This window comes from Nothoprocta perdicaria, unplaced genomic scaffold (genome assembly GCF_003342845.1).
Source record: "Nothoprocta perdicaria isolate Ctin4 unplaced genomic scaffold, notPer1 scaffold_120, whole genome shotgun sequence".
NCBI classification, from domain to species: Eukaryota; Metazoa; Chordata; class Aves; order Tinamiformes; family Tinamidae; genus Nothoprocta; species Nothoprocta perdicaria.
Genome location: NW_020454317.1, coordinates 117163 through 188691, shown reverse-complemented (window position 1 = coordinate 188691; position 71529 = coordinate 117163). Strand labels below are relative to the sequence as shown.

At 39.9% G+C, this 71529-nt stretch overlaps 2 protein-coding genes across 7 annotated transcripts in view; both read left to right on the top strand.

Annotated features, from left to right (window-relative positions):
- TTLL1 (tubulin tyrosine ligase like 1) overlaps positions 1 to 4288 on the top strand; it is a 17114-nt gene extending 12826 nt beyond the window's left edge. For all 3 annotated transcript variants that reach the window (XM_026054329.1, XM_026054330.1, XM_026054331.1), the window contains 3 exons: positions 326 to 412; positions 1572 to 1735; positions 3272 to 4288. In XM_026054329.1, coding sequence (XP_025910114.1) covers positions 326 to 412; positions 1572 to 1735; positions 3272 to 3401 — 381 coding nt within the window. In that variant the 3' untranslated portion in view covers positions 3402 to 4288. The remainder of the gene's footprint in view (positions 1 to 325; positions 413 to 1571; positions 1736 to 3271) is intronic.
- Positions 4289 to 11653: 7365 nt separating this feature from the next.
- On the top strand, positions 11654 to 70628 carry PACSIN2 (protein kinase C and casein kinase substrate in neurons 2). 4 transcript variants are annotated; one of them, XM_026054353.1, is made up of 12 exons: positions 11654 to 11735; positions 40806 to 40921; positions 54630 to 54786; positions 55506 to 55741; positions 56428 to 56583; positions 57815 to 57990; positions 60614 to 60734; positions 61612 to 61617; positions 62739 to 62863; positions 63527 to 63643; positions 64590 to 64786; positions 68976 to 70628. In XM_026054353.1, exons 2-12 carry the CDS (start codon positions 40862 to 40864, stop codon positions 69086 to 69088), a joined length of 1464 nt encoding a protein of 487 aa, XP_025910138.1. In that variant the 5' UTR covers positions 11654 to 11735; positions 40806 to 40861; the 3' UTR covers positions 69089 to 70628. The 4 variants fall into 4 exon arrangements, with proteins under 4 accessions (XP_025910138.1, XP_025910139.1, XP_025910140.1 ...); XM_026054354.1 differs by lacking the exon at positions 61612 to 61617; XM_026054355.1 differs by lacking the exon at positions 63527 to 63643.
- The last annotated feature ends 901 nt before the right edge of the window (positions 70629 to 71529 follow it).

Genomic DNA, 71529 nt, shown 5'->3' with positions numbered 1-71529 from the left:
GTTACATGAAGGCTTTAAATACCCTTATTACTCTGCAAAATATGAAAACACTTTACAGATGGAAATATGAGGGAAAATTAACCTAATTTAGTGCTTGACATTAATGCAGTCATGAATGTTATAATATTCACTGAGAACTTGGAGAGAGGAAGAAAAAACAACAAAAAGACTATCCTGAATATGCTAGGAAACTTATGTTGGARTTGTAACATTGACAGCTGTTACAGAAGACTTATAATTTAACTGCATGTAATTTTTAGGAAAAATAAGCATGTAATCAGATTATTTGCTAAATTGTTCATTTTGATATCTGTTCTTGTTTTAGCCTGTAATGAATAATGACAAACACTGCTTTGAGTGTTATGGATACGACATTATCATTGATGACAAGCTTAAGCCGTGGCTAATTGAGGTAAAGTTGCAGAAAATACAGAAATAATTTCCTCCTCGCCTTCTTTCCCAGAGTGAAGTTAAGAAGGTTTCAATGCAGTCATTTCCTTTTTGAAAATAAAAATGTCTTTTATTGCTCAGGTAAATTGACTAGGAATTATGTTAAAATAAAATAGGCCATGTAATGACTAAGCAAACAAATACTTTTGTTTTCTGTTTCTTTGATTTTTTTTTTTTTTTTTTTTGGTAGGCTTTTGTTTTACTTTTTAGACCTAGGGTGTCCGTCTAATTGGACTTCAGGGGCTGCCTGAACGTTCACAGCCTGGTCTGATGCTGTGTCAGCAGCTGGAAAGCTGTCACAGGTCCAGTGGAGCATAATGTGGGACTTGTTAAAGCTCAGGGGCTGTCATGGCCTTAGCGTTGCAGGTTGACAGGAAGGAGAGGAGAGACATGCACAGGGTAATGGGGCTGTTTGCAGGCTTTGTGTCTGCATAATTTTCTGAGTGTATTGGTGCTGAATCTTTATGTTCAATGTAATTTTTGTCTAGCTCTCTTCTTCCTCTGTCTTGTCCCCAAAGATGAAAAGTAAGCAGACCTTAAAAAAAAAAAAATCTGTTTATTACTCTAATACCACTTCTTAGTAATAAATGTGGAACACAAGGGGTATGTTAAATGAACATTGTTTTGAGACTTAATTACAACAAGATACAACATAAGCACTTTGAAGAGACAGAGGGAGTATGTTCCTTTGGCTCACAGTTTAACAGTGGAGAACTCAGATTAAGGACATAAATAAGAGTTGTTTACCTCCTGCAGATTTTWATATGCAACAACTGTCGGAGTCACCCAGAGAAAGCATAAGCACTTAAATTTATGACTTTGCTATCCGTTTAAGCTTAGAAAATAAAGCAAAAATCCTTTTCTAGCCAGATGAGTCTGGATGACTCTCATCTCAACAGAGATCCAGGCTGACGCTGCAGTCACGTAGCCGTGTGTTGTTTTGTTTTGAAGTAAAGAGAAAAATGCCCACGGGGGGATTCCTTCGAATGTTTGTGGAAGTGAAAGATGTGCTTTGAGATGCTGATTTCCCAAAGAGTACATATTGTTATTACACATGCTGCCTGGAGAACTCTAAACCACTCAAAAATATTGATGCTGGCTTTTTTTTTTCTCTTTTATAGGTCAATGCTTCCCCTTCTCTTACTTCCAGTACTGCTAACGATCGCATCCTGAAGTACAATCTCATTAACGACACCCTTAACATCGCTGTGCCTAACGGGGAAATTCCAGACTGTAAATGGAATAAATCTCCCCCAAAAGAGGTTCTCGGCAATTATGAAGTCCTGTAAGTTTTTTTTTTTTTCGGTCTTCTCCTATATAAATGCAAATGTCCTTCATTTGCCCTGCCTTTTTTTTTTTTTTTTTAATAAATGCAAATGTAACTCAGACCACAGAGGTAAGATGAATTTCAATCTGTTGGGGGAAAAAAATGGACACAAAGATGTTACTTCACCTTTTGAGTGGGCTGCAACAGCAGCTTTGAAGGTATCAGTCTTCATCAGAGCAGGGCTGGCTCCCCTCCCACCCACCCCCAAACCCTTGGGGATGTTACTTGTCTCATAAAGGAGAGTGTCTTTTACATGTGTAGAACTTGCATTAAGAGGAGTGGAATATGTAGATTTTAGTTAAATAGATAAAAACTTGTAGATAATCAGATAAAAATGTGTCCAATAKCTACAATTTCTCAATCTGTAGAAATGATGCCACTTGGCTTTTGTAATTCACARATGACACAGAGTTGACAGGTACTTTAAGCTACTCCAAAATGTCTCACAAAGAAAGAAATCAAGAAGACGGATCACTTCACTAGGGTGCCTGAAAGCTCTAGGAAGCATTGACAGCAGAATACTGCTTTTTCAATACCACCTTGATTGTCCAGTTTCTCATATTACCTGGAAAAATACCCGGGTGGATCTCAAGCATGTACTTGTCTAGTACACTGGAAATGCCATGTGTGCCTAGCTGGTCATTATCAGCTAGTTCATAGCAGTCTTAAGACTTTTTACATAGGCACTCAACTGTCTTTACTAATATGAATGTTGGCAGAGTTATGATTTAGATTTTAATGGATGTCACGTACATGGAAGCTGTGCATACCTATACAGTAGTGTGACCAGCTGTGCATATTATAACTCTTCAAGGTATAGTAGCATTATCTATCTGCTGGGGTTTGGATAGCAACTGAGAGGTAAGTRTATATCAAGGTTATCCAAGGCCAAAGTAGGCTTCTATATTTGAGGAACTACTTGTCACTGTGGTTAAGTGTTACAAAATATGTATTATTAAATACGTTCGCCTTCAACACTCTATTGTTTGTTCAGCCCATTGATTCTCTGCTCGCTCGGTGATGCAACRGTGGAGGTTTTTAGCACTGTAGCCAGCAATGCTCTGTTTGCTGGCAGTTCAGTCAAGTCTGGAGCTGTTGCTTCACTCTGATGTTCCTGCTTAAGCCGCAGATCTCGGAAGAGCAGTAGTGAGGAGAATTACAGAAGTACGTATGAAGTTTCATGAGCATGAAGTTTCACAACCCAGGAATTTAACCAAAGCTGCCAGATGTCTTTTTTGTTGTTGTTGTTGGTTTGTTTTCTCTATTTTTTTTAATATATAAAAGGTTACTGAAGATACTTTGCTTTGTTCTTTATTGTTACATCACCTGGTGGTGTTTCTTGGAATAATAGTTGAGTGTCAAACTCTCCATATGCAAACCTATGAGTAGAACAGCTTGTATTACATTTCAGTGCAATATACTGACATGGAAGAGAGACTCTTTTCTGTGTAGGGAAGAGCAGAGCAAGGCACTGAACAAACTATCTTATTTTAGATACGATGAAGAGATGGCACAAAGTGATGGGCCTGATCGTGACATGCGAAGTCGTTCTGGGCAATCCACTGGAATAAAAGGAAATCGTGCAAGAGATTCAGGAAAGCCTGTGCTAACCACTTGGAAGTGATGGCAAAGTAAAATCGGTGTCAACGACCTCAGCTCTTGTTGAAATTCAGAGCTGCATTGTTGGTAGGAAGACACAAAGAAGCAAAATGTAATTCTTGAACAGATTGTGATATTTTGCTCTGTTACGTGTGAGTATTATTAGAAGGGGATGATACAGCCTTTAAAAGACGTGAAACAAAGCCTCTAAAGTCAGGAATTGCACCGAAGATGCACTGAATTGCCAGTTAATAACATATATATATGTATATATTGCTATATATAATATATAACTGATTTCATGCTGTATGTGGTTCTGTTAGCCCTCTGAAAGCAATGAATTTGATTAAACTTTTGGAAGAGTAGCTATTCACACTGTGGAGAAACTAACCTTCTTTTAGTGATGATTAAGAGCTTTCTTTAGAGTTGACAGCTCAAATTAGACATTCTAACAGGAACCTCTGGATCATAATTGGTTTCCTAGGAGAGCCTCTCTGTAATCCTCTCAAAACRTGGAGATTCTGTGAAAGGGTGGCAGTGATGAGCATGAGAGCTGTATATTGTCACAGTGATTTCAGTCTCTTGTTCATAGGAAATGAGTAATTAATAAAAATTGCAGTACATGGAGTTGAGGCTCTGGCCAGTGAATGCAGCTAATGATTTATAACCAGTATCACGATCCTAGAAAGCAAATCTTTATGTGCTGAGGGTCTTTTTCCCCTTGAAAAGTTTTGAGCTGCTACATTTCTAGAGGTAGAAAGTTTCATGACTAGAGGGACTGTATCACATGCTATATGCATGTGATGTTTTATATATATTGTAATGCTGTATTGCATTAATTTGTTAGGTATTTATTTTTATTCCGAGATAATACACATCTTTATAGAGAAGCAGACAGGACAACTTCATACTGTAACAAAACTCATTGCTTGTAGCTGATTAGAAATCCTTACTTGAGCCAGAATCTGTTCATGTGTTTGTGCATGTATATAAATGAGTACATTATGTCTGTATATTTTTGTAAACTTTATATGTATGCACTATAACACAAGTACTGTTGCATCTGATACGCCGCCTCTTGTAGCTGTGGTGTCAAAAGCTGTGCTGTGTAGCTACAAGATGTACAGAGCAAAAATTAAAAATAGGTATTTTGGTCTCTTAACAGCGTAGCGTATAAATAAACTCGTGGGTCGGTGAATGGCTGTTGCTTTCACTTGCAGACCCACCAGTTGTTAGGCAGTTATTAGTACGAGCTGCTGTGTGCAGCTCAGACCTTCCTGCCCGCTCCCCGCTTCCTTTGGACAGTGGAGAACTTTGGGGAGGAAGCTGAGGCGGGAGTTAAGCTCCTAAATATCCTCATAGTCCTAATAAACCCCCATGTGGGGTCCGCTAGGTCAGTGGTGCCGCCTGCCATAGCAGGCCAAGCACTTTGCCTTCCTACATGGCAGGCCATTTAACTAAAAAAACCCTTCCAGAAGTTTGGGGTTTCTTCAGAGCATGGAGCAGACCCATCTGTACCCCAGAAAACACTCGTCCCTTTCTTGCTTTGGGAGGACCTCGGAGAGAGAAAGGAGATAAATAATGAAATACCTGCAGTGAACGAGTCGCTCCGAGTGCAATTCTCATTTTAATCATCTTGAATATTCTGTTAAAGGCCAAAAGCCATTGGATTCTCAGGCCTCTGTAATAGCATGCTCAATTTGACTCTTGAATTAAGGTTATGAAAAGAAAAGAATTACCACAAAGTTCATTTTACTGCACAAAGTTCATTGAAATTCTGGGTCTCAGAGCTTTAGGCCTCAGAGCTCTTGGGTTTGGGTTTTATTTATTTATTTATCTATTTATTTATTTATATATTTTAATTCCTTTTTGGGAGCCTTGCTTGTGTTTTGAACTGTGGCAGATAAGCCAGTGTAAATAAATATGTTGTCTGGTATTAGACATTGTGTTAATGATGTGATGTTTAGCAAGCAGATATTTCCAGATTTCCCCCGATGGTCCCTTACTAGTATGTAAAAACATGATAGCCTTAGGAAATATTAAGCTGCAATAAATAGTATTTTGTAGTATGGTTATATTTCCTATAGATAGGTAACAGAGAGGATGTTCTGACAGAAGGAAGATGCATCTTTCTTTCACTTTGTTTCATTTCCGCTGCTTTTAATTCATTTCTCCAGGAATTTGGACAGAAAGGCTTTATTTAGGTCATGCTAGAACAGCACTGGAAAGGCTGCAGGAGAGGGATGGCTCCTGCCCTATCCCTTTTTCTCTCTGATGCAGCCTGTAACTGTGGGCCTGTTTAGGTATGTACCTGTGTACCTCTAGAGGTGTGTGGAGAAATGCAGCTTGTGTTCACAAAGCCCACTTTGCACTGTAGCTTTTGGAGCTTATAGGAGTCGTTACCCGCTAAAGCAGCCGCGGGGACTTCATTGCTGCTGCCTGAGGGGGAGGCTTGATGTGGAAGCAAAACCAGGCCTTGGTAGTCGTGTATGTGGCTCTAGGTGGCTTTGGAGAAGCATGCCAGCAGATGCCTTTTGGCTGTAATTCCACAGACAACCAGAATTCATGGTACCATCGAAATAAGTAGCCCGTTCTTTCAAGCGCGTGTTGTAGCTGTTTCTCTGAGTTGTCAATAGTGTATTTGCACGTAGATAGGGAGTTGAATCGGGGCCCCCAGAGCACGGGCTTGCAGGGCAGACAGACTGGGAATKATATTACTTAAATAAGTCCATTCAACATAAGCAGTGCTTTAATTGTGTGGGGATTTCCAGTGGTTTGAAGAGGGTCAGCTTGTTCAGGGAGAGCTTGTAACASAGCTCTTCCCCTCCTGATCTGTGCAACCTGTGATCATCATAAAGTCAGCACAAGTTGCCTTGCTGCTTTCAAAACCAAGGGTTTCTCTCACAGTATGTGGCAGTTGTATTTCTTTCACATAAGTAATATTTGCAGAGCAATATTTGATCTGGAAGATGTTCGTGCAGCAGGGCTGTTGGTTTGGAACAGACACGTCTTTCTCTGTGACTGCTGTAGGATTGAGCAAGCACATTTTAAGCCTTTTACTTGATATCATTGTAAAATATATAGATATTTTACCATAACTGCCACAGTGTTATTACCTCAATATCTAAACATAAAGTTATTAGTAATTAAAAAAAAAATCAAAATCGGGAGCATGGTTGCCTAATGTCTGTGTTTTTCCTCTGAAAACACAACGCTACTTTGAAGGAGCAGGAGCGGGGCGAGGGGAGGAGGGATGGGAAAGGAAAGCCTGGGAATATYGTGGCAGGCTTGGCTTTGGCGCTCCTTACTGTGTGCCCCGGTGTGGTAAGGTCTACCGCTATGGCAGGCTTTTATACAGCGATAAAGCCTGGGCTTACTCTGGCACCAGTGGGTTTGTGAGGCTCGTGGGCACGGCAGTTAGGGCTCGTGCCCGCTCCAAAGGGGTGCTGCTGATGCTGATGGATAGTAGGAGACCTTACGTCCTGTGTGGACCCCCTCATTCAGAGGCCAAGCGCTCTTTGTGCTTCCCTGAAGACTAATTCTCCCAAAGGGTGGAGGCTGTTTTCGCTCTGGGAGGGCTTAACTGTGCTTGAGTGTGAGTGACTCCGCAGAGCCGAGCTCCTGAGCAGCCTCCTYGGAGCCAGGCCCAGCGAGCGCCGAGCGGGCCTGGCTGCAGGGGAGAGAGGCTGCTCTGAGCTTGGGCAGAGCAAAATAAGCGAGAGGCTGTGGAGTCTCCTTCTCTGGAGATCTTCCCAACCTGCCTGGACGCAGCCCTGTGCCCCGTGCTCTGGGTGTCCCTGCTGGAGCAGGGGGTTGGACTGGATGATCTCTGAGGTCCCTTCCAACCATGAGGATTCTGTGGTTCTAGGTGGCAGTCCCCAAGAGCTCCGACTGCAGCTCGTGCCCACCAGGGAGCCGCAGCAGGATCAGGGTTCCTCAGAGCCTCTCGGCGTGCCCGGGTGGCCGCTGGCTGCGCGGGGACCTTGGGGACAGCGCGAAGGGGCCGGCGCTCGGGCAGGGGCCGGCGCTCGGGCTGCCGCAGCTCCCGGCTCCGTGCGCCTGTGGGGCCGAGAGGCCGCCTCATCCCTTCCCTACTGCGGGCGCCTCTGCCCACGGCCTGTGCCCACAGCGGCCCCAGCCCCCTTCCTGCCCGGGGCTTGGCCCAGAAATCGTCCTCGACTGATTGTGCATCAGTGTGCGTAGCTGCAAGTACTGCCAGAGAACCTTCCCATTGCCTTCCCCCTTTCCCTCTTTCCCCCTTTCCCCCTTTCCCCTTCCCCCCTTTCCCCCCTTCCCTTTCCCTCTTCCCTCACCTCTTTCTCCTTCCATTTCTCTTTCCCCCTTCCTCTCTCCCCTTCCCCTTTCTCTTTCCCTCCTTCCTTTTCCCCCTTTCCCTCTCCCCTTTCCTTTTCCCCTTCCTCTTTCCTCCTTTGCTTTCCCTTCCATCTTCCCCCTTTTGCCTTTCCCGCTTCCCCCTTTCCCTTCCCGCTTCCCCCTTTCCCTTCCCGCTTCCCCCTTTCCCTTCCCGCTTCCCCCTTTCCCTTCTCTCTTCCCCCTTCCCCTTCTCTCTTCCCCCTTCCCTCTTTCCCCTTCCCCTTCCCAACATTCTACTCCCTGCAGAAAACAAGCATGGATAGCTGAGAAAAGCTGACCTTAGCCATAATTTTGTTAAAGCTGTGATTTTTTAAAGAGGAAATAGGAACAGAGATGAATATTGTGGAAGGAGGGATTGCTCCTGCTCAGTAGAAGGAAGTTTTTTCATGTGCGAGACTGGATTTTTTTTTCATCCTTCTTTCTTTTCTTGCCTTAAGCTTCAATAAGCTTCGAAGAACCTCTCCACACCTGAAGCAATTCCTGGGTAGGACCTTTCCAGTCACTGTGATGACGTAGATGTAACTTTACCATTAACTGCAAGTCTTTGATGCCTTGATTTTTCTCAAATTTTGTACCTACTAAAAGCTTTCACAACTGAAATAATCATAGAGCTGTATTGTGAAGTAGAGAAAGTAGGGCAGTATGGAACACTTAATTACGACATTAATGTGAAAAGGACTTTACAAAGACTGTTTCATACAGATATAGATGACATACATGCAGACACATGGCACAGACTTTCAGACAAATACACAGGCCTTGTGTAAGGAGGGTTCTTCGGTGATTGAAGCTGGTCAGTTAAGTAGTAAAATTATTTGATTCAGATGGTGATATCCTGAAATTTCTTGTGAGTTGTTTGCTTATGTAATTACATTCACAATTGAAAAAATCAGTAGGATTTAAAATTAGGTTTAAAACTGCCAAAAAGTATGAACCATAGCGGCTTTCTTAGTTAGATATAAAGATTCTGAAAAGAATGTCAAAATGTTATTGCAACAAGAGTCAAGAAATACCAATGAAAATTGTGATTAGTGAATCCAAGAGCCAGAATTTCTCTGCAGAGAAAGCATTGATACTTAAAAGGACACATGCAATTTCTGAGGACAGCAGAAGACATGAGAAACATTTCTAAAAATAGATTATGTTAAAAATAAAAATAACCATGGGATACTTATCTAAAATGAGTTTTTTTTTTTTTTAAGAAACTTCCTGTCTCATCTCTAACAGTCTAAATTAAATGTCCACCGGGCAGGCTGCATAAACTGCCAGCCCTTCTCCTAAGAAAAACAGCTGAACTAAGCTGCCACATTTTGAATGTAACTAGAACTGAAAATTCAGACAACTGAATTTTAATGTTTAGAAAAACATCCTAAATTGCCAAGTTCAAGATGATTAATATCATGTTAAAGTATGATTCACTATATCTGTAAATTATTCATGGCATTATAATAGTGTCATCATGCTGGGAGGGTGCTTGACTAGTGGTAGATATAATTAGGCCACTAATTATATCTAAACTTAGTGTTTGAATATGCATAAAGAGGATTTACATTTTCTAAATTGAAAAGGTACTTTATTAACTACTGATGTATGTTTCTGCAAGCAATTTTTTAAGTGTATGTATGTATATAGTGCATGTGGCCTCAAGTGGTCAAATATTTACATTTGCATTTAACTTTATTACTGTTAAGTAATTCTGATGAAGTCAAATTAAAGGACAGTATATGCATCAACCCTGATGTAGACCAATTTTGTTTTCAGGTATAGAGATAATATATGGGARGATCAATAGCATTGATCCAAAATGTAGACAGTTTTAACAATGTCATTTCCTTATTGTTTCATAGTACACTTAAAAGAAAGGATGAAAACTTTACAATTAAAACTGTATTTTTTATTCCGATTGTTGTTGTTGCTGTCTTTGTCTCCAAAGATGTTGAGCTATTTTTAATTCTAAATGTTAACAAAAATTTAACATCTGGCAACCAGGAGAAAAACGTTCAGGTGCTTAGAAAGTGGTGCTGCAAGGAGCCTTCAAATAGGTGCAAAATAGTACAGAGCCCTAACAAAGTCCATGCATGGGGATAGCTGATTAGAAAGAGGAGTAAAAAACTGCTTTCCTCACTTTTAAAATACAGTCATATTTTTTGCAAGCAAACTGGATAAACACCTCTTTACAGTCATTGGTCCCATTCTGATATTGCTGTAAAATAAGAATGCRAGCCCTGGTTTTCACAGGTGGTAGCATACATGCCTGGTGATAGCGTATATGTCTTGTAAGCAGTGGAGTGATTTGGGAGTGATTCTGCACAGAGCTTAGGATTTTTCTTTGGATCAGTTCATCACCAAGGCCAGTCTCAGGGCCCCTGTCCTGTAACGACATGGAAGTCTCCTTATTCACACTGCTAAATCAGAGCTGTGATTTACACTGAATTCCAGGTCTGTTTCTTAACTCTTTGGGCAAGTTTGAGCATTATTTGACCATACAATGTAGATGAATGAGTGTTTTGAAGTCGAGGCTGAATGCGGTCTAAGTGTTTTGGCAGGGAGGGTTTCTAGCTTTGATGACGCTCTAGGCAAAACGGATGCTCAATTCATGTCTATGCAGAAAGAACTGTACTTAAGATTACAAATATCATTTGTAATCTTCTGTAAAAAGCTGGTTTATGCAGGCCTGGCTCTCATATTTAATGAAACTGAGTAGAAAAATAAAATGTGTCTACAATCAGAAATGAGAGAAGAAATGTCAAGATTCCKCCTCTTAAATAAAGAAATTTAAACTTCAGGATTATTTTAAAGAGGAGAAAAGGGTGAAAAGTCAAGTCAAAGCTTTAAAAGTGTGCGGGCTTGGCCAGATTTCATGGTAACATTGACTGGGAATAACTCATCTCAAATTATTCTTTCCAGATTGTAAAATTCATGACCGTGATAGGGTCTCATAGTCCTGCTGGGCTACACTAAGTGTCTCTCCCAGGTGCCTTAAAGCTCTCAAAGCTAGTGAGTCACACGGGCGACTCGGCGCCTACGCTGATTATCCGCTGGCCTTGCATAAGAAACGTGCCCGAGAGCAAGGAGCGCCCAGGGCCCGGCGTTGCAGCCCATGTGCGAGTGGGCAAGGAGAGGGGCAGGACCTGGGGAAGCCTTGGAAAACACGGGGGACAAGAGGGAGCGGAAGGGGCAAAATGAAGCACTGCAAAGAAACGCTCCTCAGTGTAAAGCCAAGAGGCCTAGGAGGTAGGTGAGGGCCATAGCCATGGCATTCAAACCACGTGTCAGTGAGGAAACTACAACCCCCCTTGCTTTCAAGCTCCTTAAAATCCTCACTTTCACTGCTCGCGCAGGCTCAGCCAAGCTCCCTTTGAGGAGGGGGACTCATCTCCCCTTGTTGCCGATTCACGGCGCCCCCATGGCGGGTAACTGGAGCGGGACATACAGTTATCTTCATCTACTGCGCGGCCTGAGATGCTCYGCAGCACTGACAGCACATTTCCAACACATACACACACGCAAAGGTTTAGATATACATGTGTGTATATGTATAAATACTTATATGTATGTATATGTTTAAAATCAGCAAACGCCGGCTGCTGAGKGGGGCACCTCGGTGGCCGCCAGCCATGCTGGTGGGTGAGGGGCGTCGCGCAGCGCTAACGGCCGCTGGCRGCCGTTGGGAACCGTTGGTGGGCGCGCGCACCGACGCCCCCCTTCGACTCCACCGCCCCTTCGCTGCTCGCCACGGGCTAGGAAGCGGCGCTAACTGGCAGGCGCGGCGAGCCAATGGGCGGCGGCGGCGGGGCGGGGGCGGGCGCCTGCGCGCGGCGCCCGCCCAATGCGGAGGCGGCTGGGCGCCGCCAATCGGCGGCGGCGGGGGCGGCGCTCAGTCGGGCGGGCGGGCGGCAGTTGGAGCGGTCGGGACCTGCGCGGCGGCGTTTCCCGCTTCCCTCTTTCCCTCCCGCAGCCGCCGGCGGGCACCGCGCAGCTTCAGGTGAGCTCGGCGCCGTCGCCTCGCGCCCAGCGTGAGGGCCAGGCGGGGATTCGCACCCCGGCAGCGAGGGGAATGGCCGTTGAGCGACCCGCGAGCGGCGGTTGGTTCTGCCTTTGCCCGCGGGCTGCCGGCGCGGCCGTTGGCTCGCGGCGGGGCGAGAACGCGGCTCCCCGGCGGCGGGGAAGGTGAAGCGGCTCCGCGCGGCGCCCGGCGGAGCGGGGCAGGGCTGGGGCTGGCGGGCGGTGACGACAGCGGCCGCGGAGCCTCAGTTCCTGTAAGAGGCGAGAGCTCGGGGAAGTTGGGCGACCCGCTCTGAGCACTGCTCGGGCTTTAGTCCGAGTTTAGTGTTATTTTTGTGGAGAGGGGGGTAAGGAGAGGAGAAGAGAGGTGAGGAGGGAAACCCCAAATGGGGTGAGCGCGGCTGCCCCCTGCCTTTCAGATTCCTTCGGCCTGCGTGGTGGCAGGTCAGGATGCTGGTTTCGAGGCAGGGGTGTTTCTACGCGGGAAGGTGAGGTTTTAAACGGCTTACCTGAGTGCCAGCAGCGGCCCACGTAGGCCAGGCTGCTTGGCCTTGCCATTTCTTCCTCCTCCTGCTTTATTTATTCCCCTTTTTTTTTTGGCTAGTGGAAAGAATCGCCTCTTTCCACCGAGTGGAATATCTGTGTGGAGAACAGAAGTCTCTGTGTGGATCAAGACTATCTGGTTAGAGAAACACTGGATATCTACAGGATTCCTGTGGCTTGCTCTATATGTCTTTTTTCCCCCTTTCTTGACTCTTTCTGGTTAAAAAGACTCAGCAGCTGATAGGCTCTGGTGTCTGAGGCATCATCCATTTGCTTCAGCAATAAGGGAGACCAGAAAGCTACTAGTAACCTTCAGTGTCCTTTTTAAACGGTATGTTTGAAGGCTATGTGTCATCTTGCAGATTTACATGTTCAGTTGGTAGCCTTTTCTGCTGACAAAAACTATGAATTAGCTGGGATAATTAAAAATAAATCTGCACTTGCTTTCACCCCCGTGATTATTCTAGCAAGTTTGATCATCTGTTMACAACCCAAACTGTGCTGAAAAATGAACCTCCGGATGTTCGACACTTGTGTCGTCTTCTGCTGTGCCTCGTGACCTCGCAGCGGACTTGAAAGGCTGCCAGGGTGACAGTTCTCTCTCACTGTGGGAAGACCCCTTTCCCTTCTGCTAGGTTGAGTTTAACCTCCGAGTCTGTTCAGACCTTCTTTGAAGATAGGGCTGTTGTGCTCCCAACTTTGAAAAGGTGAAAACACGGGCAGTGTGTGGTCATAATACACACAGTGAAGATTCTGACTTGGGTGCAACAAAAAGCTCATTCTTTTATGACTGCTGTAACAGCAGTATGAAAACACCCATTCATTGCCTTTGGGATGTGGCGAGAGGGGGAAGGTCTTGCAATTCTGCCTAAAGGTGAGAGGTAAATTGTCAGCAGACTGACGACTGCTTTAGACGAAACGTCTTAATTATGTTTATGAACACCAAGGTTATTCGCATTGCAGGATAACGTGCTTGCTGTTTCGTACCTGTATGTGTCCAAAATCAGGTATTGTTAAACTTGCAATTTGCCTTCAAAGATAATAGCATTATATTCCACCAATTACAACTGAATCAGCTTAAATGGTAGCTTGTATTAGCACACAGGGCATGTGTAATTAGCGCAATGCAGCATCCTTTCRGAGATCTCCGGTCACTCAGCACCGCAGCTCCAGGGTGGAAAGCAGGAGAGGTATGCAAGTGTAGCCCTGTGTTATTACTCGGGTATTGTTAACCCTCTGTATTACTAACCCTTGCATTGCTGTTCAGCCTAGCAGTGCTTCCAAGCCCGTGTACTTGCATAGTTTAAATGAAGATGTATAGCATAAGTTTTAGTGATGAAATAGTTTTGCCTATCAATCACTAATAAGCTGTTTGGTATTGACTTTTTTGCTATTTTTTTCTCTTCTGTTTTGAAGAGGGTCTGTAGCAGTTATGAGCTGACAGACTAGATGGCATTCATGATTGATGCTGGCTGTATACATTTTAATGGTGCTTTTTAACRTTACAGCTACAACAGTTTAAAAAATAGATGTTTCTGTATTCCAAAAATTAACTCTGTATTAAAAACTTCACTTTGCTTTCCAGTGTGTGTGTGTGTATGTGTATATAAATATTTTATTTTTAGTTTTGAAATGCCATCTTAGTAATATGACTTTCTGACTGTCATAGTATTCTAGACAAAATTTTTGATCTATGAACATTTGTAAGTAATTTCACAAAACACCTAGATATCTTTCTTTCTAACTGGTCAATGTCTCCTTTTTTTATTTGAGAGGTCCTTGGATATTGGTCTGTTATTTCTACCATGTGAGAGGTTTGGAAGTTTTAATATTCAACACAACAAGTTGTGTTCCCATGTTGTTGGTATACACAGAGGTTTATAAAATGAACCAAAGTCTGCAAAATGATCCTGCGATGCTCTGGGAGATCTCTTGCAGAGTTACGATTACCAAGACGAAAGAAGCTTTGGTTTTTTTGTGGAAGTATTCCACTGTATATAATYGGTGGACCTATTTTTGAAGAAGCAGCTTGTAGGTAGCCTTTCAGTCTGGAAAGGGGCTGAGCACCCACGTCCCTTTTTTAAGGTGTCTTAAGGATGTCCTTATGGCAATTCTGTGCTTCCCCAGCTGCAGTTAATGTAAGCYTGAAGGTCAGTGTGACTTAAAATGGTAGCCTGTAACCCAGAAGTCTCTTACAGCATAGGCAAGAGTTGAAAGTGTTTAGTGGCACTTAGCAGCACTACCTCAGAAGTAAGTGTGCTTATATCAGTCTGTAGGAGTAATATAAATAAAGCTAAAAAGGTAACTTTCTGCTCCTGATATGGTATGCACTTCTCTAAATGTAGTAGTTGCAAGTCCTTGAAGATTCATTTCATTCCCCCTACAATGAGGCCAAAGAATGGAAGATGCAAATTTGAATATATGTGTGTGTGTGTATATATATATTTATTTAACAAGTGTTTAAACGTACCTGTAAGCTAATATATTATCAGGGCTATTTTAGTTGCATTGTTGGTGTTCTTATGCTCTCTCATTTCTTTTTCTAGAAAATCTAAGATTGATTACTGATTGCTTACTACTCTTTATCGATATCTCATGCTTGAATTGGAGGCTAGTGTCTTAGATGAACAACTTTTCTGTGGCATAGAGGTAGTGAGGTTGTTTCAACAAAATTGAGTTATTGATCTTTGGCTTGACTTAAGGTAATGATGAATTATTCTTGGAACACAGAAGAAAGCAGGAAATAAGTGATGTACTGAGATAAACAGAGCTAGATATTCTTAGTGTGTGGTTTGGAATGATGTATTTAATATAAATGCTGCATGATTACTTGGCTCATATTGATGGTGCTGCTGTATACCTGAGAAGGGAAAGGGTTAGCTCCCAGCCTACAGTCATAGTGACATTTATCTCAAGACTTGAAAGTCATTCCTTCATCTGCTATCGTTGGAGGTGCTTTGCTTGCTTGGGGCAAGAGAGCAGTCAGCGCCTCGCTGCTGCTGCTGTCTGATGTGTCTTGATGCACATTCTTTGCAGTGTGAGCGATTCTGCCTGCACCACAGGCTGCTGGTTTGCAGGGGCCAAGTCCTGTGAGTCTTAGTGGACAGGATGTGTCAATATTTGAGGAGGTACCCAGCCCTAACTGGTAAATAGGGATAGAGTTAGCATGGATACTGAGCAACGCTGCGCAGTAGTGAGCTCTGAAGCTAAAAGAAAATCTCTCTAAGACCTCAAGTGGTGTGGTTTTGTTCAGCTTTTTACATTATGCAAATATTTAAAAACTGGCTTGGCTTACATAGTGTGCTGTAAATATTTTGACAGTATTGGTAACCTGTATTTTTCAATGTTTGTTTTTTGGGACTGATGTCTGCTATTAACCCCTTCTTGCTTATGTAGGACTGTGTTCCAAATTAACAATTCCAGAGCATCTACAGCCCCAAAATCTTAAATGAGATTTAGGAATGCAGGATAAAACTTAGGAATGCAGGATAAAACCAGGTAATCTGAGAACAGGGTGCCATGTTTTCAGTTTTTAAATGATACTGTGAACTCAGAGTTCACCTTTTTTCTTCTAATGGCCATTGTGAGTTATGACTTGTAAACTCTTGGCATTTGCTTATAAACTAGTGAGTTGTTTACTAATATAAACCTGAAGAAATATTAAAATATTAAAACCAGAAGAATATGATGGTCCTGTAACCTTCACTATGAGATGTCATTTTGAAGAAGTGTCATTTCATGTGTCTCATATTACTGTGTCTTTGTACATGACTAGTACAGGTAGTATTTATAAATCTGTAGGATCTTTTTGGGTATGATAAATGAGTCTTTCCCACATATCAGGCTGATGCATTACCACTTGATTGTAACAAAGATATGTGCACTTAAAAGGTCTAACAGGGTACTTTGATAACTAGCATTTCATGTCCTGCTTTCTAAACACAACCAGAGCTTCTGTGTTCCAAAAACAACTTCCAGTTTGCACAGAATATTCATTTACCATTTCTTTGCTAATTGAAGAGAGAATTCTGTTTGTTCTCAATAACCAATGCTCGTCTGTAGTTTATTACCACTGTAAGCTTTCGCTCTCCCTTTCTGAGTTTATGAGTAAAATACAGGGAGGAGTGAGTATCTTTGGCGAATTAATTTTAAAGGGGAAAATGTGAAGTGCAGATTACAATAAATTCAGCTTGACTCACAGGACAGGCAGGCATCTTTTTGGTTTGACTTATGCCGCTGGTCCTCTTCCTTAATAGATGTTTTCTTGGCAATTTGACAAATGTCTGAGTCACTGCAGAATGGAATAACACTTCCATGTTAGGAGAAATGAGAAATCTACGACAAAGAGGTATAGGTATATTAAAGCAACTCTTCATYGTTAATGGGGCCACATGATTATACAATGTCAAATCAACTTACATGTTTATTTGTTTTCTCAGTGCTTGATTTTCCTTTTTTAAAGCTTTTATTTATTTTTTTGAGCCCAAATCTTAAGGGCATTTTTTGATTTGGGCTGAGTTTTTGCCCTTTTAAAAGCTAGTTTAATTGGAAATAGGAATATCCTGCCCATRCGGATAAAGTGTGATGAGCTAATAAGCTATGATTCATAAGTGCCACTTTCCAAAGGAAACTGTCATATTGTCCTAGCCAGCTGAGTCCTAGTTGGGCAGTGAGGCTGTTCTGTATTGCTGCTGCATCATTGATGGCTAAAGAATGAATTTGATGGCAGACCTAAGAGCTTTCTAATGTAAAACACCAACTTCAATGAGAAGGCATCTCACTGTGCCTCTTATTACTATCTTGCATTAAAAAATGTGGCAAACAGTTTTCAGAAGTTAATTCAAGCTCAAAGCAAAAAATACATAGATGTCTTCTGCAGGTCTRGTCTCTATGGGACACTCCAGAGATACTACTGTATTCCAGCAGAATTATGTTTTAATAGTCTCTTACTAATACCTCCTAGTATGCAGCTGGAATCAGAAGTAGGATGTTTCCGGAATGTGGGAGTAAAATACCTTAAATCTTGAAGGTCAGAGTTATTCCTGAATGCATCTCAATGGGAGGGCGGTATCTATATTAACGAAAGGAGGATCTTACCTTGTAGGATAGASTGCAAAAGTAGTAGTCACTCCCCATCTTACTCCCCTTTCACTTCCCTCCCCCATAGAAGTGCAGGTTATTATCTCAGAGGCAATAAAAAAGCAATCAGGTTTCAAGTCATGCTGGTTAGCTGGTCTAGCTAGCTGAGACTAGCTAAACTGCCTGTAGATAAGTGAAGTGATCCCTTTCTGTGTAATAGATGGTAAAGATATGACAAGATTTTGTGTSTATRTGTGTTTYTAAGGTGCTGTAAGGAGAGGAACTGCTCTTATGTGATTTGCAAGACAGATAAACGCGTTTGCGAAGTTGTAATGAATTCCTTATTCTGCTCTGTTTCATCCTTGTTATCTCTTGTGTTTTAGAATACATCCTCAGAGCGTGTCTCGGAGAGCTTTAACCATTAGGCATTCTKTAGCTGTGGAGCACACATTGACTTTCTGCAGAAACGGAAAGAGATRATACTTCACATAAACAGTTTTAACGGTTAATGGCTTATAAAAATTTTTGAAGCAATAGTTTCATCATTTGGTTAGTATTGTTGATAGATTTTAATCCAGAAAGGGACCATTTGTAGTATCTGATCTGYGCTGAAAAAGATGAGCCGTGGATTTTAATGCCTATTAGAATTTGAGAAATTCTACAAAACAAGCTCCCCTTTAAGGCAATAGAATAAATTTAGAATCCACCATCAACTGTCCAAAGGACTGACTAGTCCTGCTGTCTGAAATGGGTTTCCCTCTCTGATTGTATAGTGCAGGTAACTTCCAGCTGCCTATGCTTCAGCACCTAGAACTGCATGAGCACGTTTAAATTACGATTCCTCTTAGTTCTTCTTTAAACTTACTGCCTAAAATAGTAGGTCAGCTTTGAGACAGAAAAGTCAGTTTGTTTGTGTTGGTTCAGCCCCATATGAATTCCAAGTTGATGTTGTTAGCTTGTGCTCATTTYGACAAGTAATCCAAACAAGATTTAAAATGACCATTTCCTCAGCCTTTGTTTTTTTAATTGCTTGTGAAGCAGATAGTCGCTTTTTTTTAAAGGTTACCAGTAATAATGTTAAGTAGCTCTACAGCATCTCACCAGTTACATATCTGCTTGTTAATATTTCTTGATTCTGTATTTTAAGTTTCATGTCAGACTTGACTTGCATCACTCTTTTGATACAAATATTTTGTGATGGCAAGTTGAATGCTGTGCCAAAAAGTATTTCATAAGCATTCACATTAAAAATAGTGATCTTATGGGAAAAAAAGAGTGACCTTATGGCCATTAAATTGTTTGTGTTGACTTTTCTCTTTAACTGTATAACTGCTTTTTTTATTATTAGCTTGTCATACTTGTTAAGTGGTTCTGAATGTTATTTGTGCCATTTTAGTTGACATTTTTAGTAAATRATGCAATTCTCTCCCTTTTAAGATACTGAGGTGACATTTCACCTCCCCCCGCACACCTCCAGTCTTCTGGAACTTCCACCTTATCTCCAAACCTCCTAAAGGTTCCAAGGAACTCCTGAAAGTTAATGTTGCTGATATACAGAGCCTCCCAACTGATATTTTCAATTTATTTAATGTGGGTGTATTGTGATCACACTGTGATGGTTCAGACTCCCAAGTCCTTTTCATTTCTGGTTTGAGGGGAAAATATGATTGGGCTGACTTTTGTACCTCTTAAATATGTCATTACTCATGGGTTTTGTGACTACATTAAATTGTTTGATGTATTAATGATAATAGCATTTCTGTTAAGGTTATAACCAGGACCATAAAGGAGCTTTTACCACTTGAACTACTGCAGACTTTCTGCTTCCTTTCATCAATTTGTCATTCTTAGCTTCTATTACATTCTTTATCATGAGCTTCTCTTTTCCAATGCATATAATGCTCTATCTGTAGTTACTCTGTTTTGTCTGCTAATTGTGGCTTTGGGGCATCTATTATTTTCGGGTTGCCAGTATGCTTCAGTTGAAGCTAGAGCCAGGTTGAGTCAACTCATGACTTCTGTACAAGTAGTTTCTCTCTTACTTCTATTATCCGTGCTTTTCTGAAATGGAGTAGACATGAAATTCCTTTATATTGGATGTGGGGTGTCCTTTTAGCTAGAACACTGTCATCTATAGTGTTTGTAGAATGCCAYGCCGGTTTCGGAACTGACAGAACGGAACAGCGTATGTGCCTGGGAGCAGAGTGCGCCACGATAATGCGGCATTCTCTGCATTACTGCCCGCTGCTGAAGGAGCCCATTGTTCCGTGCAGGGCGGCGCGTTTCAGGGGTCTGCGGAGACGCCAGCTCGTACCTAGCCAGTGCACAAGCTGTTGGAACACTGGCATTTCACACAGCATGCACTTTAAAGCCTTAATTCGGGCAAGCAGTGTTTTTGCAGGAACGTCGCAACTCCTTTCTTGACCGCTTAATTCGCTGGCCAAGTTACAACCACTTACTAACTCTTGGGTCATTTGGCAGCTGCATAAAGCTCCAGTTTAGCACCTAGTTTCAGGGTGGGTCTGATGAATTTGTGGGTCAGGTGGGAATTGATGGGTCAGGATGAGCAACTGGGGACATAGGAGACGGGCAGATCTCACTTGGTCAGCAACACAGATTTATACCATAGTGAAGTCACTGTGACACTGATGGGCCTAGATTGAGGCAAGTGGTGCAGTGAAAAGTTTTTGTAAAGTTAAGGTCTAAAATGAATGCTGGATGTAAACAAGCATTGCTTAAGTGTGTGTAAGGTGCAATTTTCATTTTTTAATAACCCATGTTTGCCTAAGGTCAGTCAGATTGTAATAAAATGCAAGAAAGGAGTAGTCTGCATAAATACAAGTGTTGCTTATGGTTGCAGCTAAAGTTATACTATATGGGCTGCTGAAATACATCCAAGTAAGACTGTTATTCTATAGAAACTGTACTTTTAACACATTTTAAATTCATGACTGAATAGGCGTTGTATTTAAAATGAACTGGAGCTCATAAATTTGAAAGTGTGTTTTTTAATGTTTAAACAATGTGTGAAAAACAGAAGATGGAATTGATATCGTTTTCAGATTTGTAAACTCTTAACTATAAAGTAGCTAAAAGTCTTTGCTTTTGATTGTTGAAAGTTTCAGTTGCAAGTAACTTAAATGTAGTGTACTGTATAGTGCTGAAATATTCTTATGCAACTTAAATGTGTTCACCAGGTTTTGGTGAACTGGTTTTAAATTCCCACTCAGACGTAACTACCAACATCCAATCACTTTTCTGAAAATTGTGGGGGTTTATGTTTTTGCGTTTTGTGTTTGTATGTTTATTTTTAGAAATGTCAATCTTTTCCTTGCAGAAATTTAGATATACACTAAAACCACGACAGTTCTCTAGGAATTCTTTTCTTATTAAGCTGAAAAAAACGCTTAGATAAGCATCATGTTCTTCTAGCGCTTTGTTCTTTCTGACACAAAAAAAAAAAAAAAAAGTGAATGGAGTTAGCTGAGTTCTCCTGTCTTGTTTTCTGATATTGCCCAGTGTGTTTTTCTCGGCTATTCTCAGCCAAGTGTTCTTTCAGCTAGGTTTTGTAATGTTTGCAGCAGATGCCCAGACTGGGTAGCAGAGTACATCTCTGCAGGAAGCAGATTTGCCAGTGTCACAGAAGCCCTTGTACTTTTCTTTACTTAATTGTACATCTCACTGGGAAGTCCATTTAGCAAATAACATCTTGCCATGTTACTGCTTTGGTTTAAGTTGGGGCCAAATCCTTTGTGTTCCTGGACATACATGGTATTTGAGAAGATGAAGGTGCAATCCATATAGTTTCAAACAATATGTAAACAAAACTTAATTGGTTACAGTTTGGTTAAAAAATCCTCTGGACAAATTGGTGTTGAAGCAGCTTTTTTCCTTTTTGGCTTGTAACATCCCCATCTCAGAACAATGCTGCTATTATGTAGTTTCTAGTCTGTTCAAGTCCTGTGAGTTGTTCTAAGTGCAGTAAGCAAACTTAGTGCTATGTCTTTTAAAAATATTATTGTCAAGTCAGCTACAGTTCAGAAACCGGTATGTGTGAATAGTTAAAAGAAGTATTACACATTAATTTTAGATTTATTTTAGAGTTATGTAAGACAAGCGATAGCTTCCTCACCCAAGATTCAAGCAATACCATAAAATATGAGGTAAGTGGGCTCACTTTCTCTGATGAGCCAGGTAGTTGGTTATATGTGTGCATGTATTTTTTTTTTTAAACTGACTTTCTCCAAAGTCAAAGTGATCCTAAACTGCAGTTGAGGATATTAGATACTTCAGTCCATTTTTTTGTCCTTGTCTCCTTTCTTGCAAAAGAGGCTAGATAGGAAGGATTTTCTTTGTGAGTTTTTGTGTGTGTGTGTGTGTGTGTGTGTGTGTGTGTGCAGCATTTCCTATATGTGGATGCAGTACTACTTTTGAATAATCTTGAAGGCTGTGGTGCTGGTACAGCATTATTTAAATTTTTGAATTGTGGATGATGTTATTAGTTCAACTGTGAAGTTTATGACATCTGTATTCTTGTAAATTTTAAGGATGTGTTAGGTATTCATCTTATTTGGATAGGATCCTCACTCCAACACAATTTAATAGGTAAGGAAAATACCAAGAAACACTATTCTTAAAATTAGCTCTATGAAGAACTGAGACTCTTACAAACAGGCTTCTCCAGAAGTATTCTGAATTCATCTAGGAAATAATGAATCATACAAATATTTGAATTCTCATTGCAGTGAACACTGAGGGCTAAGTTGCATACTGTCCTGTCAAAAAACTCTCTATAACCTTAGTTTTATGAAAAACTTGTGCAACACTTTTTAATGAAATAGCAATTGACTTGGGTAATATCAGTGGGGAGAAATAAGCCATTTAAAGCTCAGCTCTCTGCAGATTACTTGTTATTGTTATGATGGCTTGCTCAAGTGTGAGAGAATTGGAATGAGGCTTCTGATGGTCTTTCTGAAGAAATAAGTGAGGTTGTGGTGGACGATCTCTTGCTCCCCATTAGGATAGACTATAAATGGTATTAATGTTGTATCTGTTATTTGCCAACTGCCTCTGAACAGGGAAAACCACCTGTTTGTCATCTCTGTGGAGGCTTAGCTGCTGCCCGTTCTCTGTTTTCATATAGAAAATGTTGGTATATGTAGCTGAATTTGTTTAAAATAGTTACAGTCCTCCAGGGATCTCTTCCATGGTCCTCAAGGCAGAGGTCTGTTTCCTAGAATGCATTTGAGCTCTTCTGTGTATTTACAAAGTTGACTTGTGAGAACTGTGGAACGTGCCTGTTGTGCCCAGGCATTTACATCAGGGTCAGTTTACATGTTTAAATTGGGAGTACTGTGAAAAGTTTCAATCTGCCTGTGGTATCTGTCCTGAAGAGAAAGGAATGCCTGTCATGTCTCCTGCATATTCACAGTCATTCAGCCTCAAAAATTGAACTGCTTTACATTGCTGTATATACTAAAAAAGTGGATGCAAGAAAAAACTATATCAGCTTAAAAAGACACTTCTAGGTTTTGCTTTCCACTTGGTTGGCTTCCTTTGTGAATGTCTTCTGTTTTTTAGAAAAAAAAATATCTTGGATCAAAGATGAGGGCGTTGATATAGGCATATGAAATGCATAAACTGAAAAGGAAAAACATTTTTGTCTAAAGATAATTTATTAAATTAAATATAGTTTCAAGTGATTTATCTATTTTAATATTTACTTTTAAAGTTTTGTTCTCGGATTTCATCATTTTATTTTTTCTAGAATCTAAAACTTGATACAGAATTACTGGTTATCTATGTTAAGCCAAGTCAACTCAGATAGTAATGTGCATCCAAATCCTGATATAGAATAATAGATTTTGGCATACTGTATGATATTGAAATGTGCTAACTGGAAGACTAGAAAAATGAGCTCAGAAGTCTTCAGAATTTAGCTGAATTTACAGATAGAAGCTCCAGGTTCATGCTTAAATATCTTGAACCTTGAGAACCTTGAGCCAGAAGATTATATTTATGTAGCTTGAACTCTTTATGGGACTGTATTTTGAATATTTTGTCAGAGTAAGGCTAGAACAGTATGGGCTTACTGAAGTTAAGTATTTTGGGACTTATTCTGCTGGTGCTTACTCAAAGCTGTGGGTTAGCAGTAAGTATTAAAATGACCGTCTTTGCTGCACTGTCCTACTTTGAAAAGGCTTTTTCATCAGAAACTTCTAATGAAGTTTGAAGTCTAAATCCCTCCAGTCAATATTAGGTGTGGGGTGGTGTGGGTTTTTTTTTTTTTTTTTTGGCTTGTTTGTTTTCCCAGAGAGAATAAGAACTTGCTCCAGAAATTCAAGGAACGCTTGGAAAAGCACTTTAATATTTCTTGAGTCTATTTTTACTGGATTGTCAGAATTTCTACCTAGATTAGTTTTTGAATGTTGCCATTTTTCAATAACATACCTGTCTATCAGAGCAAAAATCAATCTGCCTGTGATGTAATTAGGAGTTTAAAGTCTCTTCCAAGAAAAGACTTTTGCATGAACTATTGCAGCTGGTTATTTTACAAAAAAATCTCTCCTAGAAGCTGAAACACAGGGCAATGTCCTGTTCTAACTAAATTTTCGCTAGATGTAGGTTGGTTAGTTGTTATTAGTTTGTTGTTGGATATGATTTGATTTAAGAAAAAAGAACAAACACCTAAGCATTTGTGAAAGAATAAAACTGTGAAAGAAGAAAATAAATATTTTAAAGAAAGAATTTTCTTTCTTTGTGAAAGAATAAAATAAAAATAATTATTTTGTTTGTGTGTATGCAGTTTATTCTATGAAACATTATGACTAGCAGCCCATTTAAGTCCTACATGAATTCTGCATAGCTTCAACCTGGGCCCTGCTGGACTGTGTCCACAAGGGACCTGGCTGACGTCACCGTGAGGCCACTGTCTCTCTCTGAAGGATCCTAGTGACTGGGAAAGGTGCTTTGRGGACTGCAAGAATGCAAGTGTCACYGCAGCCTTCAAGAAGGGCTAGGAGGAGGACCCAGGGAGGTAGAGGCTGGTGAGATTTAATCTCCGTCCTTGCAGAGGTGATGGAGCAGCTCATCCTGAATTCATGGGCTTGGGATCCTGGATGGTTAGTTTTGCTTCTGCTGTTAGGACAGCTCCTTCACTACAATAGAAACCTTGCTACAGCTGTGTGTCGGTGGTACTTTCAGATAATTGCTAGACTTAGTATCTTCGCATGTTTTTATGTTTTTATGTTTTTWGAACTCAAGTTTCATGATTGTCCTTGACTSAAATGTCCTTGACTTCAGGTTTGACAGAGATTGCAAGAAAGATCTTCATATATTGTTTATGCTGCAAAACATAAGTTTAATTTTGGAATATCAACTTTTTTTTTATTTGTTTCTTTCCTTGTGTTACTTCAAATTCTCTTTTCTACTTCTCTTGTTCTTCTTTCTATGATATGGAAACAGCTAAATGTGAAGTAAAAAAATTGAAGAAGATCATGTGAGAACTTATGTAGAGATTTTTTCTTTTTTTTTTATTCCCTTCCTTGATTACCTTGTCAAAGAGAAATCTTATTTTCAATGATGCTTTTTATRTTGTAAAGCCTTAAACTTGCAGCCATTACAGCTGTTCTTTATCATTTATTTTTCATCATTTTTTTCTCTAATGCTCAAACACAACTGATGCAGATAGTGCTTTCCCACACCAGTCTTATCTTGACTGGTGACTCACTTCAGTAGCCATGACCTGTTGGAGAACRCTGGCTGAGCTCCTCTTGCTGCCGGTGACACAGAGCACTGCAATGTCGCACGGTGCAATTCTGCCTGTATTACAGTTCCCTACCCACTGGGTAGGGAGCTGATGACCTGGCCGTCAGCTCAAATATAGTGTGTTCACGTCATGCAAGACAAATACAGTGCCTCACAAGAGAAATGAATGGACATTTCTGGGCAGATATCTAAGCTGAAGTCACCAGCGAAAGGTCACTAACTRGAAGGTAGTAAAATCTTAAGAGCTTGGTTACGTTATCTTACCATGTATCATACAAATAAATTAACTTTAAAATGGGTTGTTGTATTTGAATATAGTCCCCTTTCTGGACCCTGGTTTTGTACTTACGTTTTTTTTCTTTTTTCATTTTAATTGCAGTGTGTCAAATGGTTTGCAGTATACTGAATAACACGTGAAACTTTATATTCTGTCTCTTTTTTTTTTCGCCAGCTCTTACAAGACTACCACCAGTCTGCGATTAAGAGATTCATGAGATATATTCTGATTAAATTAAATCATAAGGCAAAATGAATGCATATATCTCTATTTTTGGTAGGAACCAGGTTGAATCAGTTTGGAAGATCTGATTGTGYAACTATTGACAAGACTCCAGATTTTCAGTCTCCTACACATACAAATGAAATTGTGCACTGTACTTCTAGCATTATATGCTTTAACCCTTTAAAGTTTGGACCTTGACTGTATGTGTTTTAAAAGTAGTCTTAAACACTTGATTTTTTTGGAATATAAGTGCTACTTGGGTAGATATCTCTGAGACTCTAAACTATTTTCTTGAGAGAGTGCTCCACTGAATTTTGTGGTGTTTAGTTCCTGTCTTTATCTTCCATTTGTTGGGAAGATGCTGGTTAAAGACCACTGCTTRAATCCTCCCTAGTCAGTGATGGTGTGGTCTCATTAAATGAAAAAGCATAATTCAGGAACTGGGAACTGATGGGACCTCTTGTTCTAATTTTCTTGAACCTTAGTCTAAATTTGGTTGCGTACTAGAGGGCTGACCTACTTGTGCTATAGTCAACCATTACTTGAAAACAGTATAAAAAGCTTTATACTCTGGGAAAAGGAGGGTAGAATAGGAGAAAAAAAAAGGATTAATAATTTTGCTGGAGACTGTTTGATAATATTTAGCATTTATTTGTTTATTCTTGCATTTGGGGATTCCACACTTCTATGATTTGGGTGAGAACTATGCAAGAACAAATAATGCATATCCAGGTTTCTGAAAATTGTAAGGACGCCTGTCTACTTGGGGTTTTCTTAGACCCTTGATAAAATTAGTGAGACCTCTCAGAAGGGAAACTTGCAGCTTTTTGTTTGCCTAACCTTGATTTTGTTCATGATTTAAAGCAGCGCCTTGTTTCGTACACTGAAAAGTTCAGATTTTCAGCTGTCTTACACTATACCTGACATTTTAGCTTTATGTGATTAAAAAAAAAAAAGTTTGAACTTGCTTCCAGTTTAGATTGTCGAATTGTGTGCACGTTTATAAAACAAGATCTGTGACCTTTGTACTTAAAAGCGTGCTGCTTTCAGGTAGCTTAGACCGGTGAGTTTAGTACACTGTAAGGCTTTTTTGTTACTTACATGAAGGACCCAATTTATCTTTTATGCTTATTTACAAAAAGTGCTTTGTAAAGGATATTGAATTCTATAAAATCAACAATCATCTCTGGCACGTGTTACTTGGAGTGCTAAGGAAACGCAAAAAGTCCTCCTTTGTCCTTATTGCAGGAAGGACATTTTGAGAACCAAAAAAGGAGATGGACTAGAATTGTAGAAGACCTGCCTGAAGTTGAACTCAGATTTGCTGAGCTGGAAATCTGTTTAAACAGGACTCAGACCTTTTCTTTCCAGTGGCTATGTAACACGCAACCTTCCTCCATCCTGACACAAATAAATGAATAACTAAAATGGCCCCAACAATCCTTCACAAATCTGGTTCAGTTTGCTTCAAAATCTGTATTTTTTATTTAATCTGAAATATGAAATCCTGTTGTGTTTGTTCTTACTGTGACAGTATACTGTTGATTTTAAAATGCATGAAAAGATTTTCTGTTGCTTCTAAAGCAGAATAATCCATTATTAGAGAAAAAGGGACAGCAGAAGCTATGTGTGCCTGTTTTGTTTTACTTCTACATTTATGAACTGCATTCCAGAGGTCTACAATTTCTGTATCAATTACAGAAATCATATGACGTTGCTAAGAGATTTATTTTAAAAAGCTTATTTGACACTGATTGCAGCTGAGCATGTGTGCTTGCCAGCTGCAAGGGCCTCTTCATTAGCAATTTCTATGTTGATAAATTGGGGGGGAAATACTAAGCTAACCTGAATGTCATTTGAGAATTGAGGAATGTCACAGGATGGATGACCTGCTTTTTGTCTGCAAAGTTAGGACTGAGAAGAGAATGGCTGCAGAAACAATTGCTAMTAACCAAAACTCCCTTTTTGGACTGTGTTTCAGCTCTGAACTAACACTAAGTAGCTATGGGAAGGTTATTCTGCATTAGCAAGGATTCTGGTGTACAGTTTTGTTTTGCGCTTTCGTTTGAAGAGCAGCATAAAATATACCAGCAAAATGGCTTGGATGTTTTAGGATATTTCTTCCACTGTACTTTATCTTTTGAGTAGCTGTCCTAGTAAGCTGGAGAATACTCTTCAAGGTCCCAAAGAATTCTGCACAAACAGGCCTCCATAACATTTTAAGTTGGATATATCGGTATTATGGTCTGAGAAACTAGGCCATTTTGCTAAGCCTTGCAGCTATTTTCCCCCTCTTCTATCTTCTTCACTCAAGTCCTGAGGTACAACAGCGGAAGGCCTACTTCTGTGCCTTCTAATACTTGCCCCGTGGCCAGGAAAATATATTTTTTCATCTGTCTGCCAGTCTCCTCGATTTATTTGCATTGCAGCAATGTGGCAGGGATTAGCATGACAGTCAGAGAGTGCCTAGGCTCAGTCGTCGTTGATGGTCTCTGTTTTTGGACCTCTTCTGGTATTCTAGAAACTAACATCAAACTGGTTCTCTCTCCAAGTGAGGAGCTGTAGCTCCCTCCTTTGTAACRTTCAGAGCCAGGAAGACTCAATTATTTCACTTCCAGGGTTTAGACCTTTTTTTTCCATTCAATGTGTGTGAGTATTTAATTAGTATTACAGCCSCCTATTTCCTGAAGTGAAATAATGCAACTTCTGAATATGAAACACAGAACCAGCACAGCTGCTTCCTAAGCAAGTGATGTATTTGCAAAATGTGTACTAATGCATTTAAAAAACTTCCCTACCTAAGCTGGCTATGTGGTTAAAAATACCTTCATTTAATGCGGGTTCCTAGTGATCTTTTCCAAAGATTATAATAAATCGAAATGCTGACCTTTATTGCAGCACATAAACATGAGAAGCCTGCGTGCGTGTGAGGCGGGGAAAGCCCCGAGATGCCTTTGACGGCTGCAGTGTGAGGAAATGACCTTAGCCTGAGCTCCAAGGATTTTGGGCCAACAGGAAATGATGAAATTCGTGYGGAGAGAATTCCGCTCGGGAAAGTGGAGGTCACCCCGAGCTGGGCAGGTAGCGCAGCCGGCGCGCAGCTATGCTGCTGGGCTCCGCGCGACGCAACCCGACGCACCAATCTGAAGGTAAATGCTTCGCAGGCAGCATATCGAGTGCCTTGCAAACAACTCAAATAGTTCTTTTTCTTTTTTTCTACCAGAAATTTGCTGTACTGTTTAGCAACTAATATTAAAGTATTTTTGGCAAAATCGATGYGATATTTTGGTAAAGTTTGTAATGCTTGTCGAGCAGGAAAGGTTTTGTTTGCTCATTGTGGAAATATGGTCCTCAGCCTGAAGACAGACTGCTGTCTAAAACTTTTCTCTTTCTGGTAAGGATTACTGTGTTATTTGCACTAGATTTATGTATAGTTTTTTCTAAACGAGTTCATGTTTTGTGGTTCTTGTGCGGGCAGATTTTGACACCTCTTAGCTTTAGAAAGCGTTGTCAAAGGCRGTGCTTCTGCTGCTTAATTATATCCCATTACACAGGAGGGTTGTGTCGATGTCATTTTCCTCTGCAGCTACTCRGTCAGTGCAGCTGTAAATGCTGTTTCAGGTTTTTTTTCTGCTGCAGAAAGCGCCATTACTACCCCCTTGTTCTTTAGTTTCCTCTCTGTTATCTTTTTGGACTGTTTTGGACTATCAAATTCTACTTAAACATGTGTTTCCTACACATTAGGACTAAACTAATATAATAAGCATGCAGCTTTTAATAGTTCCACTGAGACTTTCCTGCAATAAGTTTTCTTTATGGCTGTATATAACCTGACACCTACATCCATTAAATAAAATTGTCAATCTCTCGGTTGCAGACTGCTTCTAACATAGTTTTTGAGGGGGTGAAATTTGCACATTGTTATACCATCAAGCTTCTGTATTCCAGTAGTGTGGATGTATTAAAGTTGAATTAAKTTTCCAATATAGCTGCATACATGGTCACTTTGTGAATTGCTGAAGATTTTTACATATCAATATGTAAATGTTAAAAGCATTTTTCTCCTAGCAATATCTGATCATTTGAAAGATTTTTCAACAACCAGGTGCTTGCCAAAGGTAATTTAAAAATTGCAGCAAAATAATCTTGAGTCCTTGTCTTTGAAACAAACCTCAAGGCCTAGTCATCTGTGCTTTTTTGGGGGGAGAGGAAGAATGTTAAGATATTAAGGCTATTCTCATTTTAGGAGATTCTGATGGGATGTGTTAATTAGTATATGTCATCAGAGCAACAATACATGGTAGAAATGGAAGAATTCTAATTCAGCCTTTTTGTTTTTGCACTTTAGTGAGTTAATTACTCAAAGGAAGCAATTTTTTTTTAAGTTAGGATTTAATGTTCTAAGTTATTTAAATTTCACAACCGTCCTCATTCTCTCAGTGGTTCTCCAGCAAAAATCTTCTATCTTTTGTCCGTTTCAACAAAATTGGGAAGTTCTTTTTGTGTTTTATGGCAAGATCTTGAGAAAACCTGCCTGCTGTTAGTGGRAGTTGCTCTTCAGTTGTGCTTTATTTCTGCTTGTGTCGTGTAAGATTTTGCAGGCACTTGGAGAATCTCACTCCAGCCACCTGCGCTCACCAGAGTAGTGCTCCTCCAAGTTGGTTTCAAAACTAAGTGTTACTTAAGGACAAGGATCAGTCTRTGTGCCAAGTATTTTAAAAGATTCTTGCATCTTATTCATCATGAAAGAATCTTGAGAGGCTTATTTTAGAACTGAGTTTTTAGCCTACTTGAACAACTTAAAAGGAAACTGTGAAAGAATGGACTTTTGAATTCATGTATTTAGGTGCAGTCAATGTAGAAATGAAAATTTGAAGAGAATTGGGAGAATGATTGTTTCCCTTCAACAGTTAATAGTTAATGATTAATATCCAGTGAGTTTTGATGAGATATATAGTCCGTACTCTATAGAAGTAAAAATATAATACTATTTTTATGTTATTCAGCAAGTACTTTTTTTCTTGTAGTAATGTCACCTTGTTTTCAACTCTAGATACATGTTACTATCTTTGTTTTGCTCTCCAGAGAAAAACTAAAGGAAATGTTGCTAATAATGATTTCAGTAAGGAGTATAATTTGCCAAGAATTTCCCTTGATTCAGGAAACAAGGAACAACTCTATGCAGTATATCAAAACTACTCTATGCTCTCAAAGTTAACTTCTTCAATTTAATTTCTAAGCGGACAAGATGTTTTTATCCTCCAGGAGCATAAAATTAAAAGGTTGAGCCTTTGACTTCAGCTAATTCTTGTAGTTAGTATGGGCTTCTCCTAGACTCTTTTGTAATGAGAGAACTTAAACTGTGTTAAATATTTTTTTTCCTAAGCCAAAGTAGTTCTTGAAAAAACAAACTTTGCATTGTCATACCCTGTGTCAAACTAATTATAATGTCTCTTTAATGCATAGTAATTTCACAAAAGCTTTGGCTTTTGTTAGGATATRTGCTGCAGAGAGAAACTGTTTAAAAAAAGAAAAACAAAAAACAGGTGCCTTTGTTTCTTCATGTTCTCGATGCAGTTACTCAGGACCTCTAATCCCTTATGGTTTAATTTAAATTATATAAATATATTTCATTTTTGCATTTTTAGGACACTAAAGCTCTCCTTTCTCTAGCATCTATATTCTTTGAGAACTTTATGTGATTTTTTTTTCTATTTTTTTTAAGTATACATTGAGTTACATTTTAGGAGATTTTTAATCAATAGCGACTTCTTAATTTCAGTGGACTTTTTGGTGTTTCTTCTGAATGTAACTATTAACGTTTTGGTGGTTTAAAATATTGTTGAAAATAGAGGCACTTTCTATGAGAAGACATTCTTAAGCAGTAGTTCCAAAACTAATATACTAAAAAAGATTATCAAGGTTTATCTTAAATCTGTGAAGTTTTTGAAAGTATTTTGAAGTCTGCCTCTTGCACACCTTGTTTTAGAGGAACTCTGACAATATAGCAGAGGATTAGATTTGGTGGTAGATGCTGAAGGACAGGAAAGAGACTGGGAGGGTGATGTGCRCTTCTCATGTTTTTTGCTCTAACAGCTCTGAATTCAGAGATACCTGAAGGACGTTTTGAGTTTTCTCATCCTATTGGGTTGTCCTGCTCTTTCTCCTCGTGAAACAGGAGGCATTAAACTCATTTATACTTTCATTTCTGAATGGAATCTTAATATTGTGGAGGTTTCAGGCTCTGTTTTCATGTTTTCAGCATGGATAAAAGTAATGTTTAACTTTTACATCATTTAACTTTTGTACATAGCTTAAGAGCACTGATATATTACACAASTGCTTAGTCAGCCTCTTTCTTGTCTTCCTCTGTCGAAGGCCTTGTTTTGATCAACAGATCTTAAGAGTGATACAGGAGTAAGTATCTTGCTGTGTATTCATTAATCTTTAAGAGATCTTTTTTCCACCTAAGAAATGCCTACTTGAGAAGAATCACTTTGTCCTGAGCAGCCCCTCATGTTCAAAATAGCTTTTTCCCCCTCAAAATAACAAAGCACTTTTKGGGGGGAGGTGGAGGGAGATTGGTTAAGAAAACACAAGAATTGTGTTTGTGTCTTTGTCACRGAATTTCTGTGAATTAATAGTTTTGTTCTAAATGAAACTGTTTGCATAGTAAAGTACTTTTTGTGTTAGTAATACTTAAGTTCACAGAGATACTCTTAGGCAAAAGGTGTGCCTTCAGTGCTAGGCTGGAAAAGCAGAAGATGCCTCCTTGCTGCTACCTAGCACTTTACATAATCTCTGCAGGCAGTTTTTAATTACTCATCTAATGCTTAATACTCGGCATTCTGAAGTTTGTTAGCTGCTGTATAGAAGAGGAGCACAAAAAAAAAACCCAATACACTTAAGTTTTGTCAAGAGTTTATGAATCTGTCAGGGCTCTCTCTGCTGCTGTGCATCAACTTCCCATAATGTTAGAACATGTAACCATGTCAGTTGAAGACTACGGTTTTGTATGTTAGTATTTTCTAGTCCAGTGTCCATTTTACTTAAATCACAAACAAGAGGAAATATATATATTTTAAGAGCTTTTTCCAGCAGCTGGTTGTTACTACTAGGCAAAGATTTTGATTGGGCTTTCAAAAGTTACCTGAATGAGTTGGAACTTTACGCTCTATTAAAATATGCTCTCAGCTGGTATTAAATGAGAACTTCATTAGCAAACAGGAGATCTTTCTCTCTCTCTCTCCCCCTTTCTCACTGCCCTCTCTCTCCAGTGCAGAGTAGGTAATAAAAGGAGCATTCCGGTGTTTAATGTAGTGSTCCTCAAGCCTTCACTGGTTGTGCCTCTGGTCAAAGTACCTCTGTGCCCTTACGAGGCATGTAATTACCCAGACATTCTGTAGTAGAAGCAAAACCTCTGAAGGTGATGAATAACTAGTAAAGTTTAAATATATTTTTAAAATAATACACGTGCACTGAGCAGTTTCTCATGCAGAAGGTAGGGGGAAAACATCCAGAAGTCAGTCATTTTGCTGTTTAAAAGAAGCCTTGTGCTTTGGTTTTGCTGGCCACATACAGGAGCCAGCAAGGACAGATAAGTCATGAATCTTGAAGCCAGTATGTCTGATTACAAATTAAGGGAAGGAAGTTGATCCAAGTTGACAAGCTGGTTCTTGGGCAGCTCTGTCCCTTTGGCAGTTGCTCCTGCCCACAGCGAAGGCCCTGATTACCCGAGCTAACTGCTTCCGAGGCTTCCTGGGGTCACCCCTATGCCTTGGAATATGAAACGAGGCGGAAGCAGGGTTTGTAACGTAGGCCCATCTGCTCCGCAGGGTGCTGGAACGAGATGAGACATTCCGTCCGTGTGAAAGGCATGGCTAGCGTGGAGGCTGAGCATCGGGGTTGGAGCAACGTTTGGATCGCCCTGCCTAGCACGGAGAGGCATTTCCGCGCTGGGTGTTATTCAAATGCCTACGCTTAATCAGTAATACTTAGTTTCATTTGTGTAATAACATATTAAAGCACATAACACAGTGCTTTAATTATTGAAATGGCTTGTGTCTCACTAAATTATACATTGTGAAATTTTTATGTTGTTAAATTCTGGTCGCATAGTGTTGGTATGCCTGGAGAGTTTAATCTGAGATATGGTCTTTTCAGTATAGATGGAGGCTTTTTTAAGATTGGGTAAGTATCAAGTAAAACGTATGTGCTTTACTGATCTTAACTTCTGATGTATGCTATAAATATATGGCTTAAGTGTCCATCCCTTGTCTTTCCTTTTATGTTAAGGTAATAGAACAAACTCTATTGTCTTTGTTTTATTATGTGTTACATCTTTCGCACTTACTAACCATGGTGTGATTTTAACATAGCAGTGAGGAGGTTGTCATGAACAAAGCAGTCCCAACCTGGAATTTCTGCCTAATTTAACTGGTAGTTAACAGCAGCATCTGGTCAGTGCCCCAGCAGTGGGAGAAGCCCCTGTATAGAGGCAAAGGCTCTTTTTCACCCCCTGCCAAGTTCTGCTTATGCCCTGGCAGCACATTCTCTGTGAGCACCGCAGCTCCACTGCTCTGGTTGTACCTTGTCCTTCCCCCGTGCCAGAGCCAGGGCTGGCTTGAGGGCTTGTGGCTGCTGCTGCTGCTGGCCTTGGAGCTGGCAGGAACCTGCATGGGGCAATTCCTGGCCTCCTCCCACGTGGTCACCCCAATGCTGAAGTGAAAGAAGCCTCTTGTTACCCATGCTTAAACTTCTGAATGACTACTGTGAACAAATATGTTTATATTATCGAAGGTAACTTTGCTATCTGAACCCTGGAGAGTGCTTAAGTGGCAAAATATTCAGGTATTTGAACTAGAAAAGAGGGGCTGCTGCTTGTGCTCTCTGAGGAGCACGCATGGTAGGATCGCACGCATGGTAGGATCGCATCTGCAGTTTGGGATTGCGCGTGTTTCTTGGATTCCTTCCTCCCCCCAGGGCACAGGGTGTCGGGTTCACCGAATGGATTGCTGTCAGCCACTTTCCAGAAGCCATTTGTACGGTGGTTCTGTTAGCTGTAATATGCAGCCTAAATTCCATAGGAAGCAGAGTGATTTCCTCAGACTTTTCTTAGGTATTTGTTGCTGTAATATCTGTGTATTTAAAGAAGACTGGTGGACTTTCTTATCTTAAAGCTCCATGAAAGAGAATGCTGTTCTATGTCATAGATTGCAGAATAAGAATTAGGCCAGTGTTGTTGATTTGAGGCTTTGGTTTGAAAAGGCCTAGGCCTATCTTCCTTTTAATAATATACATTCAGATCTACTGATTGCAATTAGAAGTGCTCACAGCAGTGAATAGTAATGACAAATTTTGGCCCTGAATCCAGAGGCTAGAAATCCTTGGTGTCAGTTGAATGAATATGTAACCAAAGAKACTTCTCTTATACTTCCTTGTGACATTCATTTATTTATGGATTTAGCAGTGTGGACAGGGGGGATTCTAACAGATTTTGATGAACAGTTAATCAGCATTTCTAAGTGAGGTCAGAAATTCTGATACTTTTTTTCTTTCCTGCAAATTGGAGCAAATTTCCACCTGAAGGGCTAGAGAACTCTATATTAGAGCAAGTTACTTGGATAGAATGGAAAAAGAAGCTATTGCTTTGTTTAACCAGGATGTTTAAAACATGTCATTGGTGAAGTATATTCATAGTAGTTACATAATGGTTTGCACTTAAGGCATGGGACATGATTGTTTCAGTAGAATGAAGTCCTATTTTTCTTGCTGTTCCATATGGAACAAAACATTAGTCTGCAGTGAGCAATAAGGAAAAATACTGTAGCCAGAAATTTATGAATAGCTAGGGCAAGTTGAGTGGCATCCCTCTTGGAAGTACTTGATTCTCATGCTATGAAACTTGGAATCCTATAGAGTCTCATCAGTAGTGACAAGTCCTGTTCTTCCAGAAAGAAGTTTTAAAAGTAGTGTGAAGAGATGCCTTTTCCTCTTAAACATATTTGAGTGCTGCTTCAAAGTCCTCAAAGAAAACACAAGAATATACTAATGGCAAATGGGCAATTTGTTTTTACTGTTCTGGGTTCATTCTGCTTTCATCTCCCTTTCACAATAAGGATAATCAAGCACTTGAACAGGCTTCCAGAGGTTGTGCAGCCTCCATCCTTGGAGATTTTCAAGTCCCGGCTGGAAAACACCCTGAGCAACCTGGTCTGACCTTGTGGCTTATCTGCTGGTTTTGGACTTCAGGTCTCCTGCAGCCAGAATGATTCCAGCCTGCACAAGCCTGTCCTGTGAAATCTTTCCTGCTGTGGACGAGCTTGTCCCCTAGAGCCACAGACCAGAGATGGCCTGGCTGTTTTACAGAGATGTAGCCTCTTGTACCTGAGAAAATAATTAGAAGAGAGAAGTGCTGTGTTGTGTTGGCCCTGAGAAAAGCTTCTGGCAGTTCTTTCTGTTCTAGAAACTGTTAGAAGTTCTAGAAGGCAAGAAAAGTCATGTCTCTTCTCATTAGTGTTGTACATTTTTAGGAGACTTAGGTCTTTGGGACAAGGTTGCAATATCAGTGTTAAATGTCTGAAATAGGCTTGTAGGCATTTTTCAGGTTGAAATATTAAACTCTTAAAATGTATTTTTTTCTCTTTGTAGAATTAAGAGCAGTGAGACAATTAATTTTTTTTTTTAATGCTGGCTTTTGGAATGATGGTAGAATATCTTACCAAAATAGACTTCTCCCCAAGGAGTTCAGACATTAAAATCTTATCTTTGAACAAACAGCCTTGCATACTGAATAGTAAGAGTTCTTCAAACAAATTCAGCCACTTACTGTGAGGCAGGAATAAAATGAATTTCTTTTTCTACATGACTTCCTCTTTTCCTGTTTAGAAATAGGTTACTTGAAGTTTTGGAATACGCTGGATGTTCTTAACGTCTTGAAGGTCTTCATTCATTGCCCAGACTTTTGTGAGTCTTGTGCTGTGTTAATCTCTACCACCTGACACTTAAGGAGAAAAAAAAAATGGGGGAGGGGGGCTTAAAAAAAAAAAAAACCACAAAAAACCCCCCCACAAACCTATTTCAGCCTAAGTGAGACTTGGCATTTCTGAATTTTGTAAAGTTGCTTTCAAGATAGCAGCATCAGAAACAACTTCAGAGAGCAGAGGCAGCATATTCTATCCAGAAGTTTGTATGCAGTATTTAAAGGTCTCTTTGCTTATTAACTGATAATATTTTCTGAAGTTCTCATGTGCTAAGTCTTCAAGGTACTTATAGTAGGTCACAGTGGAGCACATTAGCAGTAGAGAAGAAAGCAAAGGTCTTGGTGTATGGTATTACTTGAATGCTTCCTAAAAGTTAGTTTTAAAAATAAACCCTCATTTGCTTATCAGTCAGTTCCTTTATGTCAAAGATCAGTGTATCTTAACGTACAAGAATTACTTAAGAATAACAAAGCTGGGAGATCTGAGCTCTGGTTGCTTGCAGCACTTCTGTAGCTATTACAGTTTGTGCTATTAGTGCATAGTTATCTTTTTCATTTGGAATTGGGAGTTTAACCTGGGTACGCTCTTACAGCTCATGTGGCCTGGTCRTTTTTATTGCAAAAGACAAGTGCTGCAAACTAGCAGACTCTTTCTCTGTCCTCCTTTATGCTTGGTGACTTACACATCTGGTTAAACAAGTCACCTCTTCTCTCTTACTGTTCTCAATTTTCTAGTTTTTTAGGCTGTCAGCCTCAGTTGTATATAGGTTTAGTTACAGTAGCTAGATGGAATACTCTGGAAATGAGAAAATAAGCAATTTTCTTTGCACAGCTTTTGCAAATTCATGTGATTGATGGAAGAACCAAACCCTAACAAAAAATGTGCTAAAGGAACTGTCTGCTGTTGTAATTCTGTTTCATAGGGGTAGTATGACTCATACAGCTTAATGTTGGTATTTCAGTGTTCAGTTTATTTTTAAGCAGTGTTGTACAACTCCTGTTTTTCTGTGCCAGTTGTTGCTATGACTTCATAATATTTCCCTAAATACGCTTGTTCATACTTTCTCACAGCATGGTATTTAGCATGCAGAAATCCTTAAAATTCATCAGAATTTCCTCAGTGTTGATCATTTTTATACTTTTATGGAAGAAAAAGGATAGCTCTGTGCTTTAGTTTAGGAGGAGCCGTTTAAATCTGTAGTTGTAGTTTAGGAGACATAAAAGTTTTAAAACAAAGCTCCACAGTGTGTTTCTTCCTTTAAGTAAACCTTCCYGTACAGATTCAGCTTCTCCCATTTTTGACAAAAGCTTTAGGCTTTTGTCATAAGGGCTTTCTTTTTCAGGACCCTGTGCTCTAGTTGTCTATATAAGCAATTGCAAATGGCAATAAATGTTTTGATTTAAAGGTCTTTGCTGTAGATCCTGTTAGCAAACAGCTGTAATCCTTTCTGAGAACATTAAGAATCTTATATTCCTTCATTTGTCCTGCAYATCACTCCTGCATTATGTATTTGCTTCAGTTAAGCTGGTCTCAGAGTAATGTGACCGCTAATATTGCCTTAACTGGCAAAAAGGCAAGAGGGCATAAATGGTTCCAGATTCTAGCTAGGAATGTTTATTGATTTAAAAAGTTGTCTTTACGCTCTGGGTCCGCCTTTGATCATACAAAATAATATTGAGAATTATGATTAAGACTACCACAAGGCATAGCTTTTTATTTTTGTGCAAACTTTAAAGCAGACAGACKCTTAGAAAGTGCTATTTAATGTCAAGTTATTGTTTTGTGTTTGTGCTCTTAAGTCCTTCTTGTGCTGCTTAGAATTTTCTAAGAAGGCTTATCAGAAAAGATTTCAACACAAATGGGATCTTTGTTTTCCTTGATACGCTTTAAGAAATGCAAGGGCCATCATYTCTTTAGAAGAGAATACATTGCAATGAATCAAGGCTACTTAGAAGCTGATAATGAAATTATGTTTTAACCCATCTTTTCCCCCCCCACAGACAGAAAAAAAATCCTATTTTCTTCTTTATCAGTGATATCAGTAAGAACCTTCAACTTGTAGCATCAAACTGCTATGTGTTGTCTCAGATTTTTGTTTTGTGCCCAAGTGATGACTTATGGAGAAAACAATTGTGCTTTTCAGATCCATACATACACAGATCTATACATGTAGAAGCTGCTGCCCCTTGCCTTGGCTCAAGTGCTGCCTCTTAACTGGTGTTGTGTTGCAGACTCCTTCCTATATTCTTGGCCATCTTTTCAAGATCAAAATCTAATAGTTGATATTCCTGTTGTAGTCTTTTGTATTTGATGTCAGGGCTGTCTGAATTGGATTGTGGAAATGAACTAGAGGAAAAATTTTTTAGGACAAACAGCTCATCTTTCTGGATGACATAACTATTGAAGCAAGTATTTCTTTCCAGTAGCTGATTTTTGTAAGAAGCAATTGGTCTACAACTGCCCTCACGGAAGGGCTATTTTCAGGTTGTCCAAGAAATAAAAGGTTAGTGTCAAATTGCCTCCTTGACCAAGGTTTTCAATTATGCTTTTTCTCAGCAGCATTAACTGTTGGGTTGCTAGCACAAGACAAGGTTTGTCTGCATTCTCTACTCCCTTTGCAGTTCCATTACTGCCTTAAGAGAAGCAAAATTCCCAGGGTGAAAGAGGGATGGAGCTTCACCTCGTAGTGCACTGCTTAAGGGACAAGCCCCAGGATGGGGGAGCTCTGAGTGAGTGTCCTGCACTGCCAGCTCCCCCGTTTTATCCACATTCACCCAGAACATGCAGATCCTCCTTTTTGAGTATTTGTGATGTAGGCAGCAATGAGTGCAGCTCTTAGCCAGCAGTGCTATCCTGATGTTGGTAAGACACAGATGAAGCTTCTTGGCTTCAAGCTCAAGGATCCCCTGTTTGTAAATTCTGCTCAGCCCCAGTAGTAGTTGCTGACAATCTAAAGAGGAGAACTTCATTTGCTGTTGGTGGGAGTTTGGCAGGGATTTTGCATGGGTGTGTTGGGAGCAGGAGGAGGCTTTTGTGGTTTCACAAATTTTGCCCTCAGTGCTGTTTTTGATGCTTATCACTAACTGTTAGCTTAGAGCGACCTTAGAATTTTTGGAGTGTTATGAACAAAGCAAGCTCTTTACATGAGGATAGACCTTTGGTCTATGTGAGAACACCCTATCAGCTTTAAATGTATAATAATTTAATAAAAATATAATTAYATTTATTAAAGATCAGCATTTGGAGTTTATAACTTTTTTAGTGGTTAACAGAAAAACAGCCCCGCGGTGTGATGAGCATGTCACAAATGCAGGCAACCTGGGTGTGGGAGTTTCAGCTTGGAGGGGAAGTGGTTGTCACCTTAAAAAGGTTTCTGTCACAGGAGCAACGGCATTTTCCTTGGTACCTTTACAATAGGTGCTTCATAGCACCATTTAGAGTCTATTCATTTTGCAAAAATCCACAGAAGTGAATCTTACTGCATATTCAGTCTCCTGGGGCAGGGGCTGTTTCGTGTCCCCTGCCATATACACATGCACCTTTAGCTTTACATTGCTGCTGAGAGAGGAAGCACTATTTGGGTTTTTTTTGTGGATATTTTTGTGAATATTGGTTCTTCCAATGTTCAACTGGATGACCTGAATATAAAATTCCAGTARAAATCTGTTTTTACTCTAAGATTGTTCTTTTTAATCCACAACTGTTGTTGGCCTTGTATGTTTCCAATGGATCTCATATCATCTTACTTTATCATCTAGCAAGAAAGAGATTGCAGGCAGTGGAGGGGGTTTTGTCGGTGGCGAAGGTCAGCCGATTGCCTCTTAGCGAATGCTTTGAAGTGGGAAAGAACCCTCCAGCTGAGGAGTCGCATTGCTGAATCTCTTCTTTTGCTTCTGATGGTAAATTCTCTAGTAAAATGAATTTAAGAGTTCAGTGAAGTTTGACAGAGGAAAACGTATTGAACAATTTCTGGGCAAGATRAGTGTTGTCTAAGGGCTGAGAGCTTTGCACTGGAGAACAGAGTTCTGTTTGAAATGCTTACTGAAGGCCCAATGTGATTATTACTGTTTATTTGCCAACCCTAGGCATTCAAGAATTTAACAAAATTATCTAATTGCATTTCTCATAACTGCTTTTTTGATTACAAATGCTCATAGATTTTTTTGTCTTTTTACAGATTCTGAAGAACCGGTGTTTAAACACTGAATATTTACAAGCTCTTCAAACATAGAGATGTCTGGCTCATACGATGATTCCGTTGGAGTAGAAGTTTCTAGCGATAGCTTCTGGGAGGTAACTCGAATATTTTTCTTGGTTTGGTCTTTAACAATAGTTTGATTTTATATTTTGCTTTCTGTATTTAAAAAAATATAAACAAACAGAAAAGACAGTGTGCTGTGGTATAAGAAGCATGTGATTATTCTGATCTGCAGAAATTGCCTTCAGGGTAGGTACGACCTTTTAGGCTTGGCCCAGTTCTTTCAAGACTTTTTAGGTGGCACAAGCTCAAGTACCATTTCTTTTGGTAGGGTTCAGAATTGAATCTTTGTCACTTCTTACTGCTGAAAGTGGAGAGGGTCGGAGGAGAGAATTTCAAAGTTATCAATGAGATGGATCTCATGGAGAATCATACACTGGTTAAAAGCTGCTATTAGTGTACCTGAGTTAGGGTTGTAAGATACTGTCTGAATCTGCCAGTTTTCAAATGTCTAGGTGCAGTAATTTGATTAAGCCTTTAAAAAATGAACTTGGTAAAGCAGAAAGCATGTTACAGAGAAAGATATACTGCAGGAAATATAAAAGCTTTTGGCAATACTGACATCACYGGAGAGATAGGAAGTGTGCTGCTGCTTGCACCGTATTCTCTGGGCCAAATCCCTACCATGTGATTGGGGACCGTGTGAAAATGGTTAGGAGAAAAGAGTGTCCGAGTGATTCGTTATTGGAGCAGTTGTTATCAGGTGACTTATTTTTTATGGCCTGACTTTATTATGTTTCCTATTAAATGAAAACTTTCATGGACCTCCTCCAACCTGCATGGGCGGGTGTAGGATGGGTGTACAGASCTCCCGTTATTTCTGAAGAAATATCCAAGAGTCTAACTGGCATTGRTTAGGTCTTTTCTAAATAGAAGCTACCATTTCCCTTTGCTAAGATTGTTTTTTTAATTGCTATTTATTCTAATTAAAGGGATTGTTTTGGTGTTCAGTTTATAGGATTACAAGCCTCACATGCTTTTGCTGCAGGGGGACCCTGAAGTAAGACTGGAGGTTTGGTGATCTCTGTCCTTGGAGGTGTCAGTCAGCAGTGTGTGGCCCTCAGCAACCTGTTCTAGCTGGAGCTGCCCTATGCAGGAGGTTGAGCTGGATAGTTTCCACAGGTTACCTCCAATCTAAATAGTTCTGTTGGTTTGGGATTTTATGCTGAGACAGCTTTGTGAGCAGCCCTCCTTGGTAGGAATGTGTCAAAGAAAAATAAGGAGGCTGTTAGGAAAGAAAACTCCAGGGCTAATTGGAATTTTTTTGTTATGTGCTGGCCATGCTGCTCCTGCCAGGAGAACATGACTGTGCTGGCTGACTGTGCGCTACCAGGCTGTTATCTCCCTCCACATAACCAGGTTGGGAAGCACAAAAATGAGCTGAATTTTGGAATGGGCATTCTGTAAACGGATAGCAGTGGTTGAAAAACATGACCTCAAGTGTTTAATGTTAAAGAATCAAACAAAAAGGATTAACCATAGTAATTAGCTGAAGTTGTGATGTTTCCAAAGCCTAGTTTAAAGGAATTTGGTGCTCATTATAGGTAAGGTTAATGTTTCTCCTGTTCTCCCACTCTTGATAACATTTTTATATAACRAACACGGCATGTTATTCAACTTCCTTGCCTTTTTCTGTGTATGCCTTCTAAGAGATCGTGAATTCAGTTTGTTGCTTAACTTCAGTAGGCTAATATATTGGTATTTATCCTTGGCTAAGAAAGTTGAACTTTGATATGACAGTTCCTGTCATGCAACCATTCCTTGCTTGATTAATTATTTTCACTRTGGTTATACATTCAGAAAACTATGCTGTGCTAAAACGAGCTTGAGGAATAAAGTCAAATGGAATAATTTTTAGGCCACTTATTTTAATTTAGCTTTCTGGGTTGATAAAGTATGTTATGTATGAGAGATGGCAAACAGAATGGAGCAGCTAGACGTGTTGTTCAAAGAGGACAGTTGTCATCAATGGTTTATCATACTTAGCTAATAATGTGCTAAAATTGGTTAACATAGGGAAACTGAAGATGCAGTTGTAACCTAATGGGATAGTTTTGGTTTACTAAAGGTCTTAAGAGACCATCTTTGCTCTGCTTAGTAAGACCAAGGTTTGGTTACAGTAAATAAGGAGTCCTGAACATTGTAGTTAGTGGTTTTATCATTGAAGCAACTATAAGGATGTTCAAATAAGAACTTTCTAATAGCAAAATTGGACTCTTTATGCAGTTGGTCACTATACTTAAAAATCTTGTATTTTATGCTAGAATTTTGATAGTTGAGCAAAAAAAAAAAGTGGATTATCTTACTGAATTTTGGAGTTTAAATTATTGTCTTATACAAGAAAATACTAGTTTTGCTCTTCTAGTTTGTAYTAGGAGGCTCTTGATGTAAAATGGGCAGTTTGGGACCTTTGTGGCTACAAATTCTGATTCTTTAGTTAGCATAAAGATGCCTGAGTTGTTACTATGGATGTAAAGGCTTTGTCACCTTCTTAGAAAGTAGTAAAGGCTTTACGTGTATGAAACTAAAAGCGCTMTTTGAAGAAAATGTGGATAGAAAAAGGGAGAAGACCATAGAAACTTTGTAGTTGGTCAGGACTTAAAATATCACTACTGGTGCCATTTGTGTATAAAAGCAGTAAGAAATGGGTTTAGTTAGAGATGTATAGCAGGTCATACTGGGAAGTATTATATGGGTAGCTATATAGCCGTAATAGCTACGCCTCAATCCGCACGTAGCTGCAGGAGCAGTTGGAAGAGGTGACATGAGCTGGCTGGCATTCTGCAGAGATGGAGCTTTACGGGCACGCTGAAAAACTTTGAATTAAATAATGCAAGTGAATGCTGTGGTATGAATAACCTGATAAATGCTCTACAGGAACGCTAACCGAGGGATGGGAAGGATTGATACAGTAACACCCTTTGCCGACCTTCCTTGTGCAGCATCCGTGCTGTGCTTGGGGAATTTGCAAAAGCCCAARTAACATGATCAGGGAACAGACCAGTTTGCAAACCTCTGCAAGATAAACAGTTATATAAAACTTTTCTCTTGGTGGAAATAACTGAATCAAACTGAAGGGGGGTTTACTCTGACACATAAGACGCCTTGTTACTGACTCTTAAACTGTTTAAGAGCGRTATCCTTGCCAGTACCCTGTGGCAGTGACAATTATGAATTACATGGAACTGATGTGAGGGCCATRAACATAGTTAACATAGTTGTGTGCAGTGTAATGTGACAGTGAAGCTTTTTTTTTCACTCTTACATGGAACAAAATGCTTGAAGTGACATGGAACATAAGGGCAAGCGGTGAAACACTGCATGCAGTGCCTGGTGCAGGGTAGCTTTCATGGAGAAACTTTGGGAGGTTTGCTTCCTTCTGGAAGGAGTTAATGACCTGTGTGCATTGCTGCGAGGGCTGCAATAGCGCATGGGTTCCAGGTGCTCGGCTGGAATGTGCTTGGATTGGTAAATACTCCTGCTTGGCTGTCCTGGAACTTCTCGAGTAAATGATTAAGCYGCGCGGCAGTTGGCCTCGGCCGGGCAGTACCTTGGAATAATGGACCACTCGACTTGAAACCTCRCTGCTCCACGGGGACGCTCGACAAGACAGAGAAACAGAAATTGCTCGAGCTCTGGAGCTACTGAGAGAAGGTTTTGCTCTTTTTTCCTTAATCTGACTTGGAGGCAATGCAGTGTCTCTGGAGTGCTGCCCTCAGCCTTGGATAGAGAGAATTAAGGAATCTGAAAGCAGCTTGGAGTTGTGCCATTACTGCAGACTTGTCATTTGCACCCTCTTTGGTTAGAAGTTTCTAAAGGTGTTGGACTTGCTGGGTGTTTTGTTTGCTTTCAGTCTCAGCCTGCAGTTTGTTAAAAGCTGCCTTCCTGTGTGTTACTGCCACAGCTGAAAGTGTTCAAATGCTCAAACTTGACCTTGGCACAGACGAGACAGTCCGACAGTGCCTTTTCCTTTAGAATTTCTTCCCTTATGCTCCAAAATAACTCACATTTATTTACCTTGGGCTGCCAAGTATGTATTGAGAGGCATTTGGGATAGAGTGAGGTGTGCAAGTGCGGGATCTATCTTAAGAATTCAATGTAAAATAAATTCTTAATCTTTAAGCTCATGGTACTTTTTGAAGTGTCAACTGATTCTTGAATATTTGCTGTTGAGCTTTTAGTAAGAACTCTTCTGACTAATGGTAATAAGCCGCCTTCCAAACTGTCACCATTGCCTTCGAAGGGAGCTTTCCATCCCTTTGGGAACTGGAACACTGCCCCTTGTTCGTGTCACCCTTGTGGCTCAAGAAGGGCTTGGCTTCCTCTCTTGGGTTGAGTTGCTGCCTTTTGTTAGGGTTCCTTATTCCAAAGATGACTCGTGGCAGTTTAATGCCATTAAGAGTGTGACTAGTACTTTGCAACCGTGTGCTATGAACTTCTTGCTCTGAACTTGCCGCCTGTGCATGTAGGCGGCTGCTGACCAAGGAGTTCAGCACAGAGCAGCTTAGCAATGAAACGTGGTTTTTGATTAGATTGCAGATCAGGGCTATGAAGTCAAACACTTTCAGTTCACTTTCCATTGCAAATTGAGTGTCTCAAGATCAGCGCTTGAAATCCATTATGAATAGCAGTTAGTTTCTTTTAAAAACKAGTACCTCTGGTAGCAGTACCTATGCAGTAAGTAATCGAGTTCATCGACCATGTTGTGACTGGGAAATACTTGTCATGTTGAATCAGAACTAGAGAAGTTCCTGTTTTGATTTGGGTTTTGTTTGGGTTTTTTTTTAAGTTTTTTTTTCTTTTTTCTTTTTATTTTTTAGGGATAGCCTTTCAGTAACCATGATGGGCATGGGCAGAAGAAGGTTTGAAAAGATTTCAATTATATTAGACCCCCTGATATAATTGAAAAAAATAGGCTTTCAGGAATACACGCTCTTTGAGCCTGAAATAGAAGCAGTTTTCACAGCTATACCAATTGAGAATTATTTTTTCAAGGTTCAGTTAGATTTTTAGCTCTAGTTTAGACCTTCATGTTCTAGTGGGATAAGAAATACTGTCAGCTCTTTTCCTCTAATTGATGTTGGTGTTCACCAGCRTGACATATTTTATGCCTCCCTGTTTTCATGAAGCTTGTTTAGAGGTGATTCCTTGCCAGGGATTACAAACAGCATCAAAAAAGACCTTCTGAAAGGGRATTGCGACAGTAGCGGAGGAATCCATTGAAGTTGCAGTTGTTACAGTGCCCTGATTTGCCTCAAACAGAAGCCTCGTTTCGTTCTTCGTCCAGTAAATGTGAGTGAACCTTGCTGTGTTCAGCTAAGTGCACAGCTYTCTCCAGCTGCAGATTTTCTTAACACAGAAGCACCTTGTTGATAGGCTCCGAGCAGGAGCTCCTTCCTCTGCTCTACCTTGTTGGCAAGGGCACCTTCCTTGGCATAATCAAAGGCTCCCGCTGACAGCCCGGAGCAGGGTGACCTGCTGAACACCCACGCTGAGGAGAATGGAGAAGCCCAAGGTTTTGGCTGCTTGAACTAGAAATGTGGCAGCAACTTTTCCTAGAGGAGAGAAAAAAAAAATGTTTTAAACACTAGGTGATAATATGTTTAATTTGATAGACTATGAATTTTTTTCCCCGTATCTGTCACAGGCCCTCTCAGCACTTCCATGACTAAATACATTAAAGTTTGCCATAATCATTCGTGCCACTTTCTGCATCCAGGTAGACTGTTGCAAACCTGTTTTGCTTCAACTTTGTGCTAAATTTTTCTAGTAAAAAACAAGAAATGGACAATCCCGTTGGCCTTGTTTTACTAAATTAATAGTGGCATTGGTGTAAGTGTGATATACGAGCAAGTGGAAAGCCAGGTTTGTTAATCAAGCCTGATCTTACGCGAGCTAATCCCTGCTGTGGTCATATGAAAATAATAATGCCTTGAGCAAGCCGGGGCCCATGCTGCTCTTCCATGAGTCAGCTTGAAGGGAGGAAAAGGGACGAGTCAGCTTTCCTAGACATCAAAGTGGAAGCGCACGTGTACCAGAGCTTGCAAAGGTGAGGCGTMCAGACGAGCAGCTGCGCTGCCTGTGAGAATAATTCATCTCTTGCGTGAGCCAGAGGTCCCTCCCGCTTATCCTAGATGTGAGTTCTTGTTTTCCYTTATTTCCTGCCAGCGTGACCCCTGTGGAAACCTCCCCATCTGTTGYGCAGGTGTGTTTGGAGGTGCTCAGCGCCTTACCCTTCACTGTATTTTGAAGCGTTTGTTGGGACACCCACTGGCTGGAGAAGGCTTCCAATAGATTCGGGAAAGGCCGGTGGGTTCCTTGYCTAATAGGGGTGGGTCAGATCTGGCCCTCATGCATCACCATCCTCCCCAACAGCACCAACACCCAAACCAGGGCACCCTGGGGAGTAGTGAGGCAGCTGCTCTGGGGTGCTCCTTGGACAAACCTTCCTTCTAGCTTTCTTGTACCACTGAGCAAATTAGGGTTTTCCATCTATTTTGCCAGKTTTTTTTTTAGTGGTGGGCTTGTGCATTCTGTGGGTTCAAGAGCTTTATCAGATAAACTAGACACAAACAGTATTCATGACTGGATGGAGCAGTGGGGAAAGTGAGAGCTGCTTCTGTTGGTCATCAGTACATTTTCTTTGACTAGAAGCCTTCAGAGCTCTTTATTGTGAGTTTTGTGCTGGGAATATTTGCCAGGAAAAGCTGTTGTGATGTTACACTGACATCTAAGATAAGGAACCCTAATGTTTTTCAAATGATTCTAGTGCATAAAGGCTGAATAGKTACAAGAAGGGCAAGCATGGGAAAAAAAAAGAATTAACATCTAATCTTACTTCAGGCATTTGCAACTCCTGTAATGTTTGTGGTTATAACAAATACTGGGGTATACCACCAGAATGGATTGACTGGAGTTTAGAAGTAGTTAAACATTTGCAACTTTCTGTGGCACTAATGAATTAAAACACTGTTAWTTTTTGATCAGTCTACCAAGGGAAAAGTCTTTATACCCTTTCATGTGAATATATGCATATACAAAAAGACTCTTCTTATGATTGAGGAAAAGGAGCAGGAATGCTGCTTCTGCCCTACGTGTTGTGAAAATTGAAGTAAGGCGATTGCAAGCTCTCAAATACTCTACCTGAGTGTTGCATCAGTGGCAGCACTTGACTGCATTAGTGCCCGGGTGGTCACAGGGTCGCAAGGGAGGGATGCCCGSGCTGCTGACTCAGCTCTGCCAAGTGCCTCAGCACTCTGGCTCTGTGGTTCGTAAGGGCTCTTTAAATCTCAGCTTCGAGAAAAGATTTGAGACTGCTTGACTGTTGTCGTGCATGTTAGGAAATATTAAAAAGTGAAGGAGTGTTTTTTAACTTATTGGGGAGGCAGAATGGCATTGGAAGGAATCTGCAGGGCCTGTAAGAGATTAATGGGGTAAAACGGGATCAATTGCTGTTTTACTAGTAGCAAAGTTAAGGGTTTGTTTTTGTGTGTGTAATGGCAAAACTAATTGCTAGTCACTGAATGTATGAAACAACAGAGAGGAGCAATATAGCTGAATSAAGAAAGTGCCCTTGATAATAGAGTATTGAAGAAGAAAGCTTAAACTGTTCTTCACTTTCAAAGTGTTTCTGGCAGATAAGGTAAACAGAAATTTGATTTGACTTCATGTAGTAAAGTGTCTCCTTTGGACTCATGCAAATCAGGGCAAAATCAGTTGATGCAAATAAAAACATCGTATAATTTTAGGTGTCTTATGTGTTATATATATGTGTATATAATATATTTTGCTATTCTTGAAACTGTAAAGGCATTTACAGTCTTTCARTACTATTCCTTTTCAATACATGTTTTATTTGCATGGTATGGAAATGTTCTTTCTGTACATCTATGTAATAACAAGGAACCTTGTTGTTTAGACTCGAAATGATTGGAAAGTCACTTTCAAACTACTGAAATTGTATGTTCACATACAAATAAACAGTGTTAAACCAGAAAGCTGAAAATTGCAGGGTAAATTCTTGCCCCTTGTAAATGTAGCTCTGACTGAAAGAATAGGTTTCAGATGCTTCTTGGGGGTGAGAGGAGGGGAAATAATGCAGAATATTGGTGGTTTACTTCAGAAAGTGAAGAAATCTGAGTCTTGTATCAAACAATATGTTAGTTCCCAAATTCAGACTCTATACAGTCTTTCTATACTGTTTCTCAATTAAGTTCTAACTTCCCTGCATTTTTCTGAAGCTCATAGCTAGAATACTGGAATTCTTCCTGTACTCGTSTGCATTGCTTAAATACCTTGTGCAGGAGTAGTGCCTTGCACCTAGAAGAATTCTCTGCTGTCACCCGAGGTGGCAGAATGTCCTTTCCCTCTTTTTCCAAAACATTGCCATTGTGGCGTCTATCACTTTAAATGCCGTTTCCGACAATTGTTTGCACCGTTGGAATTGAATCAGTTTACCAGCCCAGAAGGTCTTTTAAACAATTTTAACAGACTTTGTGCCTTATGTACAGGTTTGTAAATTCAATTTTAAATTGCTTCAGTTACATTTAAAAGTTAGTGTTCTATAAGATACTTGAGTTTGAAAATTAATGTTGTATATAAACAATTATCACTTTGAAACCTTACATACCTTTGGGGCAGCTGCTACTGCTTTGGGTGTTCAGCACTCCCAATATGGGCACACATTCTCCCAGGGAAAATAGAAATCTGGTTTAAGSTGTGCTGTGGCACACTGGAATTACGTACCTGTGGTTGCTCTTAAGCAAATGTTTCTACTTGGTTTCATCTTGTCCCACATCTAGTTATGTGCAATTACCAATAATGCCTTAATTTTTGTGAGTAGGACCAATAAGCAAGTCCAATGCAGCATCCTTCACAAAACTGCCTGGCCTGAAGCACTAAGGAGAGGGGGGTTGTGTGTCCTGTTCAGTCTTGCTTTAGACGCTTGTTGCCTTCACCCAATTCTGTCTTTCCAAGACAGATTGTGCTCTTGACACGTCCTGCTTCGGTGTCTTGTATCCCAGAGCTCTCATCTGCTGAAAATTCTTTGCTATTGCCCTGTCATGTGGACTCCATCTACAAAAAGAGCCTTGTCATATCATGGAGGCGTCAGCAGAGCTGAACCCAAGGCTACAGACTGGAGACAAGAAGGAAGGGATTCTTGGAGGACAGAGGAGGAGCTGAAAGCCAGAACTTATTCTGGGATTTTGACTAAAATACAGATGCAAAATAAGGAGAGGGGACATCAGAAAGATGCTGATTTGGGCTAAGCTGCAGCAGGAAGATTTCWTTGTAAGCAAGTTCCAGAGTGAAACTTCAAACATGCGCAGCTATCACTTGTGTGCTCCTTGCAAATCCTTTCTTTCACAGAAATCACAGAGCAGTTGAGACTGAAGGGACCTTTGGAGATCGCCTAGCCCAACACCCCTGCTCAGACAGGGTGATCTGCCGCAGGCTGCCCAAGACTGTGTCCAGATGCTGTTGACTGTCTCCAAGGATGGAGGCTACACAGCCTTTCTAAGCAGCCTGGACTTACGGCTCTGGCACCCTCACAAAAAAAAAGGTTGTTTTATTATTAGCATTGCGTGGAGCTTCCTRGGTTTCAGCTCGTGCCTGCTGTGTCTGATGCCCTCACAGGACATCACTGGACACAGCTTGGCCCCATCCTGCTTATAGTCTCCCAATATTTATGTACACATCTAAAATCGCCCTGCCCTAAGTCTTTTTCTTAAACCGAACCATGCCTTGCTCAGCTCTCTCAGCAGGACCCTGCCCTTCCCTTTATGTAAGTAACTTGATGAGGTTCCTCACTGCCTGTTTCTGCAGGCTGTTGAGGGTCCTTTGGTGCATCAGCCACTCCTTCCAGTTCTGGGTGGGCAGCAAACTTGCTGAGGGTGCCCTCAGCCCAGGTCACTGGTGACCAGGTTGAACAGGATCTGTCCGCTTCTTGCCTCCTGGGCTATATTGTTAGTGACAGGACTTTGGGCTCTGCCATTCAGCCACCTCTCGCTCCACCCGGCTGTTCATCCATCGCACCCTGCATCACCCTGCTTCTGAGGATGGTACAGGAGTCAGTGTGGAAAGCCTTGCTGAAGTCAAGGCAGGCACACACACATCCCCTGCCCCCGCTCATCTACCCAGGCCTCMCTTCATAGAAGTCAGTGGGGTTGGCTAAGCACCATTTCCCCTTGGGAATCCCTGCTGCCTCCTGCCCAYTGTGCCTGGAAATAGGATCTGGGATGAGCTGCTTGCATCACCTTTCCAGGATGGAGGTGAGGCCGAGTGGCATGTACCTCCACGTCCCCTCCAAGCCCTCAGTGAGGACGGGGGAGACATTTGGTCTCGTCCCCTTGTGCCACCCTTAGACACCCCAGTGTCTCTTCTGCGCTGCAGTTCTGCTGCAGATGCCAGCATTGCTCCTCCTCCCCTGGGAGACAGCTGGCAGAGCAGGGGGGCCTCAGTGGAATAACCCATGGAAGTTGGCGTGTGCGCACCCACCTGACCAGGGTGCCTGGGTGCACGCACCAAGAAAACCGGCCGGGCTGGGAGCACGTCCGTAAGGAGCAGGGAGCCGGGCAGTGCGGCRGCTCGCGGCAGCGCCCTGTTCGCACCCGCAGCGTGGGGCTCCCTGGACGTTTGTGTTAGGCCTGTCGTTCCCTGGGAGGCCCAGGCCGCTACCGTGATCTGGAAGGTCTGAGAGCTGGTCATTTACGGCACCAACATCTTAACTCGAGCAAATACTTAAACTTGATGTGAGCTATTTATAAATTCAGTATGAAACAAGCATAAATAGCTGTTAATCAATGCCTGCTTGAGAAAGTTGCTTTCTTTAGGATAAAAGCTTATTTCCTGGCTTAAAAAAAAAAAAAAAAGAGGAGGAAAAAGAAAAGCTAGGAAGACTGATACTTCCTGTTTTTTTGATATTAGTTAATAAGTCATTAGGCTTTTTAAATGCATTAAATGCCGGATTTGTAACTCATGTTCTCATACACGTCATGAAGCTGAGTGTGGAAGAAATGCTGAATTTCCAAGATGCTAATGGTCGCATAGGATGTGAACTTTGAATATAATATGGCAAGTGATATGTAATATGACGTATGAAGCAGTAGTTCAAGACTAGTTTTGTGTGTGTGTGTGYGCGCGTGCGCTGTGCTCTGTGTGTGTGTAGTGGGCTTTTGTTTGTTTTATTTTAAGTTTGTAACTTTTAGTATAGGAGACGTTCTTTGGAATTCAAGGTTATTATTTGTTAGTATTTTAGTCTGGTTTTTCCTTATATTTGTTGTCACCTGTGATGGCAGCTCCTTTAGTTTCCTGTGGTGTGGGAGGTGGTCTGGAAGTGGTCATCTYTGCCTTCTGTGCACTTCATTCCCAGTGCCCTGCTGCCCCAGGAGGCGGCTGAAGGGCGAGCTGCAAGGACCATAACCAGGGAGCTCAGCTCTGCCTGTGACTGCCACACGGTGAGGATTTGCTCCAGCAACTCAAAAGGAAAACAGTAAAAATACCAYCAGGCAGCCAGCTCCTATTCAGCATTAGCATTTAAAATGCTAATTTAATAGTGCAAATTTCTGAAAGGAGATGTTGCTAATAGAGACCCCAGTCCATGCACACTTCATTAGAAGCACAAATGGAAGCCTTTGGTAGTTGCATGGAGTTAACATAACCAGTTTTAACAGTGTGCCTGGTTGTCGAACTAGAACTGCAATACTTTTCAGCAAGTAAGTTCCTTGCTCCTCCGTTGCAAGTAATTTAGGAAGCTTTCTTTGAACCCCACTTAGTTTTTCTAATGCTTTTAGTACACGATAATATGATGATAGTTTTAATATGATAGTTCTAGTGTGTGCTGTTAGAATTTACTTCTATTTCTGTTTTTCAAGAAAAAAGAGATCAATTTTTTAAATTTTTCATTATTTACCTGATTACTACCCTGTTAATGGGTGAAAGGTGTTCTAATTACTACCTCGTTAATAGGTGAAGGGTGTTTTGGCATGGAGACATGGACTGTCTATGCACTGCTAGCTGCTCTCTGATGCCGGTGGCTTGTCATTATCAATTATATTGTGATTTGAATGTTAAAAACATGTTTTGGGGGGCAAAGATGAAAAAAAATCATTGGCTGCTAACTCACGTGTCTGTTAGAGGTTATCTAAGTTTCTTTGGTCTGTCAAAATGGATCGTAAATCCAATGCAAAGCCAAATGAGTGTTTTGAGGACATTGTCTAAAAGAACCGGTGTTTTTTGGCCTATCACTGATGGGGTTGTTTTCTTGCAGCTTTGACAAGGAGTCTTATCAGGAGTTTTACAGCTTGTCATGCCTGTACTTACCTGCCTAGTCAATGATAAAAAGTGCCACTTAAAACCGCGTTACATGGTAGAAAATTAATATACTTTTCTTTTAAGACTATATCCCTTTGTAGTTTGAGGAGCTATTCTGAAGCAGAAAGTTTGCGTTTAAGCCTCCTGACAAAATTCTGAATAAATGTGAACCTAAAAATTGTATAGCCTCTCGTATTCCCAGTCCAAATTGGATCTCCTTTAAGTGTTAAAATAAGAAAAAGACTTTAAGCATTTGAATGTTTGCAGACTGCCTTACTCCTAATCTTTATTTTTCAGTCAGGTAGCTAGGGCAGATAAGCCAATGACTTAATATTTAATAGGCTGTGCAAATTCTTTTAACTGAGCTCTTATGCTTTGTATAATGTTTACAAAAGCCACCCTGACTGACCTTGAAATTGGTGGAAACATTGCTGTGCGCGCAGGACCAACCTTTTTTATTTATTCCAATTTTCCATTGCATACATCAGCAATGGGTCCCTACTGGTGTAGACAAAAACCGCATAGGTGTTCAGTGCMTAGCATGCCTGTCTGTCCGTATCCTCTGCCCTCTGTAGCATGTACATCCAATGCCCATGGAGCTGTTCTCCTTGCGGAGCTTATTTTCACGTTAACAGCGGATGTGGGAACTCCTTGAGAGTGCTGTCAGTATCTTTCCACATTAAATTGCACGATGTAATTTCGAATGAGTTGCTGTCTAGTTTGTCAGCAGCGAAGAGTAGGTTTCATGGTAGGGCACATACAAGCTTTGCTGTAGCTTCAGTGCTTGGGTTTTTCCATACCATGCTTTTAAAAAAACAAACCCTCTATTGTTTGGCTTGATGCAGATTTCACAATGCGCCTTTGTACGTCCGCGCCGTTTTCTTCATCCTGAAAGATGGATTAATTGATTAACTTAAAGTTAAGGTATTAGCTGCTTTAATTTTAAGTGTGGAAGAAGAAAATAATGCATTTGTGTTAGAGGCTTGGATTATCTAAAACMTTGCCAAGTAGTAATCGTGCAGAGCAATTGCTTAACAACAACTGCAATGCCTACTCATAGGGTATTGCAGGACTAATAAAATACAGCTTTTGTGGTGGTTTTGCTGTTTGCTTCACTGACTACACTCTGTCCTCTAGCTAGCTTTGACTGTAAAATGAGCAGCTGCTTCTGCAGGAAAACTCGTGGCCTTTGTTGCAGGAGGCTTTCAACATCTTGTTGAACGTCTTTCAACTGACCTCTTTGGACTCAGAGTAGTCTCAGTATCTTTGGTAAAGCAGCAATATATTAAGATTTAAAATAGTGCATGTTACAAATGATGAATTTCTACTGGTGGGCTATCTTGCTCTTCAGTATTAGTGTTAACTAGCAGTTTCTACCCAAACACTTGGAACTGAAAGCAAGATAAATTTCCAAGTGTGTCTCTTCCCCAGGTTGGGAATTACAAGCGGACAGTAAAGCGAATTGATGATGGCCACAGGCTTTGCAATGATCTCATGAACTGTATTCATGAACGGGCACGGATAGAGAAGGTCTATGCTCAGCAGCTTACYGAGTGGGCAAAGAGATGGAAGCAGCTTGTGGAAAAAGGTAAGTACAGCCTTTTAATTCTGAACTTGTTTCTAAGGATAAAAATATTTTCTATGTAATTGTTGTTTTGGTAAGTGCAAAGTAGAAATTCTGTACTTTTTAGTCTATGATGGAGTTTTTTTTAAAGCTCAATAGTGTGACAAGGTTGGGTTTTTCATAATTCAAAAAAGAAAAAAGGCTGCTCCTTTGCTAGCTTGTTTGCTTCTCACTGAAGCAGCTCGAGGTAGCCTAAAAGATGAAGTTCCAGAGAAGCGGCTGTTTCTAAATGAATGATGGTTTGGTAGAGAGCACGCCGTTTGAAAAACATACCTGAATAACAGGGGTCAGCAGTGCCTTGTGGAAGAGCAGCATTAAAGCAGCTAGGTATTATGCCAGTATAGTACATGCTGTAGTCATTAGTTTGTCATTTCCTGCTGTCTGTGCTTTTACAAGGATGTTGAGAAATTGAAAGCAGTTCAAAGAGTTATGGGTATAACTGGAAGAATCACAGTACAGGAAGGAGGAGACCAAGATCTTGCCTCTTCTGGTCTAAAAATCTGTGAAACTCTTAAATTTGCTTAAAAAAAAGAAACTGTTTCCTGTTTTAGATCTGTATCGGGTGCTGCCTAGGAATTACTGTTTAAAAGTAAATACAAGTCAATAGCTCCAGGTAGTTTCTCGGGAATAAAAGTTCCATGTGGGTGATGGTTACTGAGAATGACACTTTCTGTTGTGTTTAGGCCCACAGTATGGAACAGTAGAAAGGGCTTGGTGTGCTTTTATGTCAGAAGCTGAAAAAGTGAGTGAACTGCATCTAGAAGTAAAAAGTTCACTGATGAATGAAGACTTTGAAAAAATCAAGAACTGGCAGAAGGAAGCCTTTCATAAGCAAATGATGGGAGGATTTAAGGAAACCAAAGAAGCAGAAGATGGATTTAGGAAAGCTCAGAAACCCTGGGCAAAAAAGCTGAAAGAGGTACAGCAGTAGATTATGTATTAGATATCCTGTGTTACMATATGCTAATGTCTCAAATTCCTATAGGGGAGTAAACTCCCTACTCTCTCTGCTGGATCCTCCTTTCTCAAAAAGATCTCTTGCTTTCTGTCCTCTTCTGAAAATAAATACTCTCCCTTGGTCTCTTCTGATCTTGGTGACTTCACTGAAAATCTGGGGGGAAAGGGGCATTTGAACTAATCTTCTATTATACTAACAGTGTCTTATTTCCTGCATTTGAAAGTTATGCTGCGTTTAAGAAATAAGCAGGGAAAAAGTGTCTTTGGGTGCTTTTCCCATGTTGTGTAATGCTGTTCTTAAAACAGGTTGGTAGAAGAAGGGGGAGCAGGGCAACATGAACACGACAGTATTGGGGACTTTATCTAGACCTTTTCTTGAGTCTGTTTGCGCATTTTTCTCAATTGTGGGAGTCAAGTTTCTGGTATGGTGAGAGAATGCTGAAATTCATAAACACTTCATTAATTTCCTCGCATTGATCCTTGCGCATTGTTCATTACTTGGCCTGAGATAAATGTTTTCCATTTAAAGAAAAATCTTGAAACAAAACCCGACACTTCCTTCACTGCAATGGGATTATAAGGCTAAATGTCAATTAATGGCTGTTTTATAAGCTGTACCAGATGCAAAGATTCCAATTTTCTTTGTAGGTGGAAGCTGCAAAGAAAGCCTACCATGCAGCCTGCAAAGAGGAGAAGCTGGCTATATCCAGGGAAACAAACAGCAAAGCAGATCCAGCCCTGAATCCTGAGCAGCTTAAGAAATTACAAGACAAAGTGGAAAGAAGCAAACAAGATGTACTAAAGGTATCCCGCACACTCACGTGCTGTTCATGTGTGGTCCTTTTAAAGTGCAGCTTGTGCATATTTCAATGAGGGGTTGTGTATGGTGAGGTATCTTGCTTTATGTTATTTTTTGGGGGGGTAACAGACAGGGTGGAGGGTGGGTGTTTGGTTGGTGCCCTGTGYGGTTCGTTCTCATTACGGCCCAGCTGCAGAACCTAGAGCTCTCTCCCAAGCATGCGTCACCGCAGAGTCGCTCTTGTGTGAGGAACGGATATATTTACTGCCTCGGCTTCAGGTGGGCATACACCACCTCTGCTTCCTGCCTTTCAGCAGGCAAGGAAACAGAGTAAGGCAAGGAACTTCCAGGACAGAGCTCATTACTCCTTGAAGGAGGTAACCAAGTTTGAGTTGTTTTGTTTGAGAGGCTGTTCCTTCAGTCTGCTGATGACGTCTGAGCTTTTCAAAGTTGACCTGCAGAATGTGTGGTTGTAGCCTGGTTGGTTGTGGGGTTTTTTGTTTGTTTGTTTTAAAGAAACCAAGCTGATACCAATCTAAATAATAGTAACTACATTTGTGGAAGTTCTGCTAATGAGAGATCTTTCTTGTCTGTGGAGAAAAGTCCTTTTCAGAGGAACATCTTGAGATGCCCTTCTGTATTTGGATGCTGTTTGGTTTTGGAGGGGGTGTGTGTGTGTGTGATCTTGTAGGCTGATATATGTTGGGTGGAATCTTTCAGTTTATGTCTCTGGACTATTTCTGTAAGTATCTAGAATCTCAGGCTCTGTGTGTTAGGTGAGTTCCCAGGGCTTGTGATTTATTTTCACAGGGAGATAGGCTTTTTTTTTYCCCCCCTCTGTTTTTAACTCATAGTGGACTATATAAGTTGCTGAAGGAGAAGGCAGTACTTTTGAAATTGCTCACAGAACTCTGTATCAGAGACATGTAACTGGAAAGACTGCCTGCTGCGATTTTTGTGGGCCCCATTTTTTTGTTTAATCTTCAGTATTACGTAAATATTTATCATGCTTTCTTTTAAAAAGCCAGAGAAATGGCTTAGAACTTTTCTGTAACCTTCCTCCTATTTTGTTGGGTAAGTTTTACTGTGATCCAGCATGGGTGCTGTGACTGTAAAAGGAGAATGGAGTTTGGGAGCTCCCGGTGTGGACCTTGACCATTGCTGTATGGAGCAGTCCCAACATGTAGGCCAATGATAAGATAAATTGCTAACTTTTTCTTCTCTCCTTCCACACAGACAAAGGAAAAATATGAAAAATCACTGAAAGAATTGGATAATGCTACTCCTCAGTATATGGAAAACATGGAGCAGGTATTTGAACAGTGTCAGCAGTTTGAGGAAAAACGTTTACGTTTCTTCCGAGAAGTGTTGCTGGAAGTTCAGAAACACCTTGACTTGTCTAATGCTGCAAGGTAAAACAATGCAAGACTTCAAGATTAATGCTTACTACTTTCAGCAAAAATAATCCATACTACAAATAGATCAATTTAGTCTTTTTTTTCTAATGTAATCTTTGAATTTGTTGGAAGTTTAAATGAAAAGTTTTTTTTCTAGAATAAAATCAGCATCTATCCCTAATGCCTGCTAGTTTTACATAACTTTTCAGTGCTAAATGAACTAAGAAACCCTCATTTACTATATTTTTAATAGACTTCATGCAAATTAGGATTCAGTGTTCAGAACCAAAAACCCATATTAAAATTTGGGAAAATGAGGTTTAGTGGATGATATTTTGCATGTTTATAAAGACCATCCTAACGTAAGATAGCACTTTCTAGCTTAAACATATCTGTTGCTAAAATGTTAAAGCTGAGTCKAAATTACTACAGAATTATTTTAGTGGAAGTAAACTGCTCAAGATTCCTAAAATCCATTCGTCTACCATCAAGGAACTCTTATCCCTCWTTATTTATAGTTTTTTKTTTGTTTGTTTCTTTGTATGTTTTTTGKTTTTGGGGTGTTGGGTGTTTTTGTTTTTTCCCAATAACCTAATATGTATGGCTTCTYTGAGTGGACTCTCCTCACCACCTCCTGAGATACTAAAACTTCTCTCTTAAGGAGCTCAGACCAGAGCTCATTAAGGCCTGCAGCGAGTTCCGTGAAGCTCTCTAGGGTGATTTTACATCTTGCTTCAGACAGCAGAATWTCACGTGCAATGTAGCCAGCAAGACAACTGAAAGGAGGAAAAAGAATAAAAATGTGCTCCTGGCTACTCACTTCCCCTCCTCCTTGTGCTGGTGACTGTATTAGGTGGTAGCCCAACAAATGAAGAGGAGCTGATCAAGATAACCGAGGGCAGGAAGAATCCAAATGTGTTTTTAATCCCTGTGTTGACTTGCTATGCAGTCACATAAAAGCTAGTGATGGCACAAGGAAAAGGGGTGGCTTGGGGGCAAGAACAAGTACGTAGCTGCCAAGAGGCAGGCAAAAAGGGCCAAGACCGCTTCTTCTAGCAGCACTGTTATTCTAGGTTGCTTCAAAGCTCTCATGAAACTACCATGGAAGACAGAGCCTTTTCCTCACTCAGAGTAGATAGCTGGTTAGGATTGCTGCCCATACGAACTCATTTCAGTCAAATTGAAAGAAGAAAATAAATGAGAAATAGTTATCCCTAAAAGTCATGGTGGGGAACAAAGCTAAAAAGTTAAGGAATGGTTTTATAGTGTATAAACAAAGTGAAAGCAAGAAAAAAAAATTATGGTAAAATTAGGGATAATATAGCCATAACTGATCTATTTTCTTACCTCTTTTTGAATATATACAGGTAAAAAGTGTAGAACGATTTCCCAAAAGAAAAGTTTGCATAAATAAGATAAATATTGCAGAGGATAGTCCAAATAATAGTGCAGATCTGTTTTCTGGGAATATAGATCTCCTGCATTTTATTGTTGATTTAATTGATAGCTAAGGAATAATTTTAATCAATATATTCCCTTTCTCAAATATATGCAATTCTATTGCTTAAATACATTCACTGCTGTGGAAAAAATACTGTGTGTATGTGAAAATGGTTGAATAATATTTCAAAAGCTATAAATTTGCAGATACTTTGAGAAAGTTGGACCTTGATGGTGTAGCATTAGTGACTTTTGATTCCAAATTTTGTGTAACTTGAATTAGAAGAATTTCCCTAGTGTGGCCTAGCTAGAAGATCAAGTAGCAGTTCTGTGTTTTCAGAYCTAATGGCCATTGTGTTAAGCTCTCTATGAACTCTGTGGGTTCCAAGTTACTGTTTTCGTCCTTTTGGCATCAATGAGTTGTTTTTTTGGTCACAGTCCGTAGAGGGAAAAATATCTTGTGCCTGATCTGACATGAGGAAATTGAAGTGGTATCTGCAGCATAGCTTCACTTCCATAAAACGCTTTATCTGTATTTGACAGACTTCAACTTCAATTGAGAACAGTTAGGCTAAAAGAGAATTAAAAGCAGTAAGATTTTTTATATATATATTATTTGATATTTTCTGTAAGTAATATAAGCAGTAACATACAGTACCTAAAACAGCAAAAGTATCTGGTGGGTATTATATCTGTTGAAGAAGAAAATTCTTAAACTATTTAGCTTCAGATTTGAGTTTTGTATTTTACTGGATGCTTATAATTCATCACGTACTGCTTATTAGGTTAAGACATGAGTTTTTATAGAATACTGTAAACTTCTCCTGAATACAATTCCTGCAGTATTTTGGGAAAACTTTGTGGAACTTATTAAAATTAAAATATAGAAAATTCTAGAGTCCTGATTCTTATGTTAAGCACTTTAAGCTGTCGTTAAATGTAGGATTTACATATGACTTTAAATTTCTGAATGCCAGTCTTGAAGCTTTTAAAATGTAAATGTTGGTCTACTCTTCCAACAGGGAGGTAGCAGGTGTCTTGTACAGGAATTTATAAGGTCTGTCTTGCTGCAGTTGGTTCTTTTCAATGCTGTTGTAAATTGTTAGTGCTAATGTAAATGTTCAGTGTTTTAATCTGACTAGTGGATTTCTGTGTTTCAAATTGGTATACTGAATTGGAAGATAAATTTTCTTTGTAGTTACAAAAATATCTACCGTGAACTGGAACAGAACATCAAAACGGCAGATGCTGTTGAAGATCTGCGGTGGTTTAGAGCTAATCAGGGTCCCGGGATGTCCATGAATTGGCCTCAGTTTGAGGTGAGGACGTGGTACATGGATTCCAGGTTTATGTCTGTTATGCATGTTGTTCTTTGCTTTCTCTCTGCTTTTTTTCATACTGCTTCCTGACATAACTCTCCTTCCAACTTCTAGTAGTGAATTTTGTTTGTTTTTACAAACTGTAAGTTATCTGCTGTTGATTTCCTTTGGACTCTCCCCACCCTCTATTTTTGGAGATGTTATCAAGCAGCTACTGAAACAAAATGCTTTCTAATGATGCTTATAGTTAGTCATTGCTGAAGTCATTATATACACATTAGTTGATACTCTTTTGACCWGTATATATGATACCTTGCATGTTTTACTTCTGTCCTTTGGTGTCAGACTTTAAGTACCTGATGACAGAAAGGAGATTCAAATTGTAATGTAGAAAGAAATGAAGTTAACTGAATACTTCAGTCCTTTTTTAAATATTTATTTATTTATTTATTTAAAAGGGCCTGTTTTTTATCATATATTAAAGTATTGCATGGCTGGAATCGGGATGAGTTTGTTTCACCAGAATAATGGAATTAGTTGAAATACRTTCTGGGCATGAAATCAATGGAATGGGAACATCATTTATAGAGTCTTCAGTACTCTCTTATTAACATTACATTGAAATTTCACCTTCTTAGAGTGAGGAACTTGTTTTTTGACCTAAGCAGTTAGATTTGAAGGATTGGGGAGGGGAAATCAAAGATAAAAATAGTGCTGTTGAGTTTCTCAGCTTGAAGCACTGAATTACAGTTACTTCTGTGTGAGAAATTTTGTGGAATCTGTGTGGAATCCTTTTCCATAAGCATTAGAATAACAAAGGAAGTTTTGTCGTTCCTGTTTTTCTAATCAAGTATCTCTCTCCTTTACATGCTCCAAGGTTGACGTAAGTAAAAATGTCATGATCAAATGAATTTGAAATTGCATTATAAACTGCAAATACACTTAGGTCAGTGGTCTTTAAATTATGCTGACTCAGAAATCCAGTATATATTTGTACAAAGTTAAAATAATGGGATACCTCTGAAAGCTGATCAGAAATCACTTAAGACTGACCATGCTCTATGTGTAAACCAATACTAGGTTGCAAAAACAACTTCTTTTTAAATATCTGTTTCTTCCTTTTCTCCCCATTTAGCCAAGCATTTCTTTATGTGGTATCTCTTTTTTTTTCTTTTTCTCTTTCTTTCTTTCTTTCTCCCCCTTTAATAAGGCTTCTGAAATTAAATATTTCTTGGGATATTTGGTTACATCCGGCTTGCCCATTAGTTCCTTCTTTATATGCAATATGCCCTTTAGTTTGACTCTGTCAATTGTGTTTAGCTCATTAGCTTGCCTGCCCATGAGTCTGCCGAAGCTTCTAACTAACATAGAGCATCGGGATCGCATACTGCACAGATGACGACCTAAGTCTTGTCAGTTGTGTTGACTTGAGCCTTATCTCTTCCGGATGGCTTTTAGGGACAAGAAATCTATTAAATCTAGAATGCAATACCTTAGGGGTCAAATTGCAGGGGCAGGAGAAGGAATGTGCAATAGGTCATTCTTGGAGCACTTTCTGAGGAGTAAGTAGGTTGTCATACCTTTTCAAACCAAATGAAAAAACAGAAGTTTAAAGTTTACTCTTTAAAATCAAATGTGCCCTGTTTGTATTACTTAAAACAGTAGGCCTTTTTAGTGCAGAGCTGCACCGGCCAAGCCCTTTGATTTCTCCAGTTGTCTGCCACGTGTTTGGTATTAAGTCTTTTCAAGGTGTTTGGAATACTAAGCAGGGAAATTCAGGCATCCTTTGGATTCCATGAGTAGCGCAGAGCCCTTTGCGTTACTAGGATAGGGAATAGATGGTAATTGTGAGGGGGAAAAAACCTAGAATAGCTTATTTCTCTAGTAGTGCCTTATATAGTTTTATAGTTTATTGAAATATATGTGCAATAACCCAATCTGAAAATTAATATGAAAATCATGTGTTTAATTAAACTTCTTAGTCGCTTTTGTATTCATTTATAGGAGTGGTCTGCAGATCTGAATCGTACTCTCAGTAGAAGAGAGAAGAAGAAGGCTTCTGATGGAGTGACTCTGACTGGTATTAATCAAACAGGAGATCAAGTTTCACAGCCTAACAAACATAGCAGGTATCTTTTGCTGTCTGAAAAGACTGAAAGAATAGGATTTTTATCTTCAAGTGCATTAAGCTATGCGGGAACAAAAAGTCACTGTCCAGCTGCATTTTGCTTATCTGTGAGCCTTTTGGAAGTGGTTTGTTTCTACAGCTCACAAAATATTTGGGGAGTTATTGTCTGTTTTACATTTTCTTTTCATCTCAGAATTACGAGACGCCAAACTTTGAGAAACTAAACTTCAATTAATCTGGTAGTTAGTTGTTGCTGTCTTCTCATTATCTAGAAATGACAGTGATAGCTTGAAGTCTGAGTCTTCAAAATGTTTGGTCGCTTGAGAATTCCAGATATCGTTAATGCAACATCATTGACATCATCTTCTTTAGGGAAGAATAAAGTTGTGTGGAAAAAGTAACACTGCCTTTTAGTGTGAGAGTAAAGAAAATTAAGAGCTACAAAACATTAGGAGTTTTTAACTTTGGAGCAATGTTATCATACTCGTGTGAGATTTGTAAAACTTTTTTTTCGATTTTATGTTATACTTGGATTTTTTTTTTTTTTAATTTTCATTTTCTGGAAAAGGGGTCTGCTAAGAAACTTGCTTATTGGGACGCTAGTGACAGTGTTCTGACTCTGAACAGATAGGGTCACCATAATGCTTTTTCTTTTCCAAATTAGCAGTCTTAGTGTCCCGAGTAACACAGTGCAGTCAGTACAATCAAGTTACAATCCCTTTGAAGATGAAGAAGATACTGGAAGTACTGTCAGTGAAAAGGAGGACAATAAAATCAAAAAGTTGGTGAAATGTTTGTTAATTGTTTTCACACTTGCACTTCTTCTATCCAGGGTTTTCAATTTTGGGTTTCTGTAACACTACGCTGGTCAGTGCATGAAGTCCTTTTGAGAGGTTTTGTAAGCAACTCTGTAACCAACCTTGTCTTCTCTAACAGATGCCATATCTGTTGCCGTATCTTCTTTGGTTCGAAACTACCAGGGTTGTTGGCAGTTGCTAACAGAATTGCTGTTGCTTTTCTTTTCCCCCTTCTTTTACTAGTCCTTTCAAAAGTAAAAACTGACAACTTTTTTTTTCTAGTGTAACTGCTACTGGAGTTTTGCTGCTCTGTGTTCTCCCTGAATAAGCCTGCTTTTACTATTGCTTTCTTTTGACTTAGGACCTTCTCACGCAGCTGCCTGTTGCTTTATTGTACCCACCTAGGGATGTCAGACTGTTGTCTTGAATGGCATGTGCATGCTCAACAGGGAACRTTTTTCTTTAAATGACCTAGTTGTTGCTCTAGAATGAGGTTTCTTTACTGGTGGATTGTAATGCGCAGAAGGAGTGAAAAGCTACTGTATAGGTGGGAGGTAGCTCTGATGAGCAATTTAAATGTCTCATCTTAAACAGATAATTCTTCTCATCTCCTACTTCCATTCTTTTACCTTTCTAGAGTACATAATTGTCAAATTCTGATATCTCACTCATGAATTATACAAGTTTGTTGTTAGAGAAGTTTTGGGGGTTGTGATAGGGTTATCCTTGTTTGCTTGTTTTTCTTCCTTTTTCTTTAACTTTGTGTTGCAAGACTAATTTATTTTGAATAAGACATGGCCAGCCTCAAAAAAATTTCCAAACTAGGCCTAACCTGTGAGCTTAAGCTTAACTAAGGGAACAGATATCTTAGTGGTATTTTTAGTCTCCTAGCTTAAAAGCACACAAGAATAACTTTGCGTTTGTTTTCAGTGTTAGCAGCTACGAAAAGAACCAAAACTATCCTACAGATTGGTCTGATGAGGAGTCCAACAACCCCTTTTCTTCCACGGATGCAAATGGAGATACCAATCCATTTGATGAAGATACCTCTCCTGCAATGGAGGTGAGAGTACGTGCCCTCTATGACTATGAGGGCCAAGAGCAAGATGAACTCAGCTTTAAAGCCGGTAAGTTTACAGCATTCATTTGAAACATTTATCAAGGGGAAAAATGGAAGATACAGGGTGTTTCCTTCCTCTCTTCAACATTCTTTTTGTCTCTCTTGATGTGCAACTCCATTTACAGGAGCCTGTCTAACCTATGCTCTCTCTTAGCTTGTCCCCCACCCCTTATGTTAGTGTGTCTTGCTATTCCCTGATTGGAAGTGCCAATGGCCAGTCTATCTAGATATATTTTTCCTTTCTTACCATCTTGTATTAAGCRAAGTGAGAAGATGCAGAATTGATAACTCTGTCTCCTTTCCTTCCTTTCTCAGTTGGTGACATAACTGCTGCTGCTTTTAGCTGTCTACAAATACTAATCCTACCAAGCTTAAAAAAAACCATGTAGAACACTGAATAATCTTACAGTTTCCAATCACTTTGRCACTTTTTTCTTTATCAACTGGAAGTGTCATATTTTTGACCTCCAGTTCCCTGTAGTGTTAACTTCTGCCTTCCTGTCTGGTCCCTGCTCCCCACCCCTTCCTTGTCTACACGTAACAACTCTCCTGTCTCTACTTACTTTCTTTTTTCCTATGTTAGATTTGGGGTATGCTGCCTCCACATCTCCCTTTTGGGGGGATTTTTTTGTCCTTTGAGCCTTTCAAGCCTCTCCTTTGCACATTACCTCATTGCTGTAGGAGCTGAGCTGTAGCACTTGCTGCAGCACACTTCCACCCAGGCAGGCTTGGTATGACGGCTACCTGCTCATGAGCTGCTGCTGCCTCCAGTCAGGCTGGGTCGCCAGTGCCTGGGCATCTCCCTTGGCCCCAGAGCAGCCGCTTCACGTCCTTCAGTACAGTGGGCCCGGAAAGCACACCCTCTAGTGACAGCAGGCGAGATGTGTCGCTGTCCGTGTCTCTCCGGCTGTAATTTCAGGCAGCTGCAAATACCGTCTTGTGCAGAGTTGTGCATTCACAGGTGACTCATCAGGAGTGGCAGAAGTAACAGCTGTGACTTGCAAGATTGCCTAAGGAGTTTAAAAAAAGCCCAGACAAAACAGTCTGTGGGAACGAGACAGGCAGTCTTACCCATTTTGTCTCTCCTCCCCTTCCTTCGTGGTTTAGACCCTTTTCCCATACCCCAAGCCAGGAACCAAACACAGATCAAGCATTGAAAGTAACTTGAGAAATTTTAGCTGCATTTTCCCTTTGGCTGAGGTTTGTAAGGGATGTCTGGCTTCATCACATCATCTACAGTGAGCGTTGGATGGACATTATGGCTAAAAGTTAATGGTGGCAGCTAATGAGCTCCTGGCTGCTTATGGAGGGAGGTGGCTGCCAAAGATGGCTATTTCCAGGTGATATTCTGAATGCCACGTAGAAAGAATTCAGTCTTTAAACTCTTGAGCAATACCTGAAACTCCAGTCAATGGCAGTTCTTCCCTCTCTTTAAATTAATTGCCTGGTTTCATTTGTTAGTGAAATTCTTTATTCATCTGTCTTTCCCTCCTTCTCCCCTTCCACCTCTCTCCTTGGCATGCAAGTACTGTAGGTTTCCAGAGGAAAAGAAGAATCATTTATTAACTTTGTTAACCTGTACCCCCATAGCAGGGCAGTGGCAACAAAATATATGAAGCTTTCACTGGAGTGCACAGGAGCTAAAAGCATGTATCAGTGGACTTTAGGTACTGCTCCTTTTTTCCTTAGAAGGYGGCAGTAAAATAATCCTCTTGCAATATGTGCTTTGTGCCTGTCAATGTACAGGCGTGGCATTCCGTGGGTCTACAACAGTGGAGGCAGTGACTACAGTATGCAATGTTTATATACTGAGTTAAATGGTTAAATTCAAAGTTAGGCATTCTGTACTTTATTGCTGGTCTCATGACTTGCATTAAAGTATTTGAACCATGCGGCTCTCAATATGATGGCTTTGAAACAAATACAGGAAGCATGAACTTTAGGAGCTATATTGGCTTAAAATAGCTCAATACTCTTAAAGGAGGAGCAATGAGGTGCATTATAAAACTAAATGATATGATTGCCTCAACTTAATGTGGGGGAAAGGGATTCTATGTTAGATTGTGAACACCCTGACAGAACATGAATAATAGATATAATGAATAATAAAATAATAAATATTAATAAAATAATAAAACATGAATAAAATAACATAAATAAAATAGTAAATAGTAAATAATAATAAATAATAAATGAAATAATAAACATGAATAATAAAATGGCTGCAGTGAGAAGCTTTAGTTTTATCACAGATGTATGAGGGGGACGAGGCTTAACCCAAGCATGCAAAAGAATAAGGAGAATAAAAAAACACTGGCTTGTGCAGCAGCCAGTTGAAAAATGTACTCCCTCTTATGTTGGTGGTGCCTAGACTCCAAAGCAGCTGTCAGCAGAGGATTAATGTATTCTGGAGATCTGGTTGAATAAATGTATATAGATATTCTCAGACAGGCTTTCTTTGGGTATTCAAAGTATTTGCTTATAAAGCTTTTGTGATCTTTGCTAGATGCATGGCATGGCGTATGACATGGTCTGCCTAGTGTCCATCAAATGCACTTTGTTAGGCCAAATTCTCTTCCTTTATAACCATGTGATGCTGGACAAAATCTGTTACTGTGTGTACTATCTTCATCACACTTGTAAAAGACAATGGGTTTTGTTGCAGTTTCTACTGTGCAGATGATATGCAAGTAATATTTTCATAGACCTTCCAAATCCCAGTTGTTAACACAAGTGCTGTTGCGTTGATATTTATTGTTCAAGTTTTGTGGCTTTGAGTTACTGTTCACTCTTCATTAAGACACTCTTCTCAGAAATAGCAAGACAGCTTGGTGTGGTACACTGCACCCTGCATGCTCTAGCTGTAGTGTGCTGCAGGGCTAGCAGTGGTGGCATGTTCTGCAAAAAAGAACCCAAGTCAACCCACATTGTCACTTGTTATGTTCCTTTMTTCGTTAGCTGGTGGAATCATAAACTAAATGAGATGAGACTTAAACTTTTGAAGTCACTTTTGAAGATTCAAATCTGAGAAGATTAAATATGAAGCCTGTCCATTTCTGCCAAGAACATAGTAGTTGCTAATCTAGGTCTTAGTCATCTAAATTGCACCAAGAACTTATTCTTTACTTTGTAGATGTACAGTTGTTCAGAAAAAAATTAAGTGGTTAGTATCATCAGCATTTATTTCCCATTGCTTAATTAAGATCAAACAAGTAGTATTTGGGGGCGTAATCCTTGCTTAGGGTGGCTCCTTTTACCTGTTTGAGCTGGTCATTTGTTCATGGATAGCACCATGGCACCTGCAGACTTTAGAAAGCTAAAATATTTGCTGAGGATGTAGAGGACCATATGCACAGGACAGTCAAATAGAGGTCATATTACAGGTTATAAATACCTGGTAGAGTAAAGGGGTATTCTAGCTCTGTTGAGAGACTTGGGTGCTACAGCAGTAAATGGCAATAGAAACATGAAGCAAGAAAAGGGAGAGCTAAATCCTAATCCTTGTCTTTATTTAAAAAGAAGACGAGRAAGGGAGAGATATGACAAAGCATAAGGTATAAGATTCTTTTTAATCTTTTTGTATCACAGCCTAGTAGTAGTGTGTGGAGAGAAAAAAAAAAAAAAACTGCAGCTATAGTTCAAAATGATTTTATTGCTGTGTTTTAAATGTGTCCTATTTCCCTCCTTATGCCAGGAATTCTTGAATTATATTGACAATAAACCTAATAAAACATTTTTCGCTTGCATTGAAAGTGTGTTGAAGGCCATAAATCTAAGATTATTCTGTTTGTTTTGCAGTAGTTATACTATCTTTTACTATTCACACTCTTTAGATATAAGGGAGTCGTTGATCTTCTAGTGAAATGATATCACATTTAACTTTAGAAGTTTGCATCTTTCATTGTGATAAAAGGCAAATGCTGTTCGTGCCATTGTGAAATGCCATCAAGGTGTGATGTTTTAGTTTCAGAGTAGCTTTTTTCCTGTTATCTTAATGCCTATTGGGAGCCTTTCATCCCACACATAAATCTGGAAGCTGCACTCCTCAAAAGTATGAAGACTAGAAAGGGAAGCTCTCTGCTGTAGCTTGGGGTAGGCACAGAAGAAAGGTGAACATGTTGGCAACTGATGTTGTACTACCTTCCTGTTGTCACTGAAAGGCTCCAGCTTTTGTTTAATATTACTTATTTTTTCAGGGGACGAGTTAACTAAAATGGAGAACGAAGACGAGCAGGGTTGGTGCAAAGGACGCCTGGACAATGGACAAGTCGGTTTATATCCAGCAAACTAYGTGGAACCGATCCAGTGACAAAGGAGAAAGTTAATACAGAAGTGCTACAAAAAGCTCTCTAGGCTTGTACAGTATATATTTACTGGGAAGGGAAAATGAATGATGTATAGAGTGTATATATTTTACTGAAGAGACGGCTTGATATTGAAATCATGATGATTTAAGGACAAAAGAAAACTAAGAATTTGACTTTGTTTCACAATTTATGCACAATGCAAAAGAAAGGGGTTAGGCTGAAAAAAATAGTATGATAGGGAAAATGCTCTTTAATCTTCTCTTACCACATATTCTGTTATTGTGACTCCTGAACGTTGCATTTTTCTATGCTTGTGCCTCAACGTACCCTGGGTATGTGGCTTATGCTCACTTTTGTTTAATCAGTTATTTTAAGTGACCTTCAGTAAATTGCGACTTGAATTTTTAAGATTATTACAGTTAATTTTCTATTTGTTCTTAGTAATGTCTTGAAAGATGCAGTATTTTTTTATTTAAATGCTATGTAGTTAAGCACCTTTTTTTGTACGCTCAAATTTATCAATTAATACTTAAATTATGATATAGATTTAGTCAGTAGTCGACTGAATGAAAACTTTTTCCATGTTGTAATAATCTATGTTGTCAGCATGGCTTGAAATTGAAAAACACATAGTGTATTTAATAAATATCTGTTACAGAAGACTGTTTGTAGCAGAGATGTGCAAGTGTCATGGGCTGGGGTCCTGTTGCCAATGCTGTTTATGCGTTTTGACACTGCAGTGAGTTTTCTAGATGGATTTTTAAATAGCAGTCTAAAAACAAAAAGATAAATCATACATAMGCCTCAGAATATTAGTTACTTCTGCAGGAAAAAGTTTTCTCTTTTAAGTGATTTTTTAGGTTTGGCATTTGAAATGTTAGTGTGAAGACTGATTTTTTTTTTTTTTTGAACAGAAGACTGTAAAATAGACTAAAATGCTTTCTATGAAGAGGCTCTCTATGCTGTGTATATGTACATATAATTTGATATTCCAAAATATAAGGAGCATGGATATTAGTTATCAAGCCTTTTCATGTGGGTTAGATTTTAGACTGTTTAAGAGTTTAAATTATAGATATATTTAAATCTGCTTTCATATCATATTCATTACTGTACCACAGACCAAGTATTCTGTGATTAGTTTTCTCAGAAATACAGTAAATACACTAATATACTCAAAATCTGTATTTGTGAATACATTTGTGGGTCAAAATTGAAACTAGCATTAGTCCTTACATGGATTATTGTAGCATAACACTGTAAAAATGAATTTGTTTGCAGTTACAAGTTGGTCATATGTAATAGTGTCAAATAATATGCATTTGTGACATATAAAACAGGGCTGTAAATGACAGTAGATTTGTTTTTAAAATTATCAGGTGAGTAGATGCGCTACCTTAGGAAGCTACACTGTAATGAAGTTAAATCTATTTTGAGATAACAAACACTGTTTATAGTCTCAGAGTTGTTTGCTTTTTGAGATTATAGAATATTTAGTCATAATTTTCAATGATTCAAATGTGCAAGCTTAGAATCTGGATGTATGTATGTCTGTGTCTGTCAAGGAAAACCTACCAGCATAATTATTCATCCACAAAATGGTTACTAAAATTGTCAGGAATTACTGGTTTGGGTCTCTGTATTGTAAAATATTTTAGAAAACAATAAAATCTGTTAATCTCTTAAGTACCTGGGATGTACCTCTTACTAATTCAATGTATATGAAAACATTCTTTTGAAGCAAATACCGTATGCATTTCATTGCAACTCAAGGTGATGACATCAACAAAAATTTACTGGGAGGGTAGTGTCCCAAGCTGGCCGTGGTGCCRCAGAGCACAGGATAGCAGGAGCTAAAGGCAAACTTCATATTTACTAAACATTTTAAAATGAATAAAGTATTTAAAGAAGTTATTTGTCTACTAAAGAGCATTCTGAGTGCTAGAAACTCTTATGCTCCATCCAATTTAATGAGAAGTTCAGGAAACAGAGATGGGTTAAGTCACGTGGAAATGGCTAATTTCATGCTCATTTTGAATGGGTACCCAATTACCTTACAGGCAGCCTCGGATTTTAGCTATTTTGCTCTAGGAGCACACAAGGGATTTTATAGAATTTAAACAGATACTTTGTAGRAGAGTTTAGATTAGAAGGGACCTCTGGAGCCACACAGCCAACCTCTGCTCAAAGCAGTTCCAGTTAGAGCATGTTACTTGGGACTTTCCAGCTGGGTTGTGAACATTTACGAGGGTGCCCAGAGAGGCAGAGGCCACAGGCTTTCCTGTTCTGTTCTGTTCTAGTAGCTCCTTATAGGGAGGAACTTTTTTGTGTGTGTTTGTGTGTAATCACAAATTCCTGATGATGCCTCATGTCCTCCAACGCGCACCTTTAAGAGTCACGTGGCTCTCTCTTCCCAGCACTTTTCCATCAGGTAGCTGTAAAC